General features: G+C 40.6%; 2 protein-coding genes across 2 annotated transcripts; one reads left to right on the top strand and one right to left on the bottom strand.

Annotated features, from left to right (window-relative positions):
• Positions 1-15,718: 15,718 nt before the first annotated feature.
• Positions 15,719-16,482, bottom strand: LOC135968339 (deoxyuridine 5'-triphosphate nucleotidohydrolase, mitochondrial-like). Its single transcript, XM_065534455.2, has one exon. It carries the CDS (start codon positions 16,425-16,427, stop codon positions 15,933-15,935), a length of 495 nt encoding a protein of 164 aa, XP_065390527.1. The 5' UTR covers positions 16,428-16,482; the 3' UTR covers positions 15,719-15,932.
• A 16,146-nt stretch (positions 16,483-32,628) lies between these two features.
• On the top strand, positions 32,629-46,738 carry LOC135968338 (pregnancy-specific beta-1-glycoprotein 7-like). Its single transcript, XM_065534454.1, has 6 exons — positions 32,629-32,824; positions 34,103-34,462; positions 40,074-40,352; positions 41,831-42,124; positions 42,504-42,758; positions 46,671-46,738. The coding sequence occupies exons 1-6, from the start codon at positions 32,761-32,763 to the stop codon at positions 46,736-46,738; spliced, it is 1,320 nt and encodes a 439-aa protein (XP_065390526.1). The 5' UTR covers positions 32,629-32,760.
• The last annotated feature ends 25,351 nt before the right edge of the window (positions 46,739-72,089 follow it).

The following is a 72,089-nucleotide window of genomic DNA, read 5'->3' as shown; positions in this document are numbered from 1 at the left end:
CACTAAACTTAATAATAAATGCTGGTATATCCAGTGCGTTGGCGGCATCACAGGACCAGAAGGCATTGACCCCCGGACCCGGCTATCACTATCTTGTGTATGTCTTATTTCTTGACCTGCCAATCCACCTGGGAACAGAGAAAGAGCCCTGTTGCATTGTGGGCTGCTGGCCAGATCCCACAATATAATCCCAGCTACTTGGGATGCTGAGACGGGAGAATCGCTTGAACCCGAAGGCGGAGGCCGCAGTGAGCCGAGATCGTGCCACTGCAATCCAGCCTGGGCCACAGAGAGACTCCATCTAAAAATAAAAAAAAGTCGGGGGGGAAGGTGGTGGTGCCCAGATGGCTGAATAGGAATAGCACCAGCCTCCAACTCCCAGCGTGAGCAACACAGAAGACGGGTGATTTCTACATTTGCAACTCAGGTATCTGGTTCATCTCACTGGGGTGTCTTGGACAGTGGGTGCAGGACAGTGGGTGCAGCCAAACGATTCAGAGCGGAAACAGGGTGAGGCATCACCTCACCCAGGAAGTGCAAGAGGGAAGGGAATTCCCTTTCCTAGCCAAGGGAAACCGTGACACACAACATCTGGAAAATCTGGTCACTCCCACGCTAATACTGTGCTTTACCAAGGGTCTTAGCAAAGGACACAGCAGGAGATCATGTCCCGCGCCTGGCTCAGAGCGAACTCCAACAGACCTGCAGCCGAGGGTCCTGACTGTTAGAAGGAAAAACAACAAACAGAAAGGACATCCACAAAAAAACCCCATCTGTACGTCACCATCATCAAAGACCAAAAGTAGATAAAACCTCAAAGATGAGGAAAAAGCAGTGCAGAAAAGCTGAAAATTTTAAAAATCAAAGCGCCTCTCCCCCTTCAAAGGAACACTGGTCCTCACCAGCAATGGAACAAAGCTGGACAGAGAATGAGTTTGACCAGTTGAGAGAAGAAGACTTCTGACAATCGAACTTCTCCGAGGTAAAGGAGGAAGTACGAACCCAGTGCAAAGAAACTAAAAACCTTGAAAAAAAGATTTGAAAAACAGCTAACTAGAATAATCAATGTAGAGAAGTCCTTAAATGACATGATAGAAATGAAAACCATGAAATGAGAACTACATGACAAATGTACAAGCTTCAGTAACCAACTCGATCAACTGGAAGAAAGGGTATCAGTGATTGAAGATCAAAAGAATGAAATGAAGGGAGAAGAGAAGTTCAGAGAAAAAAGAGTAAAAAGAAGTGAACAAAGCCTCAAGAAAATTTGGGACTATGTGACAAGTCCAAATCTAAGTCTGATTGGTGTACCTGAAAGTGATGGGGAGAATGGAACCAAGTTGGAAAACACTCTGCAGGATATCATCCAGGAGAAATTCCCCAACCTAGGAAGGCAGGCCAACATTCAAATTCAGGAAATACAAAGAACACCACAAAGATACTCCTCGAGAAGAGCAACTCCAAGATACATATTTGTCAGATTCACCAAAGTTGAAATGAAGGAAAAATTGTTAAGGGCAGTCAGAGAGAAAGGTCGGGTAACCCACAAAGAGAAGTCATCAGACAGAGCGGATCTCTCGGCAGAAACTCTACAAGCCAGAAGAGAGTGGGGGCCAATATTCGACATTCTTAAAGAAAAGAATTTTCATACCAGAATTTCATATTCAGCCAAACTAAGCTTCATAAGTGAAGGAGAAATAAAATCCTTTACAGATGAGCAAATGCTGAGAGATTTTTTCACCACCAGGCCTGCCCTACAAGAGCTCCTGAAGGAAGCACTACACACGGAAAGGAACAACCGGTACCAGCCACTGCAAAAACATGCCAAAATGTAAAGACCATCGATGCTAGGAAGAAACTGCATCAACTAACGAGTAAAATAACCATATAGCATCATAATGACAGGATCAAGTTCACACATAACAATATTAAACATAAATGTAGATGGGCTAAATGGTCCAATTAAAAGACACAGACTGGCAAAATGGAGAAAGAGTCAAGAGTCATCAGACTGCTATATTCAGGAGACCCATCTGACGTACAGAGACACACATAGGCTCAGAAAAAAGGGATGGGGGAAGACGTACAAATCAAATGGAAAACAAAAAAAGGCAGGGGTTGCAATCCTAGTCTCTGATAAAACAGATTTTAACCAACAAAGATCAAAAGAGATAAAGAAGGCCATTACATAATAGTAAAGGGATCAATTCAACAACAAGAGCTAACTATCCTAAATACATATGCACCCAATACAGGAGCACCCAGATGCATACAGCAAGTCCTTAGAGACTTAAAAAGAGACTTAGACTCCCACACAATAATAATGGGAGATTTTAACACCCCACTGTCTACATTAGACAGATCAACGAGACAGAAAGTTAACAAGGATATCCAGGAATTGAACTCAACTCTACACCAAGCGGACCTAACAGACATCTACAGAACTCTCCAACACAAATCAACAGAATATACATTCTTCTCAGCACCACATCACACTTACTAAAAAATTGACCACATAATTGGAAGTAAAGCACTCCTCAGCAAATGTAAAAGAAGATAAATTATAACAACCTGTCTCTCAAACCACAGTACAATCAAACTAGATTTCCACATTATGAAACTCACTCAAAACCACAACACTACATGGAAACTGAATAACCTGCTCCGGAATGAATACAGGGTACATAATGAAATGAAGACAGAAATAAAGATGTTCTTTGAAACCAGTGAGAACAAAGATACAACATGCCAGAATCTCTGGGACACATTTAAAGAAGTGTGTAGAGGGAAATTTCTAGCACGAAGTGCCCATAAGAGAAAGCAAGAAAGATCTAAAATTGACACCCTAACAACACATCACAATTGAAAGAACTAGAGAAAAAAGGCAAACACTTTCTTTTTTTGTTTGTTTGTTTGTTTATTTATTTATATTATACTTTAAGTTCTAGGGTACATGCAGGTTTGTTACATATGTATACTTGTGCCATGTTGGTGTGCTGCACGCATCAACTCGTCAGCACCCATCAACTCATTTACATCAGGTATAACTCCCAATGCAATCCCTCCCCTTTTCCCCCTCCCCATGATAGGCCCCAGTGTGTGATGTTCCCCTTCCTGAGTCCAAGTGATCTCATTGTTCGGTTCCCACCTATGAGTGAGAACATGCGCTGTTTGGTTTTCTGTTCTTGTGATAGTTTGCTGAGAATGATGGTTTCCAGCTGCATCCATGTCCCTACAAAGGACAAAAACTCATCCTTTTTTATGGCTGCATCGTATTCCATGGTGTATATGTGCCACATTTTCTTTTTTTTTCTTTTTTATTTATTATTATTATACTTTAAGTTGTAGGGTACATGTGCATAACGTGCAGGTTTGTTACATATGTATACTTGTGCCATGTTGGTGTGCTGCACCCATCAACTCGTCATTTACATCAGGTATAACTCCCAATGCAATCCATCCGCCCTCCCCCCTCCCCATGATAGGCCCTGGTGTGTGATGTTCCCCTTACTGAGTCCAAGTGATCTCATTGTTCAGTTCCCACCTATGAGTGAGAACATGCGGTGTTTGGTTTTCTGTTCTTGTGATAGTTTGCTAAGAATGATGGTTTCCAGCTGCCTCCATGTCCCTACAAAGGACGCAAACTCATCTTTTTGATGGCTGCATAGTATTCCATGGTGTATATGTGCCACATTTTCTTAATCCAATCTGTCACTGATGGACATTTGGGTTGATTCAAAGCCTTTGCTATTGTGAATAGTGCTGCAATAAACATACGTGTGTATGTGTCTTTATAGCAGCATGATTTATAATCCTTTGGGTATATACCCAGTAATGGGATGGCTGGGTCATATGGTACTTCTAGTTCTAGATCCTTGAGGAATCGCCATACTGTTTTCCATAATGGTTGAACTAGTTTACAATCCCACCAACAGTGTAAAAGTGTTCCTATTTCTCCACATCCTCTCCAGCACCTGTTGTTTCCTGACTTTTTAATGATCGCCATTCTAACTGGTGTGAGATGGTATCTCATTGTGGTTTAGATTTGCATTTCTCTGATGGCCAGTGATGATGAGCAGTTTTTCATGTATCTGTTGGCTGTATGCATGTCTTCTTTTGAGAAATGTCTGTTCATATCCTTTGCCCACTTTTTGATGGGGTTGTTTGTCTTTTTCTTGTAAATTTGTTTGAGTTCTTTGAAGGTTCTGGATATTAGCCCTTTGTCAGATGAGTAGATTGCAAAAATGTTCTCCCATTCTGTAGGTTGCCTGTTCACTCTGATGGTAGTTTCTTTTGCTGTGCAGAAGCTCTTTAGTTTAATTAGATCCCATTTGTCAATTTTGGCTTTTGCTGCCATTGTTTTTGGTGTTTTAGACATGAAGTCTATCCCATGCCTATGTCCTGAATGGTACTACCTAGGTTTTCTTCTATGGTTTTTATGGTATTAGGTCTAACATTTAAGTCTCTAATCCATCTTGAATTAATTTTCGTATAAGGAGTAAGGAAAGGATCCATTTTCAGCTTTCTACTTATGGCTAGCCAATTTTCCCAGCACCATTTATTAAATAGGGAATCCTTTCCCCATTTCTTGTTTCTCTCAGGTTTGTCAATGATCAGATGGCTGTAGATATGTGGTATTATTTCTGAGGACTTTGTTCTACTCCATTGGTCTATATCTCTGTTTTGGTACCAGTACCATGTTGTTTTGGTTAGTGTAGCCTTGTAGTACAGTTTGAAGTTAGGTAGTGCGATGCCTCCAGCTTTGTTCTTTTGACTTAGGATTGTCTTCGCAATGGGGGCTCTTTTTTAGTTCCATATGAACTTTAAAGCAGTTTTTTCCAATTCTGCAAAGAAACTCATTGATAGCTTCATGGGGATGGCATTGAATCTATAAATTATCTTGGGCAAGACCCATCAGTCTGCTGTATTCAGGAGACCCATCTCAAGTGCAGAGACACACATAGGCTCAAAATAAACGGATGGAGGAAGATCTACCAAGCAAATGGAAAACAAAGAAAAGCAGGGGTTGCAATACTAGTCTCTGATAAAACAGACTTTCAACCATCAAAGATCAAAAGAGACAAAGAAGGCCATTACATAATGGTAAAGGGATCAATTCAACAGGAAGTGCTAACCATCCTAAATATATATGCACCCAATACAGGAGCATGCAGATTCATAAAGCAAGCCCTTAGAGACTTACAAAGAGACTTAGACTCCCATACAGTAATAATGGGAGACTTCAACACCCCACTGTCGACATTAGACAGATCAACGAGACAGAAAGTTAACAAGGATATCCAGGAATTGAACTCAGCTCTGCAGCAAGCAGACCTAATAAACATCTATAGAACTCTCCACCCCAAATCAACAGAATATACTTTCTTCTCAGCACCACATCGCGCTTATTCCAAAATTGACCACATAATTGGAAGTAAAGCACTCTTCAGCAAATGTACAAGAACAGAAATTATAACAAACTGTCTCTCAGACCACAGTGCAAACAAACTAAAACTCAGGATAAGAAACTGAATCAAAATCGCTCAACTACATGGAAACAGAACAACCTGCTCCTGAATGACTACTGGGTACATAACGAAATGAAGGCAGAAATAAAGATGTTCTTTGAAACCAATGAGAACAAAGATACAACATACCAGAATCTCTGGGACACATTTAAAGCAGTGTGTAGAGGGAAATTTATAGCACTAAATGCCCACAAGAGAAAGCTGGAAAGATCTAAAGTTGACACTCTAACATCACAATTAAAAGAACTAGAGAAGCAAGAGCAAACACATTCAAAAGCTACCAGAAAGCAAGAAATAACTAAGATCAGAGCAGAACTGAAGGAGATAGAGACACAAAAAACCCTCCAAAAAATCAATGAATCCAGGAGTTGGTTTTTTGAAAAGATCAACAAAATTGACAGACCGCTAGCAAGACTAATAAAGAAGAAAAGAGAGAAGAATCAAATCGACGCAATAAAAAATGATAAAGGGGATATCACCACCGACCCCACAGAAATACAAACTACCATCAGAGAATACTATAAACACCTCTATGCAAATAAACTAGAAAATCTAGAAGAAATGGATAATTTCCTGGACACTTACACTCTTCCAACACTAAACTAGGAAGAAGTTGAATCCCTGAATAGACCAATAGCAGGCTCTGAAATTGAGGCAATAATTAAGAGCCTACCAACGAAAAAAAGTCCAGGACCAGATGGATTCACAGCTGAATTCTACCAGAGGTACAAGGAGGAGCTGGTACCATTCCTTCTGAAACTATTCCAATCAATAGAAAAAGAGGGAATCCTCCCTATCTCATTTGATGAGGCTAACATCATCCTGATACCAAAGCCTGGCAGAGACACAATAAAAAAAGAGAATTTTAGACCAATATCCCTGAAGAACATCGATGCAAAAATCCTCAATAAAATACTGGCAAACCGGATCCAGCAGCACATCAAAAAGCTTATCCACCATGATCAAGTGGGCTTCATCCCTGGGATGCAAGGCTGGTTCAACATACGCAAATCAATAAACATAATCCAGCATATAAACAGAACCAAAGACAAGAAACACATGATTATCTCAATAGATGCAGAAACGGCTTTTGACAAAAATTCAACAGCCCTTCATGCTAAAAACGCTCAATAAATTCGGTATTGATGGAACGTACCTCAAAATAATAAGAGCTATTTATGACAAACCCACAGCCAATATCATACTGAATGGGCAAACACTGGAAAAATTCCCTTTGAAAACCGGCAAAAGACAGGGATGCCCTCTCTCACCACTCCTATTCAACATAGTGTTGGAAGTTCTGGCTAGGGCAATCAGGCAAGAGAAAGAAATCAAGGGTATTCAGTTAGGAAAAGAAGAAGTCAAATTGTCCCTGTTTGCAGATGACATGATTGTATATTTAGAAAACCCCATTGTCTGAGCCCAAAATCTCCTTAAGCTGATAAGCAACTTCAGCAAACTCTCAGGATACAAAATAAATGTGCAAAAATCACAAGCATTCTTATACACCAGTAACAGACAAACAGAGAGCCAAATCATGAATGAACTTCCATTCACAATTGTTTCAAAGAGAATAAAATACCTAGGAATCCAACTTACAAGGGATGTGAAGGACCTCTTCAAGGAGAACTACAAACCACTGCTCAGTGAAATAAAAGAGGACACAAACAAATGGAAGAACATACCATGCTCATGGATAGGAAGAATCAATATCGAGCAAACACTTTCAAAACCTAGCAGAAGGCAAGAAATAACTAAGATCAGAGCAGAACTGAAGGAGATAGAGACACAAAAACTCCTTCAAAAAAATCAACGAATCCAGGACCTGGTTTTTTGAAAAGATCAACAAAATTGATATACCACTAGCAAGACTAATAAAGAAGAAAAGAGATAATTATCAAATAGACACAATAAAAATGATAAAGGGGATATCACCACCGACCCCACAGAAATACAAACTACCATCAGAGAATACTACAAACAACTCTTGCAAATAAACTAGAAAAACTAGAAGAAATAGATAAATTCCTGGATACATACACTCTCCCAAGACTAAACCAGGAAGAAGCTGGATCTCTGAATAGACCAATAACAGGTTCTGAAATTGAGGTAATAATTCATAGCCTACCAACTAAAACAAGTCCAGGACCAGACGGATTCACAGCCAAATTCTACCAGAGTTACAAGGAGGAGCTGGTACCATTCCTTCTGAAACTATCCCAAGCAGTAGAAAAAGAGGGAATCCTCCCTAACTCATTTGGGAGGCCAAAATCATCCTGATACCAAAGCCTGGCAGAGATACAACAAAAAAAGAGAATTTTAGACCAATATCCCTGACGAACATCGATGCAAAAATCCGCAATAAAATACTAGCAAACAGAATCCAACAGCACATCAAAAAGCTTATCCATCATGATCAAGTGGGTTTCATCCCTAGGATGTAAAGCTGGTTCAATATACGCAAATCAATAAATGTAATCCAGCATATAAACAGAACCAAAGAAAAAAACCACATGATTATCTCAATAGATGCAGAAAAGGCCTTTGACAAAATTCAACAGCCCTTCATGCTAAAAAATTCTCAGTAAATTTGTTAATGATGGAATGTATCTCAAAATAGTAAGAGCTCTTTATCACAACCCACAGCCAATATCATACTGAATGGGCAAAAACTGGAAGCATTCCCCTTGAAAACTGGAACAACACAGGGATGCACTGTCTCACCACTCCCATTCAACATAGTGTTGGGAGTTCTGGCCAGGACAATCAGGCAAGAGAAAGAAATAAAGGGTATTCAATCAGGATAAGAAGAATTCAAATCGTCCCTGTTTGCAGATGACATGATTGTATATTTAGAAAACCTCATCGTCTCAGCCCAAAATCTACTTAAGCTGATAAGCAACTTCAGCAGAGTCTCAGGATACAAAATTCATGTGCCAAAATCACAAGCATTCTTATACACCAATAATAGACAAACAGAGAGCCAAATCATGAATGAACTGTCATTCACAATTGCTTCAAAGACAATAAAATACCTAGGAATCCAACTTTCAGGGACGTGAAGAACCTCTTCAAGGAAAACTACAAACCTCTGCTCAGTGAAATAAAAGAGGACACAAACAAATGGAAGAACATTCCATGCTCATGGATAGGAAGAATCAATATCATGAAAATGGCCATTCTGTCCAAGGTAATTGATAGATTCATTGCCATCCCCATTAAGCTATCAATGACTTTCTCCCCAGAATTGGAAAAAACTACTTTAAAGTTCATATGGAACCAAAAAGAAGTCTGCATTGCCAAGACTATCCTAAGCCAAAAAAACAAAGCTGGAGGCATCACGCTACCTGACTTCAAACTATACTACAAGGCTACAGTAACCAAAACAGCATGGTACTGGTTTCTAAGCAGAGAGATAGACCAATGGAGCAGAACAGAGCCCTCAGAAATAATACCACACATCTACAACCATCTGACCTTTGACAAATCTGACAAAAAACAAGAAATGAGGAAAGGATTCCCTATTTAATAAATCGTGCTGGGAAAACTGGCTAGCCATAAGTAGATAGCTGAAACTGGATCCCTTCCTTACACCTTATACAAAAATTAATTCGAGATGGATTAAAGACTTAAATGTTAGATGTAAAACCATAAAAAAACCCTAGAAGAAAACCTAGGCAATACCATTCAGGACATAGGCGTGGGCAAGGACTCCATGTCTAAAACACCAAAAGCAAGGGCGACAAAAGCCAGAATGACAAATGGGACCTAACTAAACTAAAGAGCTTCTGCATAGCAAAAGAAACTACCATCAGAGGCAACAGGCAACCTACAGAATGGGAGAACATTTTTGCAATCTACTCATCTGACAAAGGGCAAATATCCAGAATCTACAAAGAACTCAAACAAATTTACAAGGAAAAGCAAACAACCCCATCAAAAAGTGGGCAAAGGATATGAACAGACACTTCTCAAAAGAAGACATTTATGCAGCCAACAGACACATGAAAAAATGCTCATCACCACTGGCCATCAGAGAAATGCAAATCAAAACCACAATGAGATACCATCTCACACCAGTTAAAGTGGTGATCAATAAAAGGTCAGGAAACAACAGGTGCTGGAGAGGATGTGGAGAAATAGGAACACTTTTACACTGTTGGTAGGACTGTAAACTAGTTCAACCATTGTGGAAGACAGTGCAGCGATTCCTCAAGGATCTAGAACTAGAAATACCATTGGACCCAGCCAACCCATTACTTGGGATATACCCAAAGGATTATAAATCATGCTGCTATAAACACACGTGCACATGTATGTTTATTGCAGCACTATTCACAAGAGCAAAGACTTGGAACCAACCCAATTCTCCAATAATGACAGACTGGATTCAGAAAATGTGGCACAAATACACCATGGAATACTATGCAGCCATAAAAAAGGATGAGTTCATGTCCTTTGTAGGGACATGGATGCAGCTGAAAACCATCATTCTCAGCAAACTATCGCAAAAACAGAAAACCAAACACTGCATGTTATCACTCATAGGTCGGAACTGAACAATGAGAACACTTGGACACAGGACGGGGAACATCACACACTGGGGTCTGTTGTAGGGTGGGTGAAGTGGGGAGAGATAGCATTAGTAGATATACCTAATGTAAATAGCGAGTTAACGGGTACAGCACACCAACATGGCACATGTATACATATGTAACAAACCTCCAGGTTGTGCACATGTACCCTAGAATATAAAGTATAAAAAAAATTTTTTAAGACAAAGGAAATTAAAAAAAGAAAAGAAGAGAAATGATGGAAGCCCAAAACTACAGTTATTGAGACTAATGCTAATTCTTTAAGTTTTAATCATATTCTCACCTAAGTGAGAGTACAGACACTTCAAAATAGAGCCACACACGCTGGATGTTATATACTCCCACTGAAATTTTAAGGAAGCAGATAGCTCTCAAAACAGATCATATTTTTCTGTAAAAAGAAGATTCCAGTCTAACTGAGAGATCATAATAACGAAGTCCCCTCTGCTTTAACTTTTACCAAAATAACTGACCTGAAGTGCTCTGATGTTAACCAATCAATTTATTTCTAGGGCTTTGTTTACTGATTCGCATTTGACAAAACCCACTGTTTTGTCATTGTATTGCCGAGGTGGAGTTATCACTATATCTGTAGAGGGAGAGTTGCCCCAAATCATAAATCACAGATAAAAGCCAATTACATCTATAATTAAATTTGTTGAAATTTTGTCTTGTCACACATGTTCACAGAAAGCAATGGCCAGTGGAGTCTCTCAGGCTGCATCATTCTCACTCTGACTCTCCTGCCTTTCTCTTTCACTTAAAGGACTTTTATGATGACACTGAGAGAAACCCAGATAATCCAGAATAAGCTTTCCATGTCAAGACACTCAACTGCTTCACTGTTGAACAGTGTTTTTTCCAAGAAAAGTAAATGCATGTGTTCCAAGGCTTAGGATGGGATTTTTTTTTTTTTTTTGAGACAGTTTCACTCATGTGTCCCCATCTGGAATGCAGTGGGGTGATCTCAGCTCACTGTGACCTCCACCTCCCAGGTGCAAATGATTTTCCTGCCTCAGAATCCAAGCAGCTGAGATTACAGGTGCCTGCCACCACACCCAGTTAATGTTTGGATTTTCAGTAGAAACAGTGTTTCACCATGTTGGCAAGGCTGGTCTTGAACTCCTGACCTCGTGATTTGCCCGTCTCGGCCTCCCAAAGTGCTGGGATTACAGACATGAGCCACTGCACCCAGCCCAGATGTGGACATTTTTAAGAGGCCATTATTCTGCCTCATACAGGTCACTTTCGTAAACATTACCCACAACAAAAATATGTTTTGCCTTCCTACCATGTCTCACTTTTCTGTCTGCACAAACCGTCGTGAAACATAGTAGCTCTGCTACGAAGTGGCTGCATGACCTTAGGCCCCTCATTTGACCTCCCTCAGCATCCTTCCTCATCTGCAGTGTAAGGCTGACTCTTACTACATCAGAAAATGACAGTGGAAGAGTAAATGGACATGTGTAAGACATTAGTCACAGAGCCTGGTACCTGATGAGCCCTCCGTAAACATTCCTTTCAGTCCTTTCCTTTCACCATCCCATTTTTCTTGCCCTCAACCATCTTCTCCTTCAACTCCTTTCTCTTCAGGAACTTTATCAGTCTAATCTGTCAATTAAGAAAGCCACAGTACCCATTCTCTCATGACTCTGATGGTATGTTCTTGTGATAGAGTCTGCTATCCACTCAAGGCAGTGGTATCATGTATATGGAGAGGTCTGTTTGCAACAAGAAATCCTGTTTATGTTCACACAAAATTTATACACGATTTCTCTTAACTTACACATACCAGTCTCAATTCTACCCTGTTATTTCATACATGCACTTCATTATTTTATTCTTCAGTCTTTCTCCTTACACCTTAAAAATTAGGATAGCACAAAAACAAAAATAATGGCCTGGGCCAGAAGAGGGTATTCCTTTAGCAAGATGAATGCTTTCCTTTTTCTAGATGAATGCTATCTGCAAGGCAGCCCTGAAGCCCGTTTCTGGGTTTGGCTTACATCAAAGCCATTCCACTCTAGGACACACTCTTAGATTCCCAGGAGATAATGATTGTCACAGATGCCAACCCACGTGAGTATTCCTACTGTTGGGTAAAGGAATGTTTACCGAATGTTGTGTATGAGTTTCTTCTCCTAAATTCTTCTACTCCTGGAAGTCAAGCTTCCCAACTAACCAGTTTTATCTCCAGCTGGCCTGCCTGGGCCCTGACTGGAAAGTACCTCCACACTCTGGATGGCCAGGGTGGCACTTTTGCCTATTCCCAAAATTATAAGAGCTCACAAACTGATGTAGCACTCACTATGCACCAGGCACTATCCTAAGAGCTTTTCATGTAGCTACAGTCCTGACAAAAAAATCCTAAGTGCCACCATCCCCATTTTTACAGATTAAAAAAAAACTATGGCAGAGAAGTATGTGCCCACTGTCACCTAACTCTATAAGTTAACCTCATCCTCCACTTCATCTGGTGAGAGGGCACTCTAAGATTTACAAAGTCTCCTGAATGACATCCACCTTCAAAAATGATTTTTGTCCCATTTGCTTTCAGGATTTGACAGCCAGCATTTTGTTTTCTGTCTCATCCTTCACTTATGCACCTGTTCCCTAACACTACACTCACAACTGCACAGCCCTGCATAAAAGCTAGCTTTTAGAAACTTCAATCTTTTTTCGAAAAAAGAAAGGCCAGGTTCCAAGTCTCAAAAAAGTCAATTTTTATTCGATTGTCAACTATTTGCATGACCATTCTCTGGCCATAAACAAGTGCACTAGAAACAGAAAGTGTAATGAGAAGAAAGTAGAAGGAGGGTGAGTTTCTAGATGGACACACCAGGAAAAGATTCCAAATCCAGAAAAATTCACAAAATGCACCCAGGGAGTGTGGCTTTGAGCAATGGCAGCCTCACCTGCCACGTTCCATGGGTGTTGGCCTCTTACTTCCTTCTCAACCTGCCCTTCCTGGTCTTGCTTTCTTAGACCAATACAAACAACATGGGAGCTGGTGTCAGATGAGAGCACACAGCACTGAGTTGTAGGGTTGGGAAAGGCAGAAAAGGAAGAAGAGTGTTTGACTCATGAACACCTCACTCACCTAGGTACACATCACATAGACAGACAATAGATTACTGAAGGGCTTTGCAGGACTTATGGAGGTTATCCAGAATGACTGACTGAGGCAAGGGTCTTGAAAAAATTGAATTTTATTGAGCCATAGCTTGAAGGTGCACCCTGGAAAAACATGAGTTGCAAAAAACCTCGGTGGCTTGTGTTCTCTCTGAAGATGTTTCAGGAGGCTTAGCATTTATACATTTGATTAAAGGATAGAAGGCAGGTAGGAAGAGATGTAGTGGGCAGAAAAACAATTGATCTAATCTTCTCTTTCTTCTGTGCCTCAGAAAATAATAAAGTTACAATTGGCGTGTCTTTCTTTTGCAAAGAAATATACATCTTGAAATGTTCTGAAGCCAAGAAAAAACAATCTCTTCAGGCAATCATCTGGAGATGACTGAGATCTTTGGCTTTCCTGTTTACGCCGTTCGTTTTCTTTTTTTTTTTTTTTTTCTTTTTTTTCTTTTTAAGAGACACACTCTTGTTCTGTCACCTAGACTAGAGTGTACTCACTGCAGCCTTGAACTCCTGGGCTAAAGCGGTCCTTCTACCTTAGCCCCCCAAGTATCTGAGACTATAAGCATGCACCACTGCACCTAGCTAATTTGATTTATTTTGTTTAGTAAAGAGGTGATCTCCCTTTGTTGCTTAGGCTGGTCTTAAACTCCTGGTTTCAAGTGATCCTCCTGCCTTGGACTCTCAAAATGCTGGGATTACAGGCCTCTGACAGCACACGTGGCACCCCAATTCTTCAAAAGCTCTCAGAGAAAGCATGTAGAAGACCTTTGTGGCTGTATGTTTCATCTGATCCTACATGACTAGGAAGACTCATTCTGGAGAAGTCACATCCCATGGAAAAGGGGATGAAGTCAAATCAGAAAAGGGCAAAGGGAAATCACAGCAAAAAGGGGACAGTATAATCCTGGAACCTTATTAAAGTCACACAACTGCTGCTTCAATTAGAGCAATTTGTTTAGCAAACATCGCTCCAAACCTTTCAGTTGTATGTTGGCTCACCTGTAATGTCTGGAGCAGTCTATAGACTAGTTTTTCTAGAGTTTCTGAAGCGTCTCCCAACTGCAATTGCAATCTGACACAATTCTGTGGATTGCAGTCTGAACCCAGTGTCTATGTGTACCTTTTGTGTAGTCTACACATCAGCAGGCATAAAGGTTGTTTATATATAAGTTGCTATGATTTCTCCAGAAGTTTACATAAGCCATCTAGTTTCAGCTTGTAAGGTTTAATCTATCCATCTGACAAAAGGCTAATATCCAGAATCTACAAGAAACTTAAACGAATTCACAAGAAAAAAACCAAAAACCCCATCAAAAAGTGGGCGAAGCACATGAACAGACACTTCTCAAAATAAGACAGTTGTGTGACCAAGAAACATATGAAAAAATGCTCATCATCACTGGTCATTAGAGACATGCCAATCAAAACCACAATGAGATACCATCTCACGCCAGTTAGAATGGTGATCATTAAAAGGTCAGGAAAACACAGATGCTGGAGAGAATGTGGAGAAATATGAACGATTTTACCCTGTTGTGGGAGTGTAAATTAGTTCAACCATTGTGGAAGACAGTGTGGCAATTCCTCAAGGATCTAGAACAAAAAATACCATTTGACCCAGTAATTCCATTACTGGGTATATACCCAAAGGATTATAGAACATTCTACTATAAAGACACACGCACACATATGTTTATTGTGGCACTATTCACAAAGTAAAGACTTGGAACCAATCCAAATGCCTATCAATGACAGACTAGATAAAGAAAATGTGATACATATACATCATGGAATTCGATGCAGCCATAATAAAGGATGAGTTCACGTCGTTTGCACGGAAATGGATGAAGCTGGAAACCACCATTCTCAGCAAACTAACACAGGAACAGAAAACCAAACACTGCATGTTCTCACTCATAAGTGGGAGTTGAACAATGAGAACACATGGACAGAGGGAGTGGAACATCATACACCAGGGCCTGTTGGGGGGTGGGGGGCTAGGGGAAGGATAGCATTAGGAGAAATACCTAATGTAGACAATGGGTTAGTGGGTGCAGCAAAACACCATGGCACGTGTATACCTATGTAACAAACCTGCAGGTTCTGCACATGTGTCCCAGAACTTAAAAGTGTAATTTTAAAAAATGATAAAAAATTTAAAAGCACAGTTTTAATTTACAATATACCAAAATGGAAGAGAAATGGAAGAAAATTCTGAAACGATTAGTTTTGAAACTTGTACCCAGGAAAAAATTTAGGATTCAGTCCAAATTGTAGGTAAATAACAAAATTCAAAAAAAAAAAAAAAATGAACACATCTAAATTTTTTTTTTTGAGTTAAATACAGGTTGTTTTTTTTTTTAATCTGTAATTGATGTACATTTGATTTTAAGAAGACACTTTACATCAGGTCACCACAAAGCAGATTTACATACAACCATCAATTGCAGAAAAACAAAGTTTCTTTTTGATCCAAACACAAAAAGCTTTGTGTTTTATTTTTTTATGATCTCTTCCTTGACCATAAAAAAAAAAAAAGTAAAAAATGCAGTACTTTTTGAAGGTGAAGCTAGTAAGTTTACAGAAGTGCAAAATACCAAAACACTTTAAGCAAAAACTTTTTTTTTTTTAAGAAAAAGGTATGACTTCTCGTTTTCTGTTCTTGGCATAAATTTTAATTCTTTCCAGTGGAACCAAAACCGCCTGAACCCCTTTCGGTGTCATCCAAAGCTTGAACTTCTTCTATTTCTGGATAAAAAATCCGTTCGCAAATGAGTTGTGCGATTCGATCACCCTTTTTGACTTCAAACTTTTCTTTGCCAAAATTAAACAGTACAACACCAACATTTCCTCTATAATCTTCATCTATGACACCAGCTCCTACATCAATAAAGTGTTTTGCAGCCAAGCCTGACCTTGGAGCTACTCTTCCATAACACCCAGAAGGGAGCGCTATCTGAATGTCCGTTTTCACAAGAGCTTTCTCCATAGGTGGTATTGTATAATCATAGGCACTGTACAGGTCGTAGCCCGCGGCCCGCGCGGAGCCCCGGGTGGGGGCAGTGGCGTGCTTGGAATGCCTGGCAAAGCGGAGCTGCATGCCGCCCTCCTCTGCAGGCCGGGGCCGCTTACTGGGTGAAATGGCGGGTGTCTCTTCAGAGCAGGGCATGGGAAAGCCAGAAGGCCAGCGAGGAGAGCGCCCGAGGAACAAGAGAGCGCACGAAGAGTTCGAACACACCTAAAATTTAATAACTGTTGTGCTGTTGTTTTCTTCTGCAAAACAGTTTTCCCCTCCTGTTTCCCATTTTTATGAAATGGAAATCATATGGGACCAACGTAATTGCAAAATAAGCTTTAGTCTTATACCTGAATTCTTTACACAAAGTGCAGCAAGAGTGTAGATTCAAGGCCTCTATGAATACATATATGTTGTGTATATATATATATGTATAAATATAAGAATATACACATATTCTATCATGTAGAATGGCACTAAAGTATATTAATGGCAGCAAATCTGTACAAGTCTGCAGCAGCCTCAATTCTTGCTTCTTCAGAAGAAAGAACTCAACTAAGGGTCATAAGGCAGAAGAAGAGACTGGGGCCAGTTTCACAACAAGAGTGAAAGTTTATTTAAAAGCTTTAGAGCAGAAATTAAAGAAAGTAAAGTACACTTAAAACAGGGCCAAACAGGTGATGAGATTTCAGGTGTGTGGTTTGACCTGTGACTTAGGTGTTTGTATGATGGAATAATTCTGGGGTCTGCATCTCTTCTCCCCTGATTCTTCCCTTAAAGTGGGCTGTCTGCATGTGCAGTGGCCCACGAGCACTTAGGAAGGGAGCCTGTGTAGTGTGTTTCCTGGAGTACAGTTGGAAAACAGAGACCAAAATAAAAGCTATGTATGTAAATAAAATTGGTCTCCTAATAAAATCCTCTTATAAATTTCTATCATTTTTATGTTGCCTTGGCATCTATTTTTAATCTCCTTGAACATACCCAAATTCCTTCTCTCTCTTTCTCTCTCTTCTTTGAGTTGTAAATTTACTACCTACTTTCTCTAAAACTCGGCAAGGGCTTCCTCAGATAAATTGTAACTTTTTCTATTTACAAAACCACAATTCAAATCCAACAGCCTTTTTTAAAGTGAGTTTTATGGGTTTCATGCATAAAATTTTAAACTAAAAATCTAAAGTATTTCTGTAATCCCTCTAACTTTATGTGCACATGTATATGTTCTATGTTGTATCACATATATGTATATGTCCATACCTGTGTTTATATACTGTTTATACATGGTATCAAATAAATATAAAAATAAATGCATACTAATCAATTAAGTAAATAACCCAAATGCTTTTCAACCCATGTGATTTTAGTAATCTTCAATAATGGAAGAACACCTCAAATGAGCATGCATACCTATCCGCAGCCTCCTTATAAAAATTATTAGCCATGAATTTTATATCCAGCAAAACTAAAGTTCATAAAGGAAAGATAACAGACTTTTTCAGACAAACAAATGCTGAGACAATTTGCCACTACCAAGCCAGCACTACAATAACTGCTCAAAGGAGCTCCAAATCTTGAAACAAATCCTGGAAACACATCAACGCATAACCTATAAAACAAAAATACAATAAATAAATGAATAAAACCAAGGTATCCAGGCAACAAATAGCAGGATGAATGGAACAGTACCTCACATCTCAATACTAACATTGAATGTAAGTGGTCTAAATGCTCCACTTAAAAGATATACAATTTCAGAATTGATAATAATTCACCAAGTAAGTGTCTACTGCCCTCAAGAGATTCTCCTAACCATAAAGGGTCATATAAACTTAAGGTAAAAGGATAGAAGAAGATACCCCATGGAAATGGCGACAAAAGTGAGCAGGAGTAACTATTCTTATATCAGAAAAAACTAACAGCAGTTAAAAAAGACAAAGAGCGACATTATATAATAATAACCGGACTTGTCCCACAGGAAAATATCACAATCCTAAATATATATGCACCTAACACTGGAATTCCCAAATTTATGTAACTATTACTACTAGACCTAGGAAATGAGATAGACAGTAACACAATAATAGTGAGGCACTTCAGTACTCCACTGACAGAACAAGACAGGTCATCAAGACAGAAAGTCAAGAAACAAACAGTGGATTTAAACTATGCCCTAGAGCAAAGAGACTTAAGATATATTTACAATATATTCGACCCAACAACCCAGAATATACATTCTATTCACCAGTACATGGAACTTTCTTCAAGATAGGCCATATGAAGGCCACAAAACAAGTCTCAATAAATTTAAGAAAACTGAAATTCTATGAAGTACTCTCTCAGACAACAGTAGAATAAAACTGAAAATCAACTCCAAAAGGAACCTTCAAAACCATGCAAACACATGCATATTAAATAACTTGATCCTGAATGATCGTTGGGCCAAATATGAAACCAATATGGAAATTTGAAAATTCTTTGAACTGAACAATAATGACTCATCCTATCAAAACATCTGGAAATCTGCAGAGTGTGCTAAAAGTTCATAGCTTTAAATGCCTACATCAAAAAGACTGAAAGAGCCCAAATAGATAATCTAAGGTTACATTTCTAGAAATTCAAGAAACAAGAACACACCAAACCCAAACCCAGCAGAAGAAAGAAAATAACCAAGATCAGAGCAGAACTAAATGAAGTTGAAACAAAATAATACAAAATATAAATAAAATATAAAGTTGGCTTTTTGGAAAAATAAATAAAATTGATAGACCATTGGCAAGACTAACCAAGAAAAGAAGAGAGAAAGGTCAAATAAGCTCATTTAGAAATGAAATGGGAGCTATTACCACCAACGCCACAGAAATACAAAAGATCATTCAAAGGTAGTATGAACACATTTATGTGCATAAACTAGAAAACCTAGAGGGGACGAATAAATTCCTGGAAATATAAAACCCTCCTAGATTAAATCAGAAAGAATTCAAAACCCTGAACAGACCAACAAAAAGCGGCAAGATTGAAAAGATAATTTAAAAATTAACAACAAAACAAATTCCAGGACCAGATTGTTTCACAGCTGAATTCTACTAGATATTCAAAGAAGAGTTGGTAGCAATTCATTTGACACTATTCCACATGCTAGAAAAAGATGAAATTCTTCCTAAATCATTCCATGAAGCCAGTATCACCCTAATATCAAAACCAGAAAAAAACATAACAAAGAAAACTACAGACCAGTATCCCTGATGCACACAGATGCAGAAAAACTTAACAAAATACTAGCTAACTGAATCCAATAGCGTATCAAAAACATAATCCACCATGATCAAGTAGGTTTCATAATAGGGATGCAGGAATGGTTCTACATACACAAGACAATAAATGTGGAACAGCACATAAACAGAATTTAAAAATCACATGATCCTCTCAGTAGACACTGAAAAGGTACTTGACAACATCCAGCATCGTTTTATGATTAAAACGCTCATCAAAATTGGCACACAAACCCACAGCCAACATAATGCTGAATGAGAAAAAGTTGAAAGCATCACTCTCCGCAGGGGAACAACACAAGGATGGCCGCTCACTCTCACCATTTTTATTCAACAGAGTACTGAAAGTCCTAGCCAAATCAATCAAACAAGGGGATAATAAAGGGCATCCAAATTGATAAAGAGGAAGTAAAACTGATGCTGCTTGCTGATGATATAATTGTATACCTAGAAGACCCTAAAGACTCCTCCAGAAAGCTGCTAAAATTGATAACTGAATTCAGCAAAGTTTCAGTATACAAAATTAATGTGCACAAATCAGTAGCTCTGCTACACACCAACAGTGACCAAGCAGAGAATCAAATCAAGAACTGAACCCCTTTTACTACAGCAGTTTTAAAGAAATAATAACTCAGCATATATCTAAACAAGGAGGTGAAAGACCTCAAGAAAAACTACAAAACACTGCCGAAAGAAATCATAGATGATGCAAAAAATGAAAATGGACCCCATCCTCATGGATGAATAGAATCATTGTTGTGAAAATGACCACACCGACAGAAGCAATCTACAAATTCAATTCAATTCCCATTAAAATGCCACCATCATTTTTCACAGAACTAGAAAAACAATTCTAAAATTCATATGGAACCAAACAAGAGCCAACACACCCAAAGCGAGACTAAGCAAAAAGAACAAATCTGCTCGCGTCGCATCACCTGACTTGCAAAAATACCCTAAGACCAAAGTCACTAAAACAGCTTGGTGCTGGTATAAAAATAGGCACATAGACCAATGGAACAGAATAAAAATCCCAGAAATAAACCTAAATACTTACAGCCAACTTATCTTTGACAAAGAACACCAAAACATAAAATAGTAAAGGACACCTTATTCAACAAATGGTGCTGAAATAATTGGCAAGCCAAAGCAGGAAAATAAAACTGGGTCCTCATCTCTCACCTTACACAAAAATCAACTCAAGATGAAACAAGGACTTAAAACTAAGACCTGAAACTATAAAAATTCTAGAAGATGACATTGGAAAAATCCTTCTGAACATTGGCTTAGGCGAAAAGTTAATGACCAAGAACCCAAAAGCAAACGCAACAAAAGCAAAAATAAATAGGTGAGAATTAAACTAAAGAGCTTCTGCACAGCAAAGCAACAGTCAGCAGACTAAACATATAACCCACAGAGTGAAAGAAAATCTTCACAATCTATACATCTGAAAGATAACCAATATCCAGAATCTACAAGAAACTCAAACAAATTAGTAAACAAACAATCCCATGAAAAAGTGGGCTAAGTATGTGAATAAAGAATTCTCAAAAGAAGATATACAAATGGTTATCAAACATATGAAAAAATGCTCAACATCACTAATGATCAGGGAAATAAAGGGCAAATCAAAACCACAATGTGATACCACCTTACTCCTGCAAGAATGTTCATAATCAAAAAATGAAAAAATAACAGTTGCTGGGCAGGCACAGTGGCTGACACCTGTAATCCCAACACTTTGGGAGTCCAAGACCGGTGGATCACTTAAGGTCAGGGATTTGACACCAGCGTGCACAGCATGGTGAAACCCTGTCTCTACTAAAAACTCAAACAGATTAGTAAACAAACAATCCAATGAAAAAGTGGATCACTTAAGGTCAGGGGTTTGACACCGGTGTGCACAGCATGGTAAAACCTGTCTCTACTAAAAATACAAGAAAATTACCCAGGTGAGGTGGTGCATGCCTGTAATCCCAGCTACTCCAGAGGCTGAGGCAGAAGAATGGCTTGAACCTGGGAGGCAGAAGTTACAGTGAGACAAGGTCTTGTCACTGCACTCTAACCTGGGTGAAAGAGCAAGACTCCATCCATCTCAAAAATAAATAAATGAAAGTAATAGATGTCGATGTGGAAGCGGTGAAAAGGGAACACGTCTACACTGCTGGTGGGAACGTAAACTATAAATGAGTGGGTAAAGAAATTGTCATATATACATGATGGAATACTACTCAGCCATAAAAGGAATGAATTAATGGCATTCCTAGCAACCTGGAAGAAACTGGAGACTCTTATTCTAAGTGAAGTAACTCAGGAATGGAAAACCAAACACTGTATGTTCTCACTCATAAGTGGGTGCTAAGCTATGAGGATGCAAAGGTATAAGAATGATACCATAGACTCAGAGAAAAGGGTGGGAAGGGGGTGAACGATAAAAGACTACAAATTGAGTTGAGTGTATACTGCTCTGGTGATGGGTGCACCAAAATCTCACAAATCACCACTAGAGAACTTATGTAATTAAATACCAAATCTCCAAAAATGTATGGAAAAATAGATTTAAAAATAAAATAAAATGGCAAAAAATTTAAAAACAGCGTTCCTAAAAAATTCTAAAATTTAAAAAAAAAGAAAAAAAAAAAAGGCCCTGAAGGTCACATACCAGAAAACTCTATTATGCTGCCTCTTAGTGCATATGTTTGAGCCCACTGGCTCAACTTCTGAGAACTTATCGGGAAGCAGCTGATCACCTGTTTCCGCTCTTTTCTATTGTGAGATTGTATCTCCCTGGCACTACCTGCAGCCAATTATTACTTTAGAGAGACAGTTAACAAGCAACTGACTTGACCATCACCTGGTGATGATCACTTGCCATTTCTAATATGGGGGTGGTGGAAGGATCTCTCCTGCCTGCTCATGTCTGACCAGCTACCTACTGTAACACTTTCAGATTTTTTGTTGTTGTTGTTGAAGACAGAGTCTCACTCTATCACCTAGCCTGGAGTGCAGTGGCACGGTCTCAGCTCACTGCAACCTCTGCCCTCGGGTTCACACCATTCTCCTGCCTCAGCCTCCCGAGTAACTGGGATTACAGGCGCATGCCACCATGCCCGGCTACTTTTTTGTATTTTTAATAGAGTCGGGGTTTCACCGTGTTAGCTAGGATGGTCTCGATCTCCTGACCTGGTGATCCACCCGCCTCGGCCTCCCAAAGTGCTGGGATTACAGGCGTGAACCACAGCATCCGGCCAACTGTGTATTCTTTATGACACAGGCATATAAACTTAAACTTGCTGGCTCTCTTGGGGCTGCCAGTAATATATCATCCATAAAATGAATAATCTTGCCATTACAAAATTCTTTTCCACTGGGGAGCAAGGCTGATCTACATGTTACTGATACATGACAGGACTATTCAGCATTCCCTGAGGAAGCACTTTCCAATAAAATCGGCAAGCTGACCTTTCGTTATTAATAGCTGATAATGTAAACGCAAATTTTTCTCTGTTCTGTTCTGTGAAAGGAATAGTATAAAAACAATCTTTTAAGTCAATCACAATTATAGGCCAGTCTTGACGAATTGCCATGCGGGAAGGGGTCCCATAGGCTGTAGGTTAGTATTAATAGCACATAAGTCATGCAAAAGTTTCCATTTGCCAGACTTTTGGGAATGAGGAAATGGGTGAATTCCAACGACTGTTAGATGGTTCTATATGGTCGGCTTTTAATTGTTCCTCAACTAATTCATGGGCTCTTTGTAATTTCTCTACCTTCAGAGGTCCCTGTTCTACCCAATTAAAATTTTGAGACACACACATCAGGGGTAGTAGAGGAAAAACAGTGGCCATAATTATAATTTAAATTTAACTTAAATTTTAACAGAGAATTATAATTTGAGATGTTCCTTGTATACAAGGAACACATGAAATTTTACCATGAGCCGCCCGTGGAGCTGGAGGGCAGCGAAACAGATCCTGGGCAGTGGTCGCACTGTGCTTGCATAGGCGCCACTTTTTGTCTGTGCTGCTTTTTGTCTGCTGCGCTCCCTCCTGCCACTGCTGGGCGGAGGTTGCCATCCTGGGCGGACCTTGTCAGCTTGGACACTATAAGCGTTTTTCTCCTTGAGCCTTTCCTTATACCTGCCGCCCCCTGGGCTGGACTGCTTCCGCTTCTAATGCCTTTTCTTACCTCTTTATAAACATACACCTGATTGCCTTATTGATTTTGCATCACCGAGCAAGCTAAAAGCTCCCCTTCTAATGCTGCTTACTTAAGACAGGGTCCCATAGCTGTAGTGTATGCCTTCTTTTCTCTTATTTATTGGAGCAGGGGACTCAGGCAAAACCTCTCTTTCCTCTTTGTTATTTTGGCCCTGTGATAGTGGGGTTGAGGGACTCAGAGGTGGTAAAGTAGGTGATGGTTCCTTCTCCTTCCCTTTTTTAGGCTCTTCTGTGTATAATGGGACCAGAATCGCCCTCATTAAAGCCCATAGCATTAAAGATTATACTGGGACCCGCTGCTCTTGCACATGAGGTAAGGAGATCGAGACAATCCTGGCTAACATGGTGAAACCCAATCTCTACTAAAAATACCATAAAATTGGCCAGATGTGATGATGGGTGCCTGTAGTCCCAGCTATGCAGGAGGCTGAGGCAGGAGAACGGCGTGAACCAAGCAGACGGAGCTTGCAGTGAGCCGAGATTGTGCCACTGCACTCCAGCCTGGGTGACAGAGCAGGACTCTGTCTCACAAAAAAAAAAAAAAAAAAAAAAAAAAAAGAAAGAAAGAAAGAAAGAAAAAAGAAAAGAAAAGAAAAAACAACTGCAACAACAAAAAGATTTCTTCCCACTTGTTCCCAAAGCTCTATGTCTCTCTTACCTTCTTCCAGGAACCATGGGTTAAGTGATACAGTTTGCATTAGGTCCCTTAATTGAGCCTGCAAAACCAAGGCTCCAGTGGCTTTAAGCACCTGTTTGAATACTTTTAGATACTGCTTCTGTTGTGCTGATAACTGTTGTCTCGTGATAAAACCCTACCCTGAACAATTCCCTCGAACTTGGAGATCCCAAGCGGGCACCGATGACCTACTGACTTACTGACTTATCGACTTACTGACTTACCAACCGCATAGTCTTCACCTTAGTTTTCGAGAGTTCTGTGGCAATTATTTGCAGCTATACCTCAGACCTGGGAACCAACATGCAAGGTCCTCACACCAGGCACCAACTGTCTGGGTCCGACCAGCAGACCCTGACCCAGCAATGGAGGAACAAATACACTCAGACACAAATATCCAGTGAAAGAGCAGGCTAGGTGGCCAAATCACTCACCAATACCAAGAAGGGTCTGGTAAAGAGTTAACAGCCTTGGCCCTGATCAGCCAGGCAAGTTTGCATTTATTTAGTACAGATTAAATGACAAAGGTCTTGAGTAAACACCACTATAAGGTAATTGACATTGCCAACCTCCCCCAGAGTAGTTCCCCTGAGTATAAGATTAAATGTTGGATTTAGGACCACCTGAGTAAACAAGCTATTTAGATAAACTCCTCTACATTCCTATGTACCCAAGCCCTAAGCTTTTAAGATAATTCAGCTGCCTTCAGCCAAACCTTTCACTGAAGCTATGAAAACCCCCAGACTTCCAAGAAGGTTTGTGACTATTTCCTATAAATATCTTTACAATTTTTCCTCTAAAAAATTTCCCACCATGAAGTCCCACAGTTGAAAAGACAGGGAAGGGCGTTATACAAGCAAGAAAGAACTAGAACAAGTTTGGCCATAAGAAAGTAAAATGTTGGTCAGGACTTTCAACACAGATCAAAAAAAAAAAGAAAAAAAGGGAGATTGGGGCCACTTTATGAGGACACTGCATGGCAGCCTACATAATGAGAACTTCATCCTACAGATAAGAGAAGTCACTGGAAAGCTTTGAGAAGGTCACAAACGTGACAAACAGCATTTCCAGGAAGATTACCCTGACCTGTATTAGGCAAGATTAGTTGGGAAATGATCTTCAACTTTAGCAACTTAATAGAAATATCTAAAAGATCTATATTTCTTTTCTTCTCATGTTTAATTTTGAAATCATTTCAGACTTTCTAAAATGTTCCAAAAATAGGCAAAGTCCTCATATGCTTTTCATTCAACTTCCCCAAATATTAACATTATAGATATGCACCTAACAATAAACATCAATAAATGATTATTAACACTGTAAAATGCATGCCTGTACAGACCTTATCCAAATCCCCTCGATGTTCTGACTAATGTCCTTTTTCTGGACCAGGATCCCATCTAGTATCACACATTGCTCTTCATTGTACTCTTCTCTCAGTCTCCTTTAATCTGGGAAAGTTAGGATTTACCTTTAAGAGCTTCACCTTTTTGAAGCGTATTGGTTACTTATTTTGTAGCATGACCCTCAGTTTGGACATTTCTAATATTTTCTCATGATTAAACTCAGGTTATACACTTTGTACAAGAATGCCACAGGGATGATTCTACACCTTCTCCATCAATTATATTAGAATGCCCTAAGATGTCGTTATCTCTTATTACTGGGGATGTTAACTTTGATCACTGGGTTAAAGTTCCTCCACTGCAAAATGACCCTTTTCCTTGAAAGCATTTTTAAGCAACCAATCCCTGGGCTACACCACACATCAGACAAATCAGATATGCTTGAGGGATAGTACAGGCATTTGTAGGCTTTAATGACCTACAAGTGACTCTAATCAGTATTCGGAGTTGAAAACCTATGGCTTAGACAGTGAAGATTAGAATCGTGAAAATCAGCTATGAGACCATCCCTAAGGTTTCTCTTCTAAAAAAAAAAAAATCTAATTCTAAACAAAAGCAAATACATCTGGATTTTGGCATTGACATATGGTAGAGAAATAGAGGAAAAATAGAAATCACCTGATGGGGAAAGAAATGAGTGAGTAGACTGCAGTCCAATTTCAAAAAAAAAAAAAAAAAAGGCAGAATCAGCTGTGGTGACACTTGCTTTTAATTCAAGCATTTTGGGAGTGAAAGTGGGCAGATAACTTGAGCGCAGAAGTATGAGACCAGCCTGGGATTTCTCCAGCCTGGGTGAAACCCCATCTCTACAGAAACAAACAAAAAATTAGCTAGGCATGGTAGCACGTGCCTGTGATTGCAGCTACTCAGGAGGCTGAGGCAGGAGGATCTCTTGAGCTCACAAGGTTGAGGCTGCAGTCAATTATGATCTCGCCACTGCACTTCGAGCTCGGGATGAGAGTGAGACACTCTCTCTTTAAATTTAAAAAAAAAAAAAACAGTAAAAATAATGTACTAAGGTCAGATCTACTACAAAAATTGCATCTTATTCTGTGATGTTTAAACGCTATAATTAAAATAGAACAACGAGGTGTTTCCATACGAATAGCTGAAAGATTCTGTACTCTTTATGCAGCTGCATCATATTCTGTTGTGTAGACATAAGGTAACCTGTTTAATTAGCATTGTGCTGGTGAAAGTCTAGGTTGTTCCCAATATTTTGCTGTTAAACAAACAATACAGTGAATAACCCTGATTAGGTGTCATTTTTTATGACTGGGACTATGATAAATTTTTCCTAGTAAAGTTTGGGAGGCAAAAATATATATTTTTAAAATTTTGACATGCATTAAGAAATTTTGCTCTACAAGATTTGTACAAATTTTTATGTTCCAAGAAAAGTAGGGGAGAGTAATATCACCTCAGTTGCTCTCACACAAATGTCCTGAGTGACAGGACCTTTAGGGACACAGGCACACGGCCATATCCCTGGTGCCCAAACAGGGCAGGGGCCTCTGGATCCTGGGAAGCTCCAGGAAAGGTGAGGGTTCCCTCTAGAGGACACGCTGCTAAGGATCAGAAAGGGGCCAAGGAAGTCCAGAGATTACAGCAGGTCTTAAACTAAGGGCAAGTTCAAGTGGAGGGCGTTAAGGCTCAAGGAGCAAGCTGAGGTGAGAAAGTGGTAGAGACTGATGGAAGGAGAAGGTAAAAAGCTCCAGGGAAGCTAGGGGAGGCACATCAGGGCTCTCCACCTCTCCTCAGCATTGAACTTTGTAGTGGTCATGCTGGTGGGGCTCTGTGAGCTCTAGAATGTTCAGCACTATCTGGGGACTCTTCCTGCTCAAGGCCAGCAGGACTCCCTCTCCCAGCTCTGACAAAGAGCAATGTTTCCAGGCTTTGCCAAATGCTTTTCTGAATGAAAAATTTGCCCCTGGCAGAAGCAATAATCTACACTAATCTATAAAAGCAAATCACCACTAAAACCCATCACCTCTTGGTAAAAGAATTACAAGTGTGAGATGGGTAAAATGGAGGTCTTCAATATCTATTGAAAGGACATTTACTTATTCAGTAATTTGATGTCCCAGAAGGCATGTTTAGAGGTGATGCCGCATGGCTGCCTGTACCTCACAGCAGAAAGGGTGTGGGTTTTCCAAGGGTCTGTAACCGTGAACCGGAAAGGTCTGTAACTGCGAAAGAGAATGACACACACTGGGTTACATTAAAAAGTGGGATGTAGGGAATTCTGTAGATATTGGGAGAAAAAAATACACAAAGTAAACCCAAACACCATTCTGATTCTCTCACCATCTTAGGGCCATCTTGGTTATCTATGAATGGTAGCATAGGGATTTTTGTGTATTTTCAAAATTGTATACTGTTGGACCATTTTTAAAATAGGAATAAATCCCAAATTGGAACAAGAAACTGGACACTGCTGGAGTCTCACTTTTGGCCAGGAGAGCTGACAACATCCTGCTCCTCCTGGCCTGGACACTGTCTGGCTCAGGGGCATAAATGTTCTCTTATTATGGAGAAAGAAGATGTTTTGAACATTCTCACCATTCACCTATCCACCTCTCACACCCGTCGACCTCTCAAACCTCTTGCCCACTCCTGGATTTCTTTCTTAATTGACTGAGCTCTATTTCTGTCCCTCATCCATTTCAACATGTGGTGGGTCCAGGTGGTGGCTTCTACCCATGATTTTGTTGAAAAAAAAAAAAAAAGACAGTCAAAATTACTTTCCCTGACACCTCCTTAAACTGATCTCCACCTGCAGCCCCATGATCATTACCAGCAGCATCTAGACACTTTTTTTGGTAGTTAGATGCTTTCCATCTCTCATTAGGAAATGTGACTCTCTCCACCCTGCATAAAGATTTCCCAGTAGAAATGAATACAGAGATACTGCCTGTGTGTTCGCAAAGGAAATGGTTTCTAGAAGAACATATGAAAGCTGCAATTATAGAAAAGACAACACAAAACATATATTATGTAGATGACTCTCACAATTTCTTTAAGAGATACATTGTAAAACATCACCTTAATAATTATTCTAGAAGAATAAAGCGTGCATACTGTTTTCTTAAATAAATTTTAATAAAATGGTTCCTTTCATGTGCCCAGGATGGGCCTCTGAACAAAATTCTCCATTTTCAGAGGCAATGCCTGACAGGATGACATGGACTTAGGCCTGATATGCAGCCATTCCTGTCTACCATGACCCTGCTGCAGAACAGTATCAGCCCAGGGCCCAAATCTCCTGCTGAAGAGCTGAGTGAGAAAATTGAATATCTAAAGCTTCTTACCTTTTTCCACTCCACTGCAATGGGTACCAGTGCAGTCCATTTGCCCCTGAGGACATCCACCTGCTGGTCTTTGGCTTCTAAGAGTCAGACCTCACTGGCTTCTCTGAGTCTCAGCTGTTTTCATTCTACTGAGTGATGTACACAGCTAACCTGACAACATTGTGCCCCAAAGCAATGTTTTCTGTGTCCCTCATTATGGAGCTCACTTTCCCTCACCACATGGGTAAGTGCTTCCAGGGTCTCTCAATTCCTCAACTCATATTTTAACACAGTTCCTCAGCAAAGGAAGTGATGATAATTTACCTACTTTGATAAAATTCCTGAAAAGATCCCTAGACTGCAAAATTTCAGTCAAAAGAAGACCGAAAATGCTTTCTAATTGCAAAACATTGGCCTCCTTGCTTTTCAAAAAAGTATCCTTGAAAGAGCCAAAATAATTTTGCAAAAATAAATTGCAGAACTTAAACTTTCTTATTTGAAATCTCACAAAACATTACAACTATTAAAAACAGAGGCTCCTGACATAAGAATACAAATAGGGACCAAAGGGATACAATTGAGAGTCCAGAAATAAACCCTCACCCACATAGTTCATTGCTCTTGCATAAGGGTGTCAAGATAATTTAATGGAGGAACAATCATCCTCTCAAATAACGGTGCAGAAACAACTAGATAACCACATGCAAAACAATAAACTTAGAGAACTATACTTCCAACCATATCAAACAATTATCTAAAAATGGATCAGTGAGTTAATTATAAGATTTATAACCATAAAAACATCTTAGAAAAAGACATAGGGGTAAAACTTAATGACCTCAAATGTGCAATGCATTCTCAAGTATGACCCAAATGCATGAGACACAAAAAGGAAAAACAGATAAACTGGGCTAAAGACGCAAGCCTTTATGCATCAAAGGATATTATCAAGAAAATAAAAAGACCAAACACAGAATGACACATAACAGTTGCAAATCACATAGACAATGGTTTCATGCCCAGAATATATAAAGAACTGCTACAACTCAAAAACACAAAGACAAACCACCCAATTTATATAAATGGGCCAAAGGACTCAAATGGACTTTTCTTCAAAGAAGATATGCAAATTATCAAGAGGAACATGAAAAGAAACTCAACATCATTAGTCATTAGGAACACACAAAGTCAAAGCCACAATGAGATACCACATTACACCTATAAATATGGCTACCGTTCTTTCAACATGTTAAATAACAAGTGAAAGCCTTATGTAGAATTTGGAATCCTCATGCACTGCTGGTGAGATTATAAAAAGGTACAACCACTAGGAGAAACAGTTGTGCTGCTCCTCAAGAAGATAATCATAGAATTCTCATACAGAATAACATCCATTCCTAGGTATATACCCAAAGAATTGAATCCAGGGACTCAAACAGGTACTTACCTAGGATGTTGATTGCAGCATTATTCACAAAAGATAAAATATGAAAACAATCCAAGTGTTCATCAACACATGAATAAACAGATGTGGTCACACATACAACTGAATGTTAATCTGCCATAAAGAGGAATGAAGCTCTGACATCCACTGGAACATGCATGGACTTTGGAAACCTTATGCTAAGTGACATGTCAGAAACAAAATAGCATATATGTATAATTCCATTTATATGAAACATCAAGAATAGGCAAATTCATAGAGACAGAGTAGAGATGATCAAGGTCTAGGGTGGAAAATACAGGGAGTTATTATTGTTTCAAAGATACAAAGTTTCAGTTTAAAATGATAAAAATTTTCTCAGAAAAATAGTGGTGATGGTAACTGAACACTGTGTATGTGGCTAATTCCACCTGATTACACATTTTGAAATGGTTAGTATAGCACATTATTCACAGAACTGTGAAAAATTGATTTCCATTATTTAATTCACCCAGGCTAAGGTGTTTGTTACGGCAGCTGAAGCCCATGAATACATCATCTGAACCAGTGTTTTCAATGACATATATCACTCTTTCAATCAAGTTAGCTGGAAGCTCCTGTGCCCAGAAGAAGCAGAGGTCCCAAAACAAGAGCTCCAGCAGGGGTTCAACCAGCACAGGTCCCATAGGGCAGCCTTGATGTCAGGCCCTGGATGGCACGTGAGGCTATAGTGATACAACCACAACGTGAAAGTGTAAGTGTTTTTACTACTTACAGACACTGGGGAGCACTCAGCACACCTGGAGACCACAGATACAGAGGTCAGTGAGCCCAGGCAGGGAGGAGAGAAGAGACCGGTAAGCCAATGATTTTGGTAAGTTCAGGTGTTATCTGACAGGTTTCCAGCAGGGAGTTTTAATGGATGTGTGTAAAGCAAGCAGCAAACACTGGGACCAGGAGATCATGCTGTGACTGAGAAGCGGTCACTTTAAATGTAAGGGCAAATATCGGATTTATCAGTTTAAAGAAAGCAGCTGGAGAGAGGGGAGCCCAGCACACCAAGCAGAAGAGATGACTCTAAGATTTTATCTCTGGTCAACAACTGGACCCACTTGAACCAGATACAGTATGGAAAACTGCCAGGGTGACCCAGGCCTGCCTCTGATGTGAGGCAAATAAACATAGACCTTAAAAAATGAATGCCAAGGTAACATGACACTATGAGCACTCATGACATTCATGGACACCAGCAGGGTGTGATACCATGCCCTGGAGTCAGAATCCTGGGTTCTGGTCCCTGGGAATGAGAAAATGAAAATGACTTGTCCCTAATCCCCTGGCTTTGATCCTCCTGCCCTGGTGGACACCAAAGATGGTCAAGAAGAAATGAGAAACCCTGAGCCCCAGCTCAGCCACCAGACACCAGGGAGCAATAGAGTGACTGAGAACTGTCTCTTTGATCATGGGACTCACAGCCCCCACTGAGCAACCAGCACAGGCCTCTCCTCCCAAGAGGCATGAGAGATTCACCCTGCACACCTCCAGGAAGGACACTTTCCTCTGGGACACTTTCCCAGGTCCTGAATGTCCATCCTTGGAAGCTGCAGCCAAGCTAGACACAATTAGAGAAAGGAAGGGTCCCTGTCACCAGGCGACACACAGCTCACCCACAGCACAATGGGGTGTACCTGTGACAGGAACCTGGTGCAGCTCCAGCCTCCTGCACTGAAGGGGAGAGCCAGATGGGGATGAAAGAGGGCAAAGGGCATGAATGTGCACCTCAAACCAGAGCCATTGGGACAGCAGGAGGCTGAGACCCAGGACTGTGCTTGCCCAACCTACAGGGTATGTGTGTGACTGTGTGTGTCTCTTGTGTGTGTGTGTGTGTGTTTCTGCACACAGTGTGTGTTGAGGTTTGGTGACAGAATCACTGCTGAAAAAGGCAGAGGCCTCCACAATTCCCAGGGACCTGACACACACACAAAAGGAAAAAGAGAAGGAGGGACAAGGAGGCAGGACTGAGAGGGGAGGGGACAGAGAGGTGTCCTGGGCTCAGACTAGACCCATGAGCCAGAGAAGTGCTCCTGCCCCGGAAAGAGGCCCAGCACAGAAGGAGGAAGGACAGCACAGCTGACAGCTGTGCTAGGAAAGATTCTGGATCCCAGGCTCATCTCCACACAGGAGAACACACAGGCAGCACAGGCCATGGGGCCCCTCTCAGCCCCTCGCTGCACACTGCATATCACCTGGAAGGAGCTCCTGCTTACAGGTGAGGAGAGAACTTCCTCGGAGAGGACAGGAGGAGGAAGCAGAATGATTGGATGGATTTTCCTGGAGAGGATGGGGTTCTAAGAAATAACAGAAGAAAGTACTTTGGGAGGCTGAGGTGGGTGGATCATGAAGTCACGAGTTCAAGACCAGTCTGGTCAACACAGTGAAGCCCCGTCTCTACTAAAAATACAAAAAATTAACCAGGTGTGGTGATGTGCTCCTGTAATCCTAGCTACTTGGGAGGCTGAGGCAGGAGATTTACATGAACCTGGGAGGCAGAGGTTGCAGTGAGCCAAAATCATGACAATTCACAACAGACTAGGTGACAGTATGAGACTGTCTCAAAAAAAAAAAAAAAAAAAAAAAAAAGAAAGGAAAGGAAAAGAAGAAACAAAACAGAAAAGAAGGCTCTGTTGGAGCCTGGATAGGGGAAAATACACCAGAGAGGGACAGGAGTCAAAACAGGAAAATCACATTGAACTGGAATTGGTAAGAGGTAGGAAAATCTCAAGTGTTCTGTTCTCCTGGTTAATCAACACTGGACACCACATTTTGAAAAATGATAATAACGATTATCAGATGACACTTCAAATGAAAATATAAGCATTGCATGAAACACTGTCCTCAGCAAAAAACCTCAACAATTGGTGAAAGAAAAAAAACACCCCAGGCATGGAGGGACCTGGGAACTTTCTCATCTACAGGAGTCTGCAGCCTGTTCCAGGCACTGGGGTGCAACCAAGATCCTAAAAGTCCCTGTCCTCAGGGAGCTCACGCTGTCATGGGAAGGAAGACAGACATGCAAAGAGATCTAGAATGTGAGGTCAGGTGTTGACAAGAGCTCCGGAGGGAGCAGAGCAGGGAAAGGTCAGAAATAGAAGATCCAGGGTCTCTGAAGGAGGTGTCAGGAAAGAAGTCTAAGGATGCCCTGATGTGAGCAGGACCTGAGGGTGGTATGGAGGGAGGCATGAAGATCCCTGGGGAAGAGGATTCCAAACAGAAATATGACAAGGTAAGAAGGGTTGAAGAAATGGGGGTCATGCTGCTGACTTTGACCCAGTAGGACAGTAGTTCACACACACACACACACACACACACACACACAAAAGGGGTGTATGTGTGTGTCCTACTGTCATACTGGGGTGCTGTGTGTGTTTGTATGTGTGTGTGTGTCTTCAAGACTGAAGATTGAAGAGATCTTCTCAGGACCCAGAGTCCCATTTTTCACCCCCATATATACGTCGCAATATTGACTGATGCTCTCTCCACGTCCTAGCATCACTTTTAATCTTCTGGAACCCGCCCACCACTGCCCAAGTCACGATTGAAGCCCAGCCAACCAAAGTTTCCGAGGGGAAGGATGTTCTTCTACTTGTCCAGAATTTGCCCCAGAATCTTATTGCCTACATCTGGTACAAAGGGCAAAAAACGGACTTCCACCATTACATTACATCATATGTAATAGATGCTGAAACAATTATAGTTGGGCCTGCATACAGTGGACGAGAAACAGTATATTCCAATGCATCCCTGCTGATCCAGAATGTCACCCAGAATGACACAGGATCCTACACCATTCAAATGATAAAACAAGGTGATAAGACTAAAGGAGTAATTGGACATTTCACCTTATACCGTGAGTGATTCCACATGATCCCTGGGTGTTGGGGGGCGGGGTCACTTCTACTTTACACCAACAGGATGGTCAGGCCTAGACGGTGCCTGTGTCCCTCTCTGCATTATGTCGCATGTTGGTGTTTTGGCATTTAGTGGAGGACACACACAGAGCAGACAAACTATAACAGATCAGAATTCCTTTCCTGCCTCCAAACCCTGCAGACACTTGCTGCACAGGAAGGACAGTCTGAAGGGAGGGTGCTCAGCAAGAGATGAATCTCAGCCAAGCACCTCATGCCCTCTTCATAAACTAGATCCTGAGAAAGACCCTGGAGAACTGAGTAGGGCTTTGCCTAAGAGGCCCCCAGAGATACTCTCAGAAAAGCTCAACCCTGGAGGCCTCAACCCCAGACCCGTCCCTAAATCCTTACTCCAGATAAAGCTGAGGAGGCTGTACCAAGGCTGGGTTGTGGCAGGGCTTACTGGGACCAAGGATTCACCAGGCGTCTGAGGACTGTGTCTCCTGGAGCTGCTCACTGCCAGGGCTCAGCCCTCAGATCCTCAACTGGGCAGGACAGAGCTTTCTTCACCTGACACTCAGAGTGGAGAGGACAGAAACACAAGCTTTATAAGCCATCAGCCAACTGCTTTGCGAGTCTAATGTCCCCAGAAGCAGAAACAGAAGAGAGAAAATGTACCTGGCAGCAGCTTATCCACAGGGATCTGACCTAAAGGTGCTCTCTCATGGAAGTGAGTAATAATAAATGCTGTTTGTGTGAACACCTCCACTGTGCCAAGCATTAGGTCAGGGGACTGTGAAAAATTTACAATTTATTCACAGATAGCATGAAAAGCCACAGTCCATTTGCAATTTAGCTTATTTGACTGAGAGAAAACTGAGACACAGGAAGGCACAGTCACTGAACCAGAGTCACACAAACACAAAAGGCAGATCAGGGTCACATGAGGTCTGTCTGCAGCCACAGGCCCATCCTCTCCTCCACCAGAAGTGACGAATCATTGGGTTCCAAGGACCCCATAGTCATTCATTGGCTCAAATCCTCTCTTCTTAGGCATCCAAACCTCAGAGGAGTGAGAGCAAATGGTCAGCTGATTAGTCTGCACTCCAGAACTAAATCACCTACCTCAACTGTCAGAGTCAGTGCAAAAAATGTCCAGGCCTCCCCCTCAGATCTTAACCCCTATCACTGAACCTGAAATCCTCTGTTTCCGAAAGTGTCCATGTCACTGCCATGACAGGATAAAAGAGAGGACCTTGTTTTCATTCCCCACTCACACCCCGCACCAGCACAGGCCCAGTGAGAGACACACACTCAGGAGCTCTCACATAACAAATGAAGGAATTGAATGAAGAAATGAATGATCCATAACTTCTTTAGACTGGATCTTGGATGCAGGATCCTAGGAGGTCTAGCCACACCTGTCCCTTGTCATTCAGAGGCTGACACCCATGTTTCATCCCCCACTAACTCTTGCCCCTAAAGCCAACCCATCTCATGTAACTCTGAAGCCCTTTGGTCACTGGAGGGTTTTCAGGCCTGATCCTGGCCTGTGGAACTGGGGACACCTGGTCCCTGGGGTCTCTGAAGTCACTGTAGGCCCCACTGTTCACTGCCATGCTGTCTCTGCCTCTCTCTGCTTCTCTGTGTACGTCACCTTCCTCCCACTTCATTCTACCTGGCAAGCCCTGTCCTGCACAGCTTCTTCCTCCACCCCTAGGCCTTCCCCCAGACACTCCCTCTAACTAGGTTAATTGTTCTGTTCCCTTCCTGCTAACACTGTGGCCTGGCCCACCTCCCAGGAAACAGGAAAGGCACAGAAATCACCTGGAGTTGCCACTCCTGCCAAGTTTCATCTTGAGCCAATGTCCCCAGGTCACTAAGAGAATAAGCTTCCACTGTATCCCCATTCAGGGCTCTGTCCTTTTGTGAGGCTGTTCTGTGGACAAGACCATGGGACAGGGATAGGCAGCTCCTCCATCCACTCTTATAATTCCCAGACAAGTTCTTCTGGCCTCCTGCACAAACAAAACCAATTTATCCAGATAGTGATTTGCAGTAAAGAAATATTTTAATGACTCCAAGTGTGCCAAACAGGAGGATGGAGGTTTATTATTACTTAAATCAGACTCCCTAGTGGATCAGGGGTTAGAGATTTTCAAGGATAGTTTCAGGGGCACAGGACTAAAAAATGGGTACTGCTGACTGTTTGGGGATGGAATCATGAGGGCGGAGGGAAATGATCTGTTTGTGCTTGAATCCACCTCTAGGTGGGGACCATGTGACTGGCTGAGCCATTAGTCATGGGTATGGATGAGGTCAGCGGGTTTCCAGAATGCAAAGAATGAGAAACATCTCAAAAGACCAATCTCAGGTTCTACAATAGTGTTGTTATCTATAGGAGCAAATAGATACAAATTTTGTAAACTCTGGGCAAATGACATTTGAGCAGTAAGGGATTATAGAAACTGTGCCTCCATTTTAGCAGAATTCAGTTCCCTCCTACAATCTTATTCTCATGGTCTTTCACCAGTTTTACAAAGGCAATCCCTGGGCAAAAGAAGGGTATTAGTGTTATGGAGGAACTATTATCATTCTTGCTTCAAAGTTAAACAATAAATTAAATTCTTCCCATGGTTAGCCTGGCCTATGTCCAGGAATGAGTCAGGACAGCCAGCCTGAGACTCGATGCCAGATGGAGTCAGCCATGCTAGTTTGCTGTCACTGTTGTAATCTTTGCACTGACTGACCAGGGTGTCAGAGGCTGGGCAGGCCTGCAGTCTCCAAAGCCCATGGGCTGATTTCACCCATTTCACTCACGACTCCATCCACAACCTACTATGGAGCTCACATTCTCCAGTCACTTCCTAGAGACTTCTGGTTTCCTGTCAGCCATATAACAGGCTTGAAATTTGTCACTCGGTTCTAACAGTAAGTAAACAACGGAAAACTCAAAAGTCAACAACTCGTTAAAATCCCTCAGAGATGGCCGGCACAGTGGCTAACAACTGTAATCCCAGCACTTTGGGAAGCCAAGGCCAGCGGATCACGAGGTCAGGAGATCGAGACCATCCTGGCAAACACAGTGAAACGCCATCTCTACTAAAAATACAAACAAATTAGCCAGGTGTGGTGGCGGGCACCTGTAGTCCTAGCTACTGAGGAGGCTGAGGCAGGAGAATGGCATGAACCCGGGAGGTGGAGCTTGCAGTGAGCCAAGATCTTGCCACTGCATTGCAGCCTGGACAACAGAGTGAGACTCCATCTCAGAAAAAAAAGGAAAACGAAAAACTTGCTGTTAGAGAAATGAAGAATGTTTTTGATGCCTAGTGGTAGAATGCACACAGCTGAGAAAACAATCCCTAACTTGAGGATGTGTCAATAGAAACTTCCAAAACTGAAAAAGGAAAGTTCAGAAGGAGTGGGGGAAAAAAATGGAACAATATATCCCACTTCATATTTAACATTTTGTATTGACAATAGCAATTTTTAAATTTTGTAGTTGTGGTACAACCTCCAAGGCTGAAACTTACACATAATGGGAATACTGGTGGTTTCGGGGACCTGTTGGAGGTGGCCAGGGCGTGCTATCTGATGGTTTTACAGCCTGTGCCACATACGATTGTTTCCTCCTGATGATGCCATTTTCATAAGTTGGGATTCTTCGTGTGGGGGACACATGAGCCACTGGCATCTCACTTAGACTCTTCCTTATTCACACAAACTTAAACTCTAGTTGTATTTCCTGAGGTTAAGAGAAAACGAAGAAAGCATTTCACATACCTGTTTTGGGCTCTTCCCCATTTTTCCTAACTCTGCACAGAAATTAGAAACAGGGATTTCTTACTATATTTACTAACATAACACATATCACTTCTTTTAATTCGGCATCATTCCTCCCTTTATGTAATTGACACACTGACCAGTTCTGTCCCTTTAACGGGACTCTCTCTACTTAAGGAGTTGCTAATTTCAAATCACTTTTGGCATCTTTCTTTGAGCATAATGTGATCCTGTTGGAATTCACCCCACACCTAAACCTTAATTTGGTATCAAGATAAATATTACTAATAGCAATCGATCTCAGATGTTTGGACCATCAGTAAAAATTTCCACTTATGACAACATTTTAATGTTTCCTCCAAATCTTTTTTTGTTTCGTTACTAGAGTCACAACATAACATGAGGTCTAAACTCTTGACAACTTTTTATGGGAAAATTACAGTACTACAAATTGAACATCCCAAATCCAGAAATCTAAAATCTGAAATGCTCCAGAATCCAACACTTCTGACCACTGATGTGATACTAAAAAGAAGTGCTCACAGGAGCATTTTGGATTTAAAATTTTTCACATTTGGGATGCTAACCCAGTACATCTACCATAAATATTCCAAAATAAATAAAAAAGTTAGAATCCAAAAACCTTGGTTTTAAGCTTTCTGCATAAAGAACACTTTATCTGTATGAACTATAGGCATAAAACTGTACAGGAGATCTCTAGAACCTCCTCATCCTGTATAACTGAACAGCACAGCCATGGAACAATGCCCTATTCCCCCGACCACAGCTCCTGGAAACTACTATTCTACTCTATGATTCACTCTGGAATCCACTGAGATAAGCTACATAGAGTAGTCTAACTCCTAGAATTAGAGAGTAGAATGTCTAATGAGAGAAAGTATCTGCAAGACTTCTTCCCACATATTGCTCTAATAGCCAGCAAACACATATGGTCCATGAGGGCCAGACTTCTGTCATCAGTTCATGTCCGCCCTTTCTACCATTCAGTTCTGTTTTTGCAAACATCTACATGTATTTCTAGAAAGATATACATGGTCCTCACCTGCCCTCTACAGGGGAAAGGGAATATCATGGATGCAGAACAGCGAACATGGTCTTGGTCCAAAGCTCTCAGCTCTTGCCTGTCCCCTTCACTCTTTGTAGGTTATTCCTTGGACTCTGCTCTATCTTTAGTGGTCACTGGCTCAAGTAACTTATTATGAGACAGCTGGGAAAACCGCCCCACCTTGTGGCTCCACTGCCTGGTGACTGAACTGACCTCCAGGCTTGACTCTGGTCTCCCCTGTGTTATTTCTGCTCAAGTACCCAGTCCCAGGCCAGGCTTCCCAGTACTCAAAGGGTTTAAGGACAATGGGAACTTTCATCATTCATCTCTAAGATCCCCTTGGAAAGGGAAGTTGCAGAGAAAACATACCTTGGGGGCAAAGTAAGACTGAAACTAAGAAGATTCCAGCAATGCATGCTCCAGGTGAGGACCGCAAGGTGGGCCAGGCAGGCAGTTGGAGAGGGAGGGACTTCGAGAGGCACCTGGGGCTGTGACTGCTGGTCCCATGTTTTTCCATGACTCAATGCTGCTGCTCAATTCACACTTGAGAAAGTCTGTGCTTCTTCCACATACAGAAGGCAGCCTCACAATCCCTGAACCCTCAGATTGCCATGCAGCTGTCCTGTAACACACACATCTGCCATGGGCTTTTTAGGACTTGAGTGGGCTGAGAGGTGGGGAAGACCATCTCTGATTGAAAAATGTCTTAGGAGGAATCAAAGGTGCCACACAGGGCAATCTTCTCTCTGTTATCTGCACAGTGGAGACTCCCAAGCCCTACATCTCCAGCAGCAACTTAAACCCCAGAGAGGCCGTGGAGACTGTGACCTTATCCTGTGATCCTGACACTCAGGATGTAAGCTACCTGTGGTGGATAAACGGTCAGAGCCTCCCTATCAGTCGCAAGTGGCAGCTGTCCGAAAACAACAGGACCCTCGTTCTATTTGGTGTCACAAAAGATACTGCAGGACCCTATGAATGTGAAATGAAGAACCCAGTGAGTTCCAGCCGCAGTGACCCAGTCACCCTGAATCTCCTCTGTGAGTATCTTCTGTTCCTCTGTGAGGCAGGCTGCCATCCCAAATACACATGGCCAGAGGCCAGGCCTCTCACTCCCTCTCAGGTCCAAGAACAGAGACCTTTAAACCTAGACATCAAAGCTGGCCATTATGACTAAGAGTAGGCTTAGGCTTGATCGACAATGGGAGAGAAGAGGCTGCTCCTGTCATGGGAGATTCAGGGTCCACAGGTTATATGGGAGAAACAGGTGAATGTCTCAAGCTCCAGATCAGTGAACACAGCAGGGATTTGGCTGGGACTTCAGTGTAGTGACCTAGTTCACAGGGTCACCGTGGCTCCTCCACAGGCCAGGATTTTCCCTTCCCTCTGACAACATCAGCTGTGACTTTATTTTCTGCTCAAGATGGCCTAGATACCCCCACCATTTCTTCTTCATACACCTATTACCATCCAGTGGAAGTCCCCAAGCTCTCCTGCCTCACAGACTCTCACCCACTGGCAGAGCAATCTTGGCTGATTGATGGGAAGTTCCAGCAATCAGCAAAAGTGTTCTTTATCCCCCAAATCACTAAAACATATAGAATGGCCTATGTCTGTTTCATCCATAACTCAGCTACTGATGGAACAAATCTCATCATTAAGAACATCATAGTTCCTGGTAAGTGGATCCAGGGAGCATTGGCCATATGTTTTCCAGTGAAGTCTATCTGGCTATCAAGGAAGAACCACCTGCCCTCTGCAGAGGGAGAAGGAAATAAATAACCCAGGACAGGGAATATGTTTCTGCTCCAAAACGACCAGATTTTGCCTGTCCCCTTCACTCTTTCTAGATCATTCCTTACACTCTGTTCTATATTTGGAGGTCACTGGCTCAAGTAAGTCATCATGAAACACCTGCAAAAAATTACCCCACCTTGTACCTCCACTGCCTCAGGACTGAACCGACCTCCAGGTTTGACTCTGGTCTCCCCTGTCTTATTTCTGCTGAAACATCCAGTCCCAGGCCAGGCTGTTCAGTATCTTAGGGTTTCAGGACAATGGCAAGTCCCGTTATTACTCATCTCTAGAATGTCCTTGGAAATGGAAGCTGCAGAGAAATCACATCTAGGGGGGCAAAGTAGGATGGAATTTGGAAGGGACCCAGCAGTTGCACATTCCAGGTAAGGAATCCAAGGTGAGCCAGCCAGTCAGTGGATTAGAGAGGGACTGGGAGGTGTACCAGGACCTGTGACTCCCACTGACATGTTTGTCCATGACCCAACACTGCTGCTAAATTCACACTTCAGAAAGTCTGTGCTTCCCTAAGACAGAGCAGGCAGCCTCATAGTCTTTGAGCCCTTAGATCATCATACATCTGTCTTGTGACACACGCACCAGCTATTGACTTTCAAGGACTCGGGTGGGCTGAGAGGTGGGAGATGCCAACTCTGATTGAAGGATGTCTGTGGAGGAATCAAAGGTGCCACACAGGACAATCTTCTCTCTGTTATCCACCCAGCGGAGTTGCCCAAGCCCTACATCACCAGCAACAATTTCAACCCCATGGAGAACAAGAATGATGTATCCTTAACTTGTGTACCTAAGACTCAGGGCTACACCTACGTGTGGTGGGTAAATGGTCAGAGCCTCCCGGTCAGTCCCAGGCTAAAGCAACCCGGTAAAAACAGGATCCTCATTCTAGCCAATGTCACAAGAAATGACACAGGACCCTATGAATGTGAAATACGGGACCGAGTTGGTAGCATCTGCAGTGACCCAGTCATCCTGGATGTCCTTTTTATCTGGTTCCTCTGTGGACCAGATCACCAGCAAAAATCCAAGCCACCAGAGGCCAGGCATCTCAGTCTCTCTCAGGTTCAAATACAGACACTTTTATTTCTGGACACCAGGGCTGGCCATGACTCCCTGCCCTGGGAAAACTTGGCTAGGCACAGCCTTAAGCAAGAATATAAAGGGAGGGGCTGCTCTTGTCATGGGAGACTTGGGGTCTACAGCCTGTGATGGGAGAAACATGTGAATACCTCAGGCCTCTGTTCAGTGAAGACAGAAGGGGTTTGGCTGGGCCTTGAGGGTGTGTCTTGGCTCAGAGGGACACTGTGTCTCTTTGAGAGACCAGGCGCATCCCCTTCCCTTGGACGACAGCACCTGTGGTTTTATTCTCTTTACTCCAGATGGTCCTGACTTCCCCAGGATTTTCCCTTCATTCACGGATTACCATTCAGGAGATAACCTCTACTTGTCCTGCTTCGCGAACTCTAACCCACCGGCAGAGTATTCTTGGACGATTAATGGGAAGTTTGTGCAATCAGGACAAGAGCTCTTTATCCCCCAAATTAGTACAAAGCATAACGGGATCTATGGTTGCTCTGCTCGTAACTCAGCCACTGGCAGGGAATGTTCCACTTTCAAGATGGTCATAGTCTCTGGTAAGTGGATCCCTGCATCATTGGCAATAGGGTTTTAGGTGGAGTGTATCTGGCTTTCAGAGAAGAGTCAGGAAAACATTTTTATTCCCAGCCTGTGTCCCATGGGCAGAAGCAAATCCTAAATTCTCCTCCTGAACCCTCTCAATTTGTCTCTACAGACTTTCTTCTTCTTGTTTCTCTGTTTTCTCATGGCTGACCTTGTGTCCAGTCTGAGAAGGGTAGGGAGGGGGCTTTGTCAGTCCTGAGCCCTATGTGGTGGAAGAGGCTTCATAGAGGGACAAGAAGGAGAGTCCTCAAGATCAAGTTGCTTCTCGCTGTCTCCAACACATCCCGTTCTGCCACATCTTTGTTTTCTTTTACTTACTCCATGTGCTACAAAGAACATCTGAGGCTTTGAAACAAGCTCACATTTTTCCCCCAAATGAGAGGAAGAAGCCCCTTGGATGAGAGAGGAGCAGCTCAGATTGCTGCATCCTCTGCTCCAGGCTTCTCCAGTGACTGGCCCTTCCTGACTCCACTGGGGTGGGTCCCACTGGGGTGGGAACAGCATGTATGGAGAAAGACCCCTGATGGACTGTCCTGAATTCGGCTAAATTGAGCTGCCGGTTGAAATGAAGCCTAGGCTGCAGGGAAATAAGAAGAGAGGGAGCCTCGGGGCAGACTCTGGAGTTGTATCCTGGCTCTGAAGTCACCAGCCATATAAGGCTGTGGGCACAGCACGTGGGACACAGCACAGAGGACAATGAGTGATGCACACTTGGAGAAATAGGGAGATTCACCTCTGGGGGTCTGCATGGCAGGAAAGGGGCAATGCCAGAAAGTGTATATTTATAGAGTGTAAGACTACCAGGACACTTATATATATCTATTATAAGACTTATCATTAACTATTTCTAAGTGTGCAATTTAGTGTTGTGTAACCATCACACTATCCATTTCCAGAACTTTTTCCTTTTACCATATTAAACCTCTGTACCCAATAAACAGTAACTCTCACTCCTTTTCCCCCTAAGTCTTAGCACCCACCATTCCACTTTCTGTCTCTATGTAACTGGCTATTATATCTTTTATAAATGGAATTATAAAATAATTATCCTTTTGTGACTGGCTTATTTCAGTTAGCATAATGTCTTCAAGGTTCATCCATTTTGCACGATGTATTGGAATTTTATTCCTTGTTAAGGTTGAATAACATTTTGATGTATAGATATACCTCATTTGCCTACCCACTTATCTTTCAATGGACTTTCCGTTGTTTCCTTTTTTTTGCTATTGTGAGTAATGCTTCTCTGAACATCAATGTGCAAACATTTGTTCAAATTTCTTTTAATTCTATAGGGAGTATGTCTAGAAGTGGAATTGCTGGATCAAATGGTAATTTATTGTTTACATTTTATGAGAAACAGCCACACCACTTTTTACAGTGGCTGTAACATTTCCCATTCCCATCAGCAATGCACTAGAGCTCCAATTTTTCCATCTATTTGAAAACACTTGTTTTTATGTTGCTGTTATTATTATTGTTTATCAAAGCCATCCTAAAGTGTGTGAGATGGTGTCACATTGTGGTTTTGATTTGCATATCTCTAAGTATTCGTGACGCTGAGGAACTTTGCGTGGACTTATGGGATATTTGTATATCTTCCCTGGTGAAAACTCCGTTGTAATCCTTTGTTCATTTTTTAATTGGGTTTTTGGATGTTTGCTGTTGTTGACTTCTGGTTTTTCATGTATTCTAGAAATTAATTAGGTATCACACATATAATTTGCAAATATTTTTCTCATTTCATGGGTTCCTTTTTTACTTTCTTGATAATGTTCTTAGATATATAAAAGGTTTTGATTTTTATGAAGTCCAATTTATCCATTTTATTTGTTGCCTATTCTTTTGTTGTTACAACCAAGGAATCATTGTGAAATCCAATATCATAAAGATTTTCTTCTACCTTTTCTTCTAGGAGTGGTATAGTTTTTGCTCTTACATTTAGATCGTTGATCTATTGTGGGTTAATTTTTGTATATGGTGTTAGGTAAAGGTTCCACTCATTCTTGCCCTTGGATATCCAGCTTTCCCAATGTCATTTGGTGAGAATACTTTCCTTTCCCCATTGAACGATCTTGGCACACTCGATGAAAATCATTTGGTCATATATGCAAGTATTTCTTTCTGGGCTCTCTCTTCAATTTCATTAATTTCTATGTCCTCCTTTATGCCAGTACCACACTGTATTGGTTACTGGGGCTTTGTAGTAAATGCTGAAGTCAGGAAGAGTGAGTCCTCCAGCTTCATTTTTCCTCTTCAAAGTTGTTTGTCTATTTAGAGTCATGAGATTCAATATAAATTTTAGTACAGATTTTTCTTTTTCTGCAAAACTGTCACTGAGATTCTGATAGGAAGTGTATTGAATCTGGAGCTCACTTTGGGTAGCATTGTCCTCCTAACAATATTGAGTCTTCTAAATCATGAAAACAAAATGTTTTTCAATTTATTGACGTCATCATTAAGCAATATTTTATGGATTTCAGATATAATCATTTCTCCTCTTTGGTTAAACTTATTCCTAAAATATTTTATTCTTTTTGATATTAATACAAATTAAAAATATTTTCTTAATTTCCCTTCAGATTGTTCATGGTTAGTGTATTGAAATATGACTGATGTTTGAATGATGATTTTGTATTGTGCAACATTACTGAATTCATTTATTAATTCTAATAAGTTTGTTCCATCTTTAGGATTTTCTACATGTAAGTTCAAGTTATCTGCGAACAGAAATAATTTTACTTCTTTCTTCCAATTTGAATGTCTTTTTTAAAATTCTCGCCTAATTTTTCTGACTCGATTTTTCAATACTACATTGAATAGAAGTGTCAAAAGCAGCATCCTTGTCTTGTGCCTGCTCATACAGGGAAAACTTTCAGTCTTTCTCCATTGAGTATGATGTTAGTATTGGGTTTCTCACATATTGCCTTTATGCTGAGGTGGTTTAGCTTCCATTCTTTTTTTTTTTTTTTTTTTGAGACGGAGTCTCGCTCTGTCGCCCAGGCTGGAGCGCAGTGGCCAGATCTCAGCTCACTGCAAGCTCCGCCTCCCGGGTTCACTCCATTCTCCTGCCTCAGCCTCCCTAGTAGCTGGGACTACAGGCGCCGCCACCTCGCCCGGCTAGTTTTTTGTATTTTTAAAGTAGAGACGGGGTTTCACCGTGTTAGCCAGGATGGTCTCGATCTCCTGACCTCGTGATCCGCCCGCCTCGGCCTCCCAAAGTGCTGGGATTACAGGCGTTAGCCACCGCACCCGGGCTCCTTCCATTCTTAGTTAGAATGTTGTTACTGTGAAAAAACATTGAATTTCATCAAATGCTTTCATTGATTCAATCTTATTACTGATTATAGCTCTATTCATATTTTTGTGTTTTTCTAGGAATTTGTCTATTTCACCTAGGTTATCCAATTTATTGGCATACAATTATTTCCAGTAATTTCATAATCATTTTATTAGAATTGTTAGTAATCACTTCATTTCTTTTTTCTTTCTTTCTTTCCTTCTTTCTTTCTTTCTTTCTTTCTTTCTTTCTTTCTTTCTTTCTTTCTTTCTTTCTTTCTTTCTTTCTTTCTTTCTTTCTTTCTTTCTTTCTTTCTTTCTTTCTTTCTTTCTTTCTTTCTTTCTTTCTTTCTTTCTTTCTTTCTTTCTTTCTTTCTTTCTTTCTTTCTTTCTTTCTTCCTTTAAGAGAGAGAGACAGGCTCTCACTTTGTAGGCCAGCCCAGGCTGAAATACAGTGGTGTGATTATGGCTTACCACAGCCTCAACCTTCTGGGCTCAAGCAATTCTCCTTCTTCAGCCTCCCAAGATACTAGGAATACAGATGCATGCCAATATGCCCAGCTAATTGATTTTTATTTCTTTTTTTGTAGAGACTGGGTCTCCCCAGGTTACCTGTGCTGGTTCAAACACCTGGCCTCAAGAAATCCTCCCATTGTGACCTTCCAAAGTGCTAGGATTAAACTATGACCCGTCATATTCAGACTCCATTTTCATTTCTCATTTTAGTAATTTTAATCTCTCTTTTTTCTTAGTCAGTCTACTTAATGGTCGTCAATTTTGTTGATTTTAACTTGAAGAATCAACTTTTGGTTTCATTAATTTACTCTAGTCTTTTTCCATTCTCCATTTTATTTTTATCCACTCTAATCCTTATTGTTTCCTTCATTCACTGTGCTTGGGTTTCGTTTGTTCTTCTTTCATATTCTGAAGTATGACAGAGTTTGCTTCATATCATTCTTTTAGAGGTTTCATGCAGTCAATGAAACAAGATGCCACACAGGCGAACCAATGTCAGCTGCTATATTACTACCATCATCATTAGCCTTGAGGTCAAATAGTCCCAGCATCAAATCTCAGATCCACCTATTACTAGCCATACGACACCAGGAAAGATTTTACACTACTCTAAGCTTCTGTCTTTTCATCGGCAAAATGGAAATACTATCTACTTGACAGGGTTACTGTGTGAATTAAATGAAGTACAGGTAAAGCATTTAGCAAAGGGCCTGGCACATAGGATGTGCCCCTCAACAGTACCTGTTTCCATATATATGTAGAAAAAGAGGTAACACATAAAACACTAGGACATGGTTCCTGACTACTTGTGAGAGAGAAAGCAAACAAACTAAGTGCAAAGAATCAAACCTGGTATGTTAGTTTTTACCAACTGAGATGCATCCAGGATGGGATTAGACATATAAGATAATTTATCAGGGAAGACACCTCTGAGGGAATGTGGGGCAGGCATGAAGGTAGTATGGGAGAACTCACAGACCCCTATGCAAAGCTGACTCCTGATAAAGAAAGAGAAGGAAGTTTTAGGTATTAATATAGTTCTAAGAGAGTTTTTGCATGGCTGATGAGGAGTCCTCCAACCAGTTTCCCATTAAAGTTAAACAGAGCCTCAGAGAACTAGGCTTGCTTTCACACCCTTGCTGGGAGCCTGTGGGAAGGAAGCTTTCTGTGCAAAGGACTTGGTGAATTTGAAATGCACTGACCTGGGCCTTCTGTCAATCATGTCCCTGCCATGAAGACCCGGCAGGGTCTCTTTCATGGCTACCACCACAGAGACACTGAGAAAAAGATGCAACCATGAAAAGGTGGGAAAGTGGAAAGTTCTAACGACATAGAAAATAGCAATCAGCCTTTCTCCCATCTGAAACCCTTCTGAAATATCGTGTGCTGTTGAGAATTGACAGAGGACTGATCACCAACTTAGAAACATGGTGAGAGGGGAAAAAATCTGCAAGAATATAACCATCTCCCATCAACTTTACAACAGAAATAATATATTATTTGAAGAAACAATTATAGAGTACCTCGTGTTACATGCTTGTTCCTGAGGCTTCCCCCAGTAAAATAACATCACCTCCATTCCTTGTTTTCTTTCTTTCCATGACAGCTCCTTTAGGAAGAGGATATCTATCTTGGGTTATTCCGAAACAACAACCATGATGTCATTTCTGTATTCCAGGAGGACTGGCAGGTATGATGTCCTTTTCTCTTGTCCTGTTTCCTGCAGGGCTGACTGCCATGCTTGGGAAAGGGAAAATACTTATTTGCCTGTATCTGGGACTGGATCTCCTTCCTCCACCAAACTCCTGTTTCTCAGCACTAATTCCTGCAGTTCCCTTTCTCCCTGACCTTTATGCTCCCTGTACCCCACTATCTTTTAAACATAATTATCTCCAGCCTCTGCTCATTTGTTTCTCAGATTCAAACGAGAAACACAATTTCACATTGTGAAACCCTCTTCATTATTTTTCACATCTCTCAATAGTGTAATTCTCTCCATTCCCATAAAGACCAACCACTTCTCAAAGTGTTGCTTGACTTCTTGTCTCCAGACTTTGAAACCTTCCTTGCATATGACTGCCTCATAACCTTTCTAAAATCTAGTTAATTCACTTAAACAAGAATCTCCAAGGGTCTACTCTAGCCTCTTTGTAAGTTCACATTTCTTCTATTTGCTAATCCTTCTCACTTCCTTTACCTCTACTTCCTAGTATAATTCCTCCATCTTAATCAGAACTGTCTTCCTACACATCCCTGCTCCTTCACCGATATAGACATAAAATTCTTAGTCCCAATGCTAAGCCTGAAAACAAGGTGAACACCCCTCCACCATCTGCACTACAGACTTAACCACACCCTTCATCACAAGGAATCTCTGACTTCGTGGAGAACAAAGACTTTAGGATTAGCCTGTGAACCTGAGACTCAGAACAAAACCTATGTGTGCTTGAGACCTTTTCCTGATGGCCAATTCATGTGTTCAAAAAAGATACAGAAATGAAGATGGCAAGGTCGCTACCCCAGGGGATATAAAGCCTAAGACAGGAAATGAGACCTGAAAATAATCATGATACCAAAATAGAAAAAAAGTGAAGGCCACAAGAAATCAGAGAAATCTGATGGAAAATATAGCTAGACATTGGAATCACTGGAAAACATTTTTAAAAGTGGATGCTCAAGCCCCACCCATGAGTTCCAGTTTAAAGGTCTGGAGAGGGACCCAGGCACTGGTAATTTTTGTCTTCCCTGACACTACTAACATGTAACGAGGATGGAGAACTCTTGTTGTAATAGGTAGAACTTAAAACTAAATCAATGATTTTCAGCTAGAAGTACTGGAATGACCTAAGGACCTTTTTCAACATACATAAGACTGTACTTTTTTGGCCCTAATTATTAAGGGGTTACATCAAGAACTCAGTAATGCAGTTAGGAAACAGAAGCTGAATGGAAAAGCCACCTTATTTTATATGTTAAAATATATATACAAAGTGTTTTCAAATGAGTGATAAGTGATGCTAAACCTTCTCTAAATAATATTTATGGGAATTTTAATAATATGAGTATTCTAGGCTGGGCGCAGTGGCTCACGCCTGTAATCCCGGCACTTTGGGAGACAGAGGTGGGCAGATCATGAGGTCAGGAGATCGAGACCATCCTGGCTAACACAGCGAAACCTCGAATCTACTAAAAATGCAAAAACAAAATTAGCCAGGTGAGGTGGCAGGCGCCTGTAGTCCAGCTACTCCGGAGGCTGAGGCAGGAGAATGGCATCAACCTGGGAGGCGGAGCTTGCAGTGAGCATAGATCATGCCACAGCACTCCAGCCTGGGTGACAGAGCAAGACTCCATCTCAAAAAATAAAAATAAAAAAGTTTAAAAAAATGAATATTCTAAAAACTATATGAAATTTCTGGAAATCGAATATGTTATCAGTCATAGTGTCGTATGCCACAGAAGTAACTAGATTTCTATGTGAGCTGTGTCTTTACCATAATAAACCGAATAAAAATCTCATTAGATTTTTCACCATAGTCATTTTAAATCTTTGTCATTCCCAGACAGTTGCTTTGATTCTTCCTCAAAGTATTTATATTCAGCTACAGTCCAAAATTGCTTTTTCTTCAACGAGATATATGGAAAAGACTCTGACAATGACTCTTGAATACAAGTTTCTGATAACTTCAAGATCATAGCGGCACAAGTATACATATGTAACAAACCTGCACGTTATGCACATGTACCCTACAACTTAAAGTATAATAATAATAAATAAATTTTAAAAAAAAAGATCATACCACTGGACTCTCTGAGAAATTTCAAAATTTTAATGAACAGGCTGATACCTTCATGAAATTCAAGACAAAGAAGAAAAAAACCTCAGTTTTATTGTATTAAATAATCAAAACAATAACGTTTTCATAATTTTTTATTTGAAAATGTGCTGATTCTTTGAATCTTTTCTTCTCCAGATTTATGAACTTTCTCTTTTAAGCTCTTTATACTTCACAGCAATTTACTAAAGTATACTTTTGTGAACAAAAATTGAAACATTTGCTTTTGCTCCCAATATGAGTGCCCCAGAATTGGGAAACTATTCATGAGGATTCATATGCTTATAGTAATAAAGTTATCTGCACAAGTTCAATAAGAATCTTCTCTCTTTATAACAGGACACATTCAAAAACATTGGTTATGTTACCAAGGCTTTGACTGGGATGTTCTATTTGACAATATACATAGAATAAACCCATAGGGAATGCAGGGAAAGTCTGAAGACGGCCTTGATTTGGCTTCCTAGTCTCAAAAGGTTTTTGAAAGTTTAATCTGAGAGTTTTATAAAACTTCTAGCAATGCAAAGTTTAAAAAGGGTGTCTATGGTCCATTGCTACACTTGCTGCACTTAGGTAAAAAATCTAGGCAAGTTCGGTGAGACTCAACCTATTTTGCAAACTAATTCATCTTACTGGAATTATCTTTCGTAAAAATAGAGACTCCTATGTAGATAAAAATTATGTTAAAAAGAAAAACTGTAGTACACCTGTTACCAAATTGAACCACTGTTCATTATCTTTGAGTATTTCTAATCCACTGGTAGACTGGACTGGACCCTGAATTCTTTTACTTTTTCCAATGCAATTTTCTCCACTGAAATCATTAAGAACAAGAACAGCTCTGTTGCTGAAGCTCTATAAGCTTGGACAGTGGACGCAGGACAGTGGGTGCAGCCCAACAAGTGAGAGCGGAAGAAGGATGCGGCATCTCCTCACCCAGGAAGTGCAAGGGGGAAGGGAATTCTCTTTCCTAGCCAAGGGAAACCATGAAAAACAACACCTGGAAAATCAGGTGACTCCCAGCCTAGTACGACGCTTTACCAAGGGTCTTAGCAAATGGAACAACAGGAGATCATATCCTGAGCCATGCTCAGAGGATTGCTGACCCACAGAGTCTCCCTCATTGCTAGCACAGCAGTCTGAGATCTAACTGCAAGGCAGCAGCAAGGCTGGGGGAGGGGCACCTGCCATTGCTGAGGTTTAAGTAGGTAAACAAAGTGACCAGGAAACTTGAACTGGGTAGAGCCCACCGCAGCTCAAGGAGGCCTGCCTGCCTCCATAGACTGCACCTCTGGGGACAGGGCATAGCCAAACAAAAGGCAGCAGAAACCTCTGTCGATACAAATGTCCCTGTCTGACAGCTTTGAAGAGAGTAGTGGTTCTCCCAGCACAGACTTTTGGATCTGAGAACAGACAGACTGCCTGCTCAAGTGGGTCCCTGGACCCTGAGTAGTCTAACTGGGAGACATCCCCACTAGGGGCAGACTGATACCCCACACCTCACAGGGCCGGGTACACCTCTGAGATGAAGCTTCCAGAGGAATGATCAGACAGCAACATTGGCTGTTCAGCAATATTCACTCTTCTGCAGCTTCTGTTGCTGATACCCAGGCAAACAGGGTCTGGAGTGGACCTCAAGCAAACTCTAACAGACCTGCAGCTGAGGGTCCTGACCGTTAGAAGGAAAACTAACAAACAGAAAGGACATCCACACCAAAACCCCATCTGTATGTCACCATCAAAGATCAAAGGTAGATAAAACCACAAAGATTGGGAAAAAGCAGTGCAGAAAAGCTGAAAATTCTAAAAATCAGAGTGCCCTCCCCCTCCAAAGGAACGCAATTCCTTGAGAGCAATGGAACAAAGCTGGACAAAGAATAACTTTCACAAGTTGAGAGAAGAAGGCTTCAGACAATCAAATTTCTCAGAGCTAAAGGAGGAAGTACGAACCCAGCGCAAAGAAATTAAAAACCTTGAAAAGAGATTTGACAAATGGCTAACTAGAATAACCAATACAGAAAAGTCCTTAAATGACCTGATAGAAATGAAAACCATGAGAGGAGAACTACGTGACAAATTCACAAGCTTCAGTAACCAACTCGATCAACTGGAAGAAAAGACATCAGTGATTGAAGATCAAATGAATGAAATGAAGCGAGAAGAGAAGTTCAGAGAAAAAAGAGTAAAAGGAAATGAAAAAAGCCTCCTGGAAATTTGGGACTATGTGACAAGTCCAAATCTACATCTGATTAGTGTACCTGAAAGTGACTAGGAGAATGGAACAACTTGGAAAACACTGCAGCATATTATACAGGAGAACTTCCCCAATGTAGCACGGCAGGCCAACATTCAAATTCAGGAAATACGGAGAATGCCACAAAGATACTCCTCGAGAAGAGCAACTCCAAGACACATGATTGCCAGATTCAGCAAAGTTGAAATGAAGGAAAAAATCTTAACGTAGCCAGAGAGAAAGGTCAGGTTACCCACAAAGGGAAACCATCAGACTAACAGCAGATCTCTCGGCAGAAACTCTACAAGCCAGAAGAGAGTGGGGGCCAATATTCAACATTCTTAAAGGAAAGAATTTTCATCCCAGAATTTCATATCCAGGTAAACTAAGCTTCATAAGTGAAGGAGAAATAAAATCCTTTACAGATAAGCAAATGCTGAGAGATTTTGTCACCAACAGGCCTGCCTTACAAGAGATCCTGAAGGAAGCACTAAACATAGAAAGGAACAACTGGTACCAGTCACTGCAAAAACATGGCAAATTGTAAAGACCATCAATGCTAGGAAGAAACTGCATCAATTAACGAGGAAAACAACCAGCTAACATCGTAACGAAAGGATCAAGTTCCCACATAACAATATTAACCTTAAATGTAAATGGACTAAATGCTCCAATTACAAGACAAAGACTGACAAATTGGATAAAGAGTCAACACTCATCAGCATGCTGTATTCAGGAGACCCAGCTCACATACAGAGACACACATAGGCTCAAAATAAAGGGATGGAGGAAGATCTACCAAGCAAATGGAGAACAAAAAAAAGCAAGAGTTGCAATCCTAGTCTCTGATAAAACAGACTTTAAACCATCAAAGGTCAAAAGAGACAAAGAAGGCCATTACATAATGGTAAAGGGATCAATTCAACAGGAAGAGCTAACTATCCTAAATATATATGCACCCAATACAGGAGCACCCAGATGCATAAAGCAAGTCCTTAGAGATGAACAAAGAGACTTACACTCCCACACAATAATAATGGGAGATTTTAACGCCCCACTGTCAGCACTAGACAGATCAACTAGACAGAAAGTTAACAAGGATATCCAGGAATTGAACTCAAACACTGCACCAAGCGGACCTAGTAGATATCGACAGAACTCTCTACTCCAAATCAACAAATATACATTCTTCTCAGCACCACATCACACTTATTCCAAAATTGACCACAGAGTTGGAAGTAAAGCATGCCTCAGCAAATGTAAAAGAACAGAAATTATAACAAACTGTGTCACAGACCACAGTGCAATCAAACTAGAACTCAGGATTAAGACGCTCACTCAAAACCACAAAACTACATGGAAACTGAATGACCTGCTCCTGAATGACTACTGGGTACATAACGAAATGAAGACAGAAATAAAGATGTTCTTTGAAACCAATGAGAACAAAGACACAACATACCAGAATCTCTGGGACACATGTAAAGCAGTTTGTAGAAGGAAATTTAGAGCACTAAATGCCCACAAGAGAAAGTAGAAAAACTCCAAAACTGACACCCTAATGTCACATCACAATTACAAGAACTAGAGAAACAAGAGCAAACACATTCAAAAGCTAGCAGAAGGCCAGAAATAACTAAGGTCAGAGCAGAACTGAAGGAGATACAGACACAAAAAAAAAAACCTTCAAAAAATCAAAGAATCCAGGACCTGGTTTTTTGAAAAGATCAACAAAATTGATAGACCGCTAACAAGACTAATAAGGAAGAAAAGAGAGAAGAATCAAATAGACACAATAAAAAATGATAAATGGGATATCACCATTGACCCCACAGAAATACAAACCACCATCACAGAATACTATAAACACCTTTACGAAAATAAACTAGAAAACCTGGAATAAATGGATAAATTCCTGGACACATACACTCTCCCAAGACTAAACCAGGAAGAAGTTGAATCCCTCAATAGACCAATAACAGGCTCTGAAATTGAAGCAATAATTAATAGCCTACCAACCAAAACAAGTCCAGGACCAGACGGATTCACAGCCGAATTCTACCAGAGGTACGAGGAGGAGCTGGTAAAATTCCGTCTGACACTATTCCAATCAATAGAAAAAGAGGGAATCCCCCCTAACTCATTTTATGAGGCCAACATCATCCTGATACCAAAGCCTGGCAGAGACACAAAGAAAAAAAGAGAATTTTAGACCAATATCCCTGATGAACACTGATGAAAAAATCTTCAATAAAATACTGGCAAACCAAATCGAACAGCACATCAAAAAGCTTATCCACCATGGTCAAGTGGGCTTCATCCCTGGGATGCAAGGCTGGTTCAACAGATGAAAATCAATAAATATAATCCAGCATATAAACAGACCCAAAGACAAGAACCACATGATTATCTCAACAGATGCAGAAAAGGCCTTTGACAAAATTCAACAGCCCTTCTTGCTAAAAACTCTCAATACATTCGGTATTGATGGAATGTATCGCAAAATAATAAGAGCTATTTATGACAAACCCACAGTCAATATCATACTGAATGGGCAGAAACTGGAAGCATTCCCCTTGAAAACTGGAACAAGACAGGGATACCCTCTCTCGCCAATTCTATTCAATATACTGTTGGAAGTTCTGGTCAGGCAAGAGAAAGAAATAAAAGGTTTTCAATTAGGAGAAGAGGAAGTCAAATTGTCCCTGTTTGCAGATGACATGATTTGTATATTTAGAACACCCCATCGTCTCAGCCCACAATCTACTGAAGCTGATAAGCATTTTCAGTAGAGTCTCAGGATACAAAATCAATGTGCAAAAATCACAAGGATTCTTATACACCAGTAACAGACAAACAGAGGGTGAAATCATGAATGAACTGGCATTTACAATTGCTTCAAAGAGAATAAAATACCTGGAAATCCAACTTACAAGGGATGTGAAGGACCTCTTCAAGGAGAACTAAAAACGACTGCTCAATGAAATAAAAGCGGACACAAACAAATGGAAGAACATTCCATGCTCACGGATAGGAAGAATCAATATTGTGAAAATGCCCATACTTCCCAAGGTAATTTAGAGATTCAATGCGTTCCCCATTTAGCTACCAATTACTTTCTTCACACAATTGGAGAAAACTACTTTAAAGTTCATATGGAACCACAAAAAAGCCCACATTGCCAAGACTATCCTAAGTCAAAAGAACAGAGGTGGAGGCATCAGGCTACCTGACTTCAAACTATATTACGATGCTACAGTAACAAAACAGCATGATACTGGTACCAAAACAGACATATAGACCAATGGAACAGAACAGAGTCCTCAGAAATAATACCACAAATCTACAACCACCTGATATTTGACAAACCTGATAAAAACAAGAAATAGGGAAAGGATTTCCTATTTAATAAATGGTGCTGGGAAAACTGGCTAGCCATAAGTAGAAAGCTGAAACTAGATCACTTCCTTACACCTTACACAAATATTAATTCAAGATGGATTAAACACATAAATGTTAGACCTAAAACCATAAAAACCCTAGAAGAAAACCTAGGCAATACCATTCAGGACATAGGCATGGGCAAGGACTACATGTCTAAAACACCAAAAGCAAGAGCAACAAAAGCCAAAATTGACAAATGGGATCTAATTAAACTAAAGAGCTTCTGCACAGCAAAACAAACTACCATCAGAGTGAACAGGCAACCTACAGAATGGGAGAACATTTTTGCAATCTACTCATCTGACAAAGGGCTAATATCCAGAACCTACAAGGAACTCACACAAATTTACAAGAAATAAACAAACAACCCCATCAAAAAGTGGGCAAAAGATATGAACAGACACTTCTCAAAAGAAGGCATTTATGCTGCCAACAGACACATGAAAAAATGCTCATCATCACTGGCCATCAGAGAAATGCAAATCAAAACCACAATGAGATACTATCTCACACCAGTTAGAATGGCGATCATGAAAAAGTCAGGAAACAACAGGTGCTGGGGAGGATGTGGAGAAATAGGAACACTTTTACACTGTTGGTGGGATTGTAAACTAGTTCAACCATTGTGGAAGACAGTGTGGCGATTCCTCGAGGATCTAGAACTAGAAATACCATTTGACCCAGCCATCCCATTACTGGGTATATATCCAAAGGATTATAAATCATGCTGCTATAAAGACACATGCACACGGACGTTTATTGCGGCACTATTCACAATAACAAAGACTTGGAACCAACCCAAATGTCCATCAATGACAGACTGGATTAATAAAATGTGGTACATATACACCATGGAATACTATGCAGCCATAATAAAGGATGAGTTCATGTCCTTCATGAGGACATGGATGCAGCTGGAAACCATCATTCTCAGCAAACTATCACAAGAACAGAAAATCAAACACCGTATGTTCTCACTCACAGGTGGTAATTGTACAATGAGAACACTTGGACACAGGAAGGGGAATATAACACACCGGGGTCTGTTGTGGGGTGGGGGGGAGGGGGGAGGGATAGCATTAGTAGATTACCTAATGTAAATGACGAGTTAACGGGTGCAGCACACTAACATGGCACATGTATACACATGTAACAAACCTGCACGTTGTGCACATGTGCCCTAGAACATAAAATATTGAAAAAAGTTTAAGACAAAGGAAATTGAAAAAAGAGAAAAGAAAAGAATTGATGGAAGCCTAAAATTACGGTTATTGAGATCAATGTTAATGCTTTAAGTTTTGGTCATATTCACACCTAAGTGAGAGTACAGACACTCCAAAATAGAGCCACACATGATAAATGTTATATACTCCCACGGAAATTTTAAGGAAGCAGATAGCTCTCAAAATAGATCATATTTTTCTGTAAAAAGATGATTCCAGTCTACCTGAGTGAGCATAATAATGAAGTCACCTCTGCTTTAACTTTTACCAAAAAAAAAGTGACCTGAAGTACCCTGATGTTAACCAATCAATTTATTTCTAGGGCCTTGTTTATTGATTCGCATTTGACAAAACCCACTGTTTTGTAATTGTATTGCCGAGGAGGAGTTATCACTGTATCTACAGAGGGAGAGCTGCCCCAACTCATAAAACACAAGTAAAAGCCAATTACATCTAAAATTAAATTAGTTGTAATTTTGTCTTGTCACACATGTTCACAGCAAGCAATGTCCAGTGGAGTCTCTGAGGCTGCATCATTCTCACCCTGACCCTCCTGCCTTTCTCTTTGACTTACAAGGACCTTTATGATGACACTGGGAGCCACCCAGATAATCCAAAATAAGTTTTCCATCTCAAGATACTCAATTGCATCACCATTGAACATTGTTTTTGCTAAGAAAAGTAAATGCACGTGTTCCAAGAGTTAGGATGTGGATTTTATTTATTTATTTTATTTTTTGCGACAGAGTTTCACTGATGCTGTCCCGGCTGGAGTGCAGTGGAGTGACTTCGGCTAACTGCAACTTCCACCTCCCAGGTTCAAATTATTCTCCTTCCTCAGCCTCCCAAGTAGCTGGGATTACAGGCATCCACCGCCATGCCCAGCTAATTTTTGCATTTTCAGTAGAAACAGGGTTTCACCATATTGATCAGGCTGCTCTCGAACTCCTGACATCTTGATTTGCCGTCTCGGCCTCCCAAAGTGCTGGGATTATACGCGTGAGCCACCGCACACAGCCCGGCTGCGGACACTTTTAAGAGGCCACTAATCTGCCCCATACAGGTCACTTTCATAAACATCACCCACAACAAAAATATGTTTTGCCTTCTTTCCATGTCTCACTTTTCTGTCTCCACAAACCACAGTGAAACATACTAGCTCTGCTATGAAGCGGCTGGATGACCCCAGGACACTCCTTTGACCTCCCTCAGGCTCTTTCCTCATCTGCAGTGTAAGGCTGACTCTTACTGCGTCAGAAAATGACAGTGGAAGAGTTAATTAACATGTGTAAGACATTAGTCACACAGCCTGGTGCCTGAGGAGCCCTGGGTAAACATTCCTTTCAGTCCTTTCCTTTCACCATCCCATTTTTCTTGCCTTCACCCATCTCCTCCTTCAACTCCTTTCTCTTCAATAGCTTTCTCAGTCTAACCTGCCAATTAAAGAAGCCACACTATCCATTCTCTCATGACTCTGATGGTGTGTTCTTGTGATGGAGTCTGCTATCCACTCCAGGCAATGGGTATTATTTATATGGAGAGGTCTGTTTGCAACAAGAAATCCTTCTTTTGTTCACACAAAATGTATACGTGATTTCTCTTAACTTACACATACCAGTCTCAATTCTACCCTGTTATTTCATACATGCACTTCATTATTTTATTCTTCAGTCTTTCTCCTTACACTTTAAAACTTAGGATAGTACAAAAACAAAAATAATGGCCTGGGCCAGAATAGGTTATTCCTTTAGCAAGAGGAATGCTTTCCTTTTTCAAGATGAATGCTGTCTGCAAGGCAGCCATGAAACCTATTTCTGGGTTTGGCTTACATCAAAGCCTTTCAACTCTAGGACACATTCTTAGATTCCCAGGAGACAATGATTGTCATGGAAGCCACACCACTCTGAGTATTCCTACTGTTGGGTAAAGGAATGTTTACAGAATATTGTGCATGACTTACTCCACCTAAATTCTTACACTCCTGGAAGTTAAGTTTCCCCACTAACCAGCTTCAACTCCAGCTGCTCTGCCTGGACCCTGACTGGAAAGTACCCCCACATTCTGGATGGCCAGGGTGGCACCTTTGCCTATTCCCATAATTATAATAGCTCACACACTAACGCAGCACTCACTATGCAACAGGCACATCCTAAGTGCTTTTCATATAGCTACAGTCATGACAAAAAATTCCTAGTTACCACCATCCTAATTTTTACAGATTAAAAAAAAAAAAAAACTGTGGCAGAGAAGTATGCACCCACTGTCACCTAACTCCAAAATTTAACCTCATCCTCCACTTCATCTGGTAAGAGGACATTCTAAGATTTACAAGGTCTCCTGAAAGACATCCACTTTCAAAAATGATTTTTGTCCCATTTCCTTTCAGGATTTCACAGCCAGCATTTTGTTTTCTGTCTCATCCTTCACTTATGCACCTGTTCCCTAACACTACACTCACAACTGCACAGCCCTGCATAAAAACTAGCTTTTAGAAACGTCAATCTTTTTTGGAAAAAAGAAAGGCCAGGTTCCATGGCTCACAAAAAGTCATTTTTTATTCTATTGTCAACAATTTGCATAGCCATTCTCTGGACAGAAACAAGTGCACTAGAAACACAAAGTGTAATGAGAAGAAAGTAGGAGGAAGGTGAGTTTCTAGATAGACACACAGGGAAAAGATTCCAAATCCAGAAAAATTCATAAAATGCACCCAGGGAGTGTAGCTTTGAGCAACGACAGCCCCACTTGCCACATCCCACGGCTGTTGGCCTCTTACTTCCTTCTCAACCTGCCCTTCCTGGTCTTGCTTTCTTAGACCAATACAAACAACCTGGGAGCTGGGGTCGGATCAGAACACTCAGCACTGAGTGGTATGGTTGGGAAAGGCAGAAAAGGAAGAAGAGTGTTTGACTCACGAAGACATGACTTACCGAGGCACACATCAACTAGGCAGGCAATAGATTACTAAAGGGCTTTGCAGGACTCATGGTGGTTATCCAGAATGAAAGACTGAGGCAAGAGTCTTGACCAATTGAGTTTTATTGAGCCAGAGCTTGACGGAGCAACCTCGAAAAACAAGAGTTTCAAAAAACTGCTGTGGCTTGTGTTCTCTCTGAAGAGGTTTCTGGAGGCTTAGTATGTATACACTTGATTAAAGGAGAGAAGGCAGGTAGGAAGAGATGGAGTGGGTAGAAAAACAATAGATCTAATCTTGTCTTTATTGTGTGCCTTAGAAAATAAGTATTATCAGAATGAGACTTAAAACAGAGTTAAAATAGAGAATGAGAGTTTTAGGAGCTAGATTTTGATTACTCACCTAAAGTTACAAATGGCATGTCTTTCTTTTACAAAGAAATAAACATCTTGAAAGGTTTTGAAGCAAGGAAAAAATAATTTGTTCAGACAATCATCCAGAGATGCCTGAGATCTTTGGATTTCCTGTTTACCCCGCTCCTTTTCTCTTCTTTCTTTCTTTTTTAATTTTATGTATTGTTTTTAAGAGACACAATCTTGCCCTATCACCCAGACTAGAGTGTACTCACTGAAGCCTTGAACTCCTGGGCTGAAGCGCTCCTCCCACCTTAGCCTCCCAAGTGTCTGAGACTACAGGCATGCATCGCTGCACCTGGCTAATTTGATTTATTTTGTATAGTAAGGATGTGGTCTGCCTCTGTTGCTTAGGCTGGTCTTAAACTCCTGGTTTCAAGTGATCCTCCTGCCTTGGACTCCCAAAGGGCTGGGATAACAGGCCTGTGCCAGCACACCTGGCCCCACAACTCTTCAAAAGCTCTCAGAGAAAGCATTGTAGAAGACCCCTGTGGCTGTATGTTTCATCTGATCCTACATGACTAGGGAGGCTCATTCTTAACAAGTCACGTCCCATGGAAAAGGGGATGAAGACAAATCATAAAAGGGCAAAGGGAAGTCACAGCAACAAAGGGACAGTATAATCCTGGAACCTTATTAAAGTCACACAAATGCTGCTTCAATTAGAGCAATGTGTTTGGCAAACATCGTTCTAACCCTTTCAGTTGTATGTTGGTTCACCTGTAATGTCTGCAGCAGTCTATAGCTAGCTTTTCTAGAGTTTCTGAAGCATCTTTCAATTGAAATGGCAATCTGACACAATTCTCTGAATTGCAGTCTGAATCCAGTGTTCATGTGTACATTTTGTGTAGTCTACTCATCAGCAGGCATAAAGATTATTTATATATAAGTTACTATGATTTCTCCAGAAGTTTATATAAGTCTTCTACTTTCAGCTCGCAAGTTTTAATCTACCCATCTGACAAAAGGCTAATACCCAGAATCTATAGGAAACTTAAGCAAATTTACAAAAAAAAACAAAACAAAACAAAACAAAACCATCAAACAGTGGGCAAAGCACATCAACAGACACTTCTCAAAAGAAGACATTTATGTGACCAAAAAACATGAAAAAAAAACTCATTATCACTGGTAATTAGGGACATGCAAATCAAAACCACAATGAAATACCATCTCATGCCAGTTAGAATGGTGATCATTAAAAGGTCAGGAAACAACAGATGCTGGAGAGGATGTGGAGAAATAGGAATGCTTTTACACTGTTGGTGGGAGTGTAAACTAGTTCAACCATTGGGGAAGACAGTGTGGCGATTCCTCATGGATCTAGAACAAGAAATACCATTTGACCCAGGAATCCCATTACTGGGTATATACCCAAATGATTATAGATCATTCTACTATAAAGACACATGCACACATATGTTTATTGTGGCACTATTCACAATAGCAAAGACTTGGAACCAACGCAAATGCCTATCAATGATAGACTACATAAAGAAAATGTGGTACATATACACCATGGAATTCAATGCAGCCATAATAAAGGATGAGTTCATGTCCTTTGCAGGGACGTGGATGAAGCTGGAAACCACCAATCTCAGCAAACTAACACAGGAACAGGAAACCAAACACTGCATGTTCTTACTCATAAGTGGGAGTTGGACAATGAGAACACATGGACACAGGGAGGGGAACATCATACACTGGGGCCTGTTGGGGGGTAGAGGGCTAGGGGAGGGATAGCATTAGGAGAAATACTTAATGTAGATGATGGGTTAATTGGTGCAACAAAACACCATGGCACGTGTATACCTATGTAACAAACCTGCAGGTTCTGCACATGTATCCCAGAACTTAAACATGTAATTTTAAAAAATGATAAAATATTGAAAAGCACAGTTTGAATTTATAATACACCAATTTGGAGGAAAAATTGAAGAAATATCTGAAACCATTAGTTATGAAACTTCTGGACAGGAAAAGATTTAGGATTCAGTCAAAATTGTAGGTAAATAACAAAATTCAAAAAAGAATGAACAAATATAAAATGTAATAATTGTTGTTCTGTTGTTTTCCTCTGAAAAATAACTTTCCCCCTCCTGTTTCCCATTTTATGAAATAGAAATCATTTGGGACCAATTTATTTCCAAAATAAGTTTTAGTCTGATACCTGAATTGTTTACATAAAGTGCAACAAGAATGTAGATTCAAGGTCTCTATGAATACATACATGTTTATACATATATATGAATATATATATTTTTATCATGTAGAATGGCACTAAGGTATATTAATGGCAGCAAATCTGTACAAGTCTGCAGCAGCCTCAATTCTTGTTTCTTCAGAAGAAAGAATTCAACTAAGGGTCATAAGGCAGAAGAAGAGACTGAGGCAAGTTTTACAGCAAGAGTGAAAGTTCACTTAAAAGCTTTAGAGCAGAAATTAAAGAAAGTAAAGTACACTGAAAATAGGGCCAAACAGGCGATGAGATTTCACGTGTGTGGTTTGACCTTTGACTTAGGCTTTGGTATGTTGGCATAATTCTGGAATCTGCATCTCTTTTCCCCTGATTCTTCCCTTAAAGTGGTCTGTCTGCATGTGCAGTGGCCCACCAGCACTTAAGAAGGGAGCCTGTGTAGTGTGTTTCCTGGAGTACAGTTGGAAAACAGAGACCAAAATAAAAGCTATGTATGTCAATAAAATTGGTCTCCTAATAAAATCCTGTTATAAATTTCTATCATTGTTGTGTTACCCTGGCATCTATTTTTAATCTTCCTTGAACACACCCAAATTCTCTCTCTCTTCTTTCTATCTCACTCTCTCTCTGCATTGAGATGTAAATTTACTACCCAATTTCTCTAAAACTCAGCAAGGGCTTCCTCAGACAAACGTTAACTTTTTCTATTTACAAAAGCACAATTTAAGTACAACTTTTTCTTTAAATAGTGAGTTTTATGGGTTCCACGCATAAAGTTTTAAAGTCAAAAATCTAAAGTACTTCTGTCTCCCTCTATCTTTATGTGCACATGTATATGTTGTATGTTGTATCACATATATGTATATGTCCATACCTATGTTTATATAGTGTTTATACATGGTATCAAATTAATATAAAAATAAATGAGTACTCAATTAAGTAAATAATCCCAAATGCTTTTCAACCCATGTGATTTTAGTAATCTTCGATAACAGAAGAACACCTCAAATGAGCATGCATACCTATCTGCAGCCTCCTTAAAAAAAATTATCAGCCAAGAATTTTATATAAAGTAAAACTAAAGTCCATAAATCAAGGAAAGATAACAGTCTTTTTCAGACAAACAAATGTTAAGACAATTTGCCACTACCAAGCCAGCACTACAAGAACTGTGCAAAGGAGTTCTGAATATTGAAACAAATCCTGGAAACACATCAACACAGAACCTCTTTAAGCATGAATCTCACAGAACCTATAAAACAAAAATACAATAAATAACTGAATAAAACCAAGGTATCCAGGCAACAAATAGCAGGATGAATGGAGTAGTACCTCACATCTCAATACTAACATTGAATGTAAGTAACCTAAATGCTCCACTTAAAAGATACAGAATTGCAGAATTGATAATAATGCACCAAGCAAGTAGCTACCGCCCTCAAGAGATTCCCCTAACCATAAAGGGTCATATAAACTTAAGGCAAAAGGGTAGAAGAAGACACCCCATGCAAATGGCCACAAAAGTGAGCAGGACTAACTATTCTTATATCAGAAAAAACTAACTTTAAAGCAACAGCAGTTAAAAAAAGACAAAGATGGACATTATATAATAATAAAAGGACTTGTCCAACAGAAAAATATCACAATCCTACATATATATGCACCTAACACTGGAACTCCCAAATTTATATAACTATTACTACTAGACCTAAGAAATGAGGTAGACAGTAACACAATAATAGTGAGGAACTTCAATACTCCATTGACAGCACTAGATAGGTCATCAAGACAGAAAGTCAAGAAACAAACAATGGGAGGGGTGCGGAGCAAGACGGCCGAATAGGAACAGCTCCAGTCTCCAACTCCCAGTGCGAGCCACACACAAGACAGGTGATTTCTGCATTTTCAACTGAGGTACTGGGTTCATCTCACTAGGGAGTGCAGGACAATCGGTGCTGGTCAGCTGCTGCAGCCCAACCAGCGAGAGCTGAAGCAGGGCGAGGCACCGCCTCACCTGGGAAGCGCAAGGGGGAAGGGAATGCTTTTTCCTTGCCAGGGGAACTGAGACACACAACACCTGGAAAATCGGGTAACTCCCACCCCAATACTGCGCTTTACCAAGGATCTTAGAAAACGGGCACACCAGGAGATTATATCCCACACCTAGCCATGAGGGTCCCACGCCCACGGAGCCTCCCTCATTGCTAGCACAGCAGTCTGTGATCTCGCGGAAAGGCAGCAGCAAGGCTGGGGGAGGGTTGCCCGCCATTGCTGAGGCTTAAGTAGGTAAACAAAGCCACTGGCAAGCTAGAACTGGGTGGAACTCACAGCAGCTCAAGGAGGTCTACCTGTCTCTGTAGACTCCACTTCTGGGGACAGGGCACAGCTAAACAACAACAACAACAACAAAGGAGCAGAAACCTCTGCAGACGCAAACGACTCTGTCTGACAGCTTTGAAGAGAGCAGTGGATCTCCTAACATGGAGGTTGAGATCTGAGAATGGACAGACTGCCTGCTCATGTGGGTCCCTGACCCCTGAGTAGCCTAACTGGGAGACATCCCCAATAAGGGCAGACCGACACCCCACACCTCACACTGTGGAGTACACCCCTGAGAGGAAGCTTCCAAAGCAAGAATCAGACAGGTACACTCGCTGTTCAGAAATATTCTATCTTCTGCAGCCTCTGTTGCTGATACCCAGGAAAACAGGGTCTGGAGTGGATCTCAAGCAATCTCCAACAGACCTATATCTGAGGGTCCTGACTGTTACAAGGAAAATTAACAAACAGGAAGGACACCCACACCAAAACCCCATCAGTACATCACCATCATCAAAGACCAGAGGCAGATAAAACCACAAAGATGAGGAAAAAGCAGGGCAGAAAAGCTGGAAATTCAAAAAATAAGAGTGCATCTCCCCCTGCAAAGGAACGCAGCTCATTGCCAGCAAGTGATCAAAGCTGGACGGAGAATGACTTTGACGAGATGAGAGAAGAAGGCTCCAGTCCATCAAACTTCTCAAAGCTAAAGGAGGAATTATGTACCCAGCGCAAAGAAACTAAAAATCTTGAAAAAAGAGTGGAAGATTTGATAACTAGAATAATTAATGCAGAGAAGGCCATAAACGAACCCATGACACGAGAAATACGTGACAAATGCACAAGCTTCAGTAACCGACTCAATCAACTGGAAGAAAGAGTATCAGCAATCGAGGATCAAATGAATGAAATGAAGTGAGAAGAGAAATCTGAAGAAAAAAGAAGAAAGAGAAATGACAAAGCCTTCAAGAAGTATGGGATTATGTAAAAACACCCAATCTACGTCGGATTGGGGTGCCTGAAAGTGACGGGGAAAATGGAACCAAGTTGGAAAACATTCTTCAGGATATCATATAGAACTTCCCCAACCGAGTAGGGCAGGCCAACATTCAAATCCAGGAAATACAGAGAATGCCACAAAGATACTCTCCGAGAAGAGCAACTCCAAGACACATAATTGCCAGATTCACCAAAGTTGAAATGAAGGAAAAAATCTTAAGGGCTGCCAGAGAGAAAAGTCGGGTTACCCACAAAGGGAAGCCCGTCAAAAGCAGATCTTGCAGCAGAAACTCTACAAGCCAGAAGAGAGTGGGGGCCAATATTCAACATTCTTAAAGAAAAGAATTTTAAACCCAGAATTTCATATCCAGCCAAACTAAGTTTCATAAGTGAAGGAGAAATAAAATGCTTTACAGATAAGCAAATGCTTAGAGATCTTGTCACCACCAGGCCTGCCTTACAAGAGACCCTGAAGGAAGCACTAAACATGGAAAGGAACAACCGGTACCAGCCATTGCAAGAACATGCCAAAATGTAAAGACCATCGAGGCTAGGAATAAAATGCATCAATTAACGAACAAAATAACGAGTTAATATCACAATGGCAGGACCAAGTTCACACATAACAATATTAACCTTCAATATAAATGAACTAAATATTCCAATTAAAAGATGCAGACTGGCAAACTGAATAAAGAGTCAAGACCCATCGGTTTGCTGTATTCAGGAGACCCATCTCACACGCAGAGACATACGTAGGCTCAAAATAAAGGGATAGAGGAAGATCTACCAAGCAAATGGAGAACAAAAAAAAGCAGGGCTTGCAATACTAGTCTCTGATAAAACAGACTTTCAACCATCAAAGATCAAAAGAGACAAAGAAGACCATTACATAATGGTAAAGGGATCAATTCAACAGGAAGAGCTAACTATCCTAAATATATATGCACCCAATACAGAGCACTCAGATTCATAAAGCAAGTCCTTAGAGACTTACAAAGAGACTTAGACTCCCATACAATAATAATGGGAGACTTCAACACCCCACTGTCAACATTAGACAGATCAACGAGACAGAAAGTTAACAAGGATATCGAGGAATTGAACTCAGCTTTGCAACAAGTAGACCTAATAGACATCTACAGAACTCTCCACCCCAAATCAACAGAATATACATTCTTCTCAGCACCACATCACACTTATTCCAAAATTGACCACATAATTGGAAGTAAAGCACACCTCAGCAAATGTACAAGAACAGAAATTATAACAACCTGTCTCTCAGACCACAGTGCAATCAAACTAGAACTCAGGACTAAGAAACTCAATCAAAACCGCTCAACTACATGGAAACTGAATAACGTGCTCCTGAATGACTACTGGGTATATTAAAGCAGTGTGTAGAGGGAAATTTATAGCACTAAATGCCCACAAGAGAAAGCAGGAAAGATATAAAATTGACACTCTAACATCACAATTAAAAGAACTAGAGAAGCAAGAGCAAACACATTCAAAAGCTAGCAGAAGGCAACAAATAACTAAGATCACAGCAGAACTGAAGGAGATAGAGACACAAAAAACCCTCCAAAAAAATCAATGAATCCAGAAGTTGGTTTTCTGAAAAGATCAACAAAATTGATAGACTGCTAGCAAGACTAACAAAGAAGAAAAGAGAGAAGAATCAAATACATGCAATAAAAAATGATAAAGAGGACATCACCACTGACCCCACAGAAATACAAACTACCATCAGAGAATACTATAAACACCTCTACGCAAATAAACTGGAAAATCTAGAAGAAATGGATAATTTCCTGGACACTTCCCCTCTCCCAAGATTAAACCAGGAAGAAGCTGAATTCCTGAATAGACCAATAGCAGGCTCTGAAATTGAGGCAATAATTAATAGCCTACCAACCAAAAAAAGTCCAGGACCAGATGGACTCACAGCTGAATTCTACCAGAGGTACAAGGAGGAGCTGGTACCATTTCTTCTGAAACTATTCCAATCAATAGAAAAAGAAGGAATCCTCCCTAACTCATTTGATGAGGCCAACATCATCGTGATATCAAAGCCTGGCAGAGACACAAAAAAAAGAGAGAATTTTAGTCCAATATCCCTGATGAATATCAATGGAAAAATCCTCAATAAAATACTGGCAAACTGGATCCAGCAGCACCTCAAAAAGCTTATCCACCATGATCAAGTGGGCTTCATCCCTGGGATGAAAGACTGGTTCAACATATGCAAATCAATAAACGTAATCCAGCACATAAATAGCACTAAAGACAAAAACCACATGATTATCTCAATAGTTTCAGAAAAGGCCTTTGACAAAATTCAAAAGCCCTTCATGCAAAAAACGCTCAAAATATTTGGTATTGATGGAACGTATCTCAAAATAGTAAGAGCTACTTATGACAAACCCACAGCCAATATCATACTGAATGGGCAAAAACTGGAAAAAATGGGCACAAGACAGGGATGCCCTCTCTCCCCACTCCTATTCAACATAGTGTTGGAAGTTCTGGCTAGGGCAATCAGGCAAGCGAAAGAAATCAAAGGTATTCAGTTAGGAAAAGAAGAAGTCAAATTGTCCCTGTTTGCAGATGACATGATTGTATATTTAGAAAACCCCATTGTCTCAGCCCCAAATCTCCTTAAGCTGATAGGAAACTTCAGCAAAGTCTCAGCATACAAAATAAATGTGCAAAAATCACAAGCATTCTTATACACCAGTAACAGACCAACAGAGAGCCAAATCATGAATGAACTTCCATTCACAATTGCTTCAAAGAAAATGAAATACCTAGGAATCCAACTTACAAGGGATGTAAAGAACCTCTTCAAGGAGAACTACAAACCACTGCTCAGTGAAATAAAAGAGGACACAAACAAATGGAAGAACATACCATGTTCATGGACAGGAAGAATCAATATCGTGAAAATAGCCATACTACTTAAGGTAATTTATAGATTGAGTGCCATCCCCATCAACCTACCAATGAATTTCTTCCCAGAATTGGAAAAACTGCTTTAAAGTTCTTATGGAACCAAAAAAGAGCCCACATTGCCAAGACAATCCTAAGACAAAAGAACAAAGCTGGAGGCATCACGTTACCCGACTTCAAACTATACTACAAGACTACAGTAACCAAAACAGCATGGTACTGGTACCAAAACAGAGATATAGACCAATGGAATAGAACAGAGTAATCAGAAATAATACCACACATCTACAGCCATCTAAACCTGAGAAAAACAAGAAATGGGGAAAGGATTTCCTATTTAATAAATGGTGCTGGGAAAATTGGCTAGCCATAAGTAGAAAGCTGAAATATTCTCTCTTTCTTACTCCTTATACGAAAATTAATTCAAGATGGATTAGAGACTTCAATGTTAGACCTAATACCATAAAAACCCTAGAAGAAAACCTAGGTAATACCATTCAGGACATAGACATGGGCAAGCACTTCATGTCTAAAACTCCAAATCCAACGGCAACAAAAGCCAAAATTGACAAATGGGATCTCATTAAACTAAAGAGCTTCTGCACAGCAAAAGAAACTACCATCAGAGTGAACAGGCAACCCACAGAATGGGAGAACATTTTTGCAATCTACTCATCTGACAAAGGGCTAATAGCCAGAACCTACAAAGAACTCAAACAAATTTACAAGAAAAAAACAAACAACCCCATCAAAAAGTGGGCAAAGGATATGAACAGACAGTTCTTAAAAGAAGAGAAGACATTCATACAGCCAACAGACACATGAAAAACTGCTCATCATCACTGGCCATCAGAGAAATGCAAATCAAAACAACAATGAGATACCATCTCACACCGGTTAGAATGGCGATCATGAAAAAGTCAGGAACCAACAGGTGCTGGGGAGGATTTGGAGAAATAGGAACTCTTTTACAGTGTTGGTGGGATTGTAAACTAGTTCAACCATTATGGAAAACAGTATGGCGATTCCTCAAGGATCTAGAACTAGAAGTACCATATGACCCAGCCATCCCATTACTGGGTATATACCCAAAGGATTATAAATCATGCTGCTATAAAGACACATGCACACCTATGTTTATTGCGGCACTATTCACAATAGCAAAGACTTGGAATCAACCCAAATGTCCATCAGTGACAGACTGGATTAAGAAAATGTAGCACATATACACCATGGAATACTATGCAGCCGTAAAAAAGGATGAGTTCGTGTCCTTTGTAGGGACATGGATGCAGCTGGAAACCATCATTCTCAGCAAGGTATCGCAAGAACAGAAAACCAAACTCCGCATGTTCTCACTCATAGGTGGGAACTGAACAATGAGATTCATTGGACTCAGGAAGGAGAATATCACACACTGGGGCCTATCTTGGGGGGGGGAGGGGGAGGGATTGCATTGGGAGTTATACCTGATGTAAATGACGAGTTGATGGGTGCAGCACACCAACATGGCACAAGTATACGTATGTAACAAACCTGCATATTATGCACATGTACCCTAGAACTTAAAGTATAATAATTTTTTTAAAAAATGGATTTAAACTATGCCCTAGGGCAAATAGACTTAAGACATATTTACAGAATATTCTACCCAACAACCCAGAATATACATTCTATTCATCATCACATGGAACTTTCTTCAAGATAGGTCATATGATATGCCACAAAACAAGTCTCAAAAAATTTAAGAAAATTGAAATTATATGAAATATTCTCTCAGACAACAGTAGAATAAAACTGGAAATCAACTCCAAAAGGAACCTTCAAAAGCATGCAAACACACGGAAATTAATAACTTGTTCCTGAATGATCATTGGGTCAAATATGAAATCAAGAAAATTAAAACTTCTTTGAACTGAACAATAGTGATGCATCCTATCAAAACATCTGGAATTCTGCAGAGTGTGCTAAAAGTTCATAGCCTTAAATACCTACATCAAAAAGACTGAAAGAGCACAAGTAGACAATCTAAGGTTGCACTTCTAGAAATTCAAGAAACAAGAACACACCAAAACCAAACCCAGCAGAAGAAAGAAAATAACCAAGATCAAAGCACAACTAAATGCAGTTGAAATAAATAGTAGAAACTATACATAAAACGTAAAGCTGGATTTTTGGAAAACCAAATAGAATTAATACACCATTGGCAAGATTAAATAAGAAAAGAACAGAGAAGAGCCAAATGAGCTCAATTAGAAATGAAATGGGAGCTATTACCACCAACGCCACAGAAATACAAAAGATCATTCAAAGATACTATGAACACATTAATGTGCATAAACTAGAAAACTTAGAGGGGATGAATACATTCCTGGAAATATAAAACCCTCCTAGATTAAATCAGAAAGAATTAGAAACCCCGAACAGGCCAATACAAAGCGGCAAGATTGAAAAGATAATTTAAAAATTAACAACAAAACAAAACAAATTCAAGGACAATTCCACATGCTAGAGAAAGAGGGAATTCTCCCTAAATCATTCTATGAAGCCAGCATCACCCTAATACCAAAACCAGAAAAGGACATAACAAAGGTAACTATAGACCAAAATCCCTGATGCACACAGATGCAGAAATTCTTAACAAAATGCTAGCTAACCGAATCCAACAACGCATCAAAAACATAATCCACCATGATCAAGTAGGTTTCACATTAGGGATGCAGGAATGGTTCCACATACACAAGTCAATAAATGTGGTACGCCACATGAACAAAATTTAAAAATCACATGATTCTCTCAATAGACCCTGAAAAGGTACTTGACAACATCCAGCATCGTTTTATGATTAAAACGCTCAGCAAAATTGGCACAAAAACCCACAGCCAACATAATACTGAATGAGAGAAAGTTGAAAGCATTCACTCTCAGCAGGGCAACAAGACAAGGAAGGCCACTGGTTCTCACCA

The sequence above is a fragment of the Macaca fascicularis genome, chromosome 19 (assembly GCF_037993035.2).
Source record: "Macaca fascicularis isolate 582-1 chromosome 19, T2T-MFA8v1.1".
Classification (NCBI taxonomy): domain Eukaryota; kingdom Metazoa; phylum Chordata; class Mammalia; order Primates; family Cercopithecidae; genus Macaca; species Macaca fascicularis.
The sequence above is the reverse complement of the archived record's forward strand: the minus strand, read 5'-3'. Positions and strand labels throughout refer to the sequence as shown.

Coding starts and splice junctions, on each gene's coding strand:
- LOC135968338 (XM_065534454.1), top strand. CDS start 32,761: ATGGGGCCCCTCTCAGCCCCTCGCTGCACACTGCATATCACCTGGAAG. Junction 32,825..34,102: donor GAAGGAGCTCCTGCTTACAG/GTGAGGAGAGAA, acceptor TCCACGTCCTAG/CATCACTTTTAATCTTCTGG. Junction 42,759..46,670: donor CAAGATGGTCATAGTCTCTG/GTAAGTGGATCC, acceptor CTTTTTTTGTAG/AGACTGGGTCTCCCCAGGTT.
- LOC135968339 (XM_065534455.2), bottom strand. CDS start 16,427: ATGCCCTGCTCTGAAGAGACACCCGCCATTTCACCCAGTAAGCGGCCC.